Source organism: Silurus aristotelis (assembly GCF_946808225.1).
Source record: "Silurus aristotelis genome assembly, chromosome: 5".
NCBI classification, from domain to species: Eukaryota; Metazoa; Chordata; class Actinopteri; order Siluriformes; family Siluridae; genus Silurus; species Silurus aristotelis.
The window spans coordinates 2,197,072-2,258,019 of NC_139578.1; the positions used below are offsets into that span (position 1 = coordinate 2,197,072).

Sequence of the window (60,948 nt, forward strand, 5' to 3'; positions counted from 1 at the left end):
AACTTCTATTGATGACGACGTCTGTTGGTTGAACCAATGAATCTTGGCTTGGATCAGAGCATTACATTGATCCTCATTCATAAGATAAGATAAACCTTTATTCGTCCCACAGTGGGGAAATTTCTAAATGAGTTTGGACAACACTCCAAAGTTCTGACTGAAGATAGTAATGAAGGTGTGCCAGGCTCCCCAATTTGGACCAACTCCAACTGTAGCTAAGTAAATGTTGACAAAGCATGTCCACCTCGGTTTTCAAAGTATTACAGCATGCTCTTAGAGGAATTCCTACTGATCCTGCCAAAATAATTTTTACCCGCTCCCAAATGAATTCTGAACAGTTCTGCTTGTTTCCTGCAGGGCTTGGAACAGTCTGCCCCAAAAATAATGATGTTAGACGTTTCCATCCAATCCAGCCCAAGTAAATTTGTCCACACCTGAAGGAATTCTCACCAATTATGTCCACATGGGAAGGAATTTGACCAATCTTGCCCACTCATTGAGGAACTCTGTCCAGTCCTCCCAATTTGGACAGAACATATAAACAATCCCAAATCCTTCCAAGAAAATTCCAATGAACAGTTTTGCCAAGAAATTCTGACTACAATGTACAGGATGAAGCACAAACGATTGATTAATTTTACTTGACCAAGAATTTCCAACTAATTCTATTTGCTCCTAAAGGAATTCTGACAAAATAAAACCTGCAGGATCCTACATCAGGAATGTCCAGTTTTTTTCAATAAGAACTTCAAGAAGCCTCAATATTTCGATAACTGGTGAACCTGCAAACTTATTGACTCAGTTTTAAATTTCAAGGAAATCCAGTTTGGTCAGGCTCACGATTTCGTATGACTGAGCAGCTGTCACTGCGGCGTATGCCGAACACCAACCTGGGGTTCAAAGTCATAGATGTTTCATACACTCGGGCACGTACTTCTTCTCCTGCTTCTCTTGAGAACATTTGCCTTTGGGGTTTTTTCCAGAACCAGCAGGAATTTTAATGCAGAAGTTTTTCAGCGGTGTAATGAGGTGAAAGAAATGAGAAACATTCAATCTAAGCCCTGTTAGATTCTTGATTCTGATTGCTTAGTAAACCACAGTGATACATTATACACTATACAACTGTATATAATAGTGGCTATTTTCGTATCCATCAGACGAAGCTGAAAAGTAACGAATTCCATTTACCCACGTTACTGTAACCGAGTAGGTTTCTCATTTGGTGTTCTTCTACTTCTTTGAAAGTAGTTTCTGTAATTTGACTTTTAATTTGTTTAGATTGAATTTTTTTCCAGTATGTTACTGAGTTGTTTATATATATTTTTTAATTTTTTTAATTTAGTTTTTGCAGTTTAGTTTGTAAAGGCGTTTAAATAAAAAGAACTAGTTTACAAAATTTTTTAATTAGCTACTTTTACTCAAGTAGATTTTTCGACCCGTAACTTAAGTCAAATTTCATTCAAGTAACTTGAATAGAATATTCGATTACTTTTTACACTTTTTTTTATAAATGTATCAATATTAAGAAAAACCTGCTTAGCATTTCCACCTAGCATACTACTTCACCATTCTTTCCGCCAACGTTTGTCCCTCTTTGTGAGCATTTAGCATTTTTTTGTGATAGGCTACAATGTATCTCCGGTATTCCTGATGTCTCATTTCAATGGATGGTCCAGTGCAGTTTCTCTTGACTAATGCATTTTTAATGATGCGTTGCTCAAAGTGCTCTGGAGATTGTTCGTCTAATAGCCCCGGCAGAGCTCTCGAGAGTCGGCGTGTCTAACTGACAGAGGTCAAAAATGGCTGCGAAGAAATTAAGTCTTGAAATATTGAACATATACCCCGTGAGGAAGGGGGGTGGGGGGTGGGGGATACTGGTATGATAGAACATCGTATCCTAGATATCTGAAACTCTTATAGTGTTAAAGCTATGCCAGGCATGCTATGTAGGACGTATGTTGCTTTTAGCACTCTTGCTTTCTTAGCCTGGCTTATTCCGTTTCAATGTTAGCAAGATTTCACTCATAACTTGAATTAGCTCAATAACAACTGGTCGTACAAGGATCAGCGTTTTTAAAGTCGAACCAAACTTTGTGTTGTTTTTAAAAGAATTGCAAGCACTTTCAGACTACAAGTTATTTTTGATGGCATGTTGTCATATAGTAAAGTGTATTCATTTCATTGTATAATTTTTTTTTTGTGTGCATGATGCAAACAGTGTGCAAGAAAATTTGTCACAACACCAGCTGCAAGGCAGATAAGGGTTTCTACCTGCGACTCAACAGAAACAAGATGTACGGAACTGAATTACACCGAAACGTTGGCCAAGTTGCAATAAAAAACCCTGCCCTGAATGAGGTAAATCTTTCAGATTAGCTGCTTGTCATTCCTACTAGCACTTGTCATGACTAAACCTAGTCCCAGAATTGAGTCTCTTTTTTTGTTTACTTGCGGGTAACTTCTTCAAACAAAACTCTGAACTAGCTTGTAGAATGCTATTCTACTGTTTGTTTTGTTGTAAGGTTTCCCTTCCCATTAAAACCTGGCACAAGAAATCGCACATACATGTATTTCCGAGATTCTATTAGGTGGTCTAGTGGTTAGGATGCGGCGTTCTCACCGCTGCGGCCCGGGTTCTATCCCCGGTCAGGGAACCAACCCCAGCCATTAGGGTTGCACAAGCCAGTGCAATCTTAGTGCCAGTCCAAAGCCCGGATAAATAGGGAGAGTTGCTTTAGGAAAACCCAGCGTAAAAACATGTGCTAAATCGAACATGCAGATCATGAATATGAATGATCCGCTGTGGCGACCCCTGATGGGAGATGCCAAAAGAAAGTTTTGAAGACCCTGAAGCTTGTGACCAGAAAAGTATGAATCTTTGAGAATCTTATATGTTTGGGTTACAAACTTTCTGGCCAAAAGCTTCAGAATCTTTAAGATTGCAATCCGTTTTTACTAATCTAATCCAATTCGGGTTTGTTAAGATTGTTTTTCCGGATATTATCTGGTACAGAAATCATTAATAGGTGGATATTAGAAGGGAATCTAATCGAACAGTTAGAATTTTGACCAATCCTGCCTAATCCCAAAGAAGTTTTGACAAATTCCGCCCACTTGTACAACAATTTTAAACAAATTCCATTCTGCAAAGCACATATAACCAATCAAAGTATTCTGACCAATACAACCCCCTCCAGCAGAAACACTGTACAATATGACATGCTTTCCAAGAAATTCAGACTCTCACCTTGAACAAAAAAATAAACAAAACAAACAAGCTTTCTAGCATGTGACCGGAGCGCCCGAGGCTGATATATTCTGCATGAGAGCATTTGTTTTGTATATCGATGTATGTAGTGTATATGTTCGCTGAAGAATTTGACTAGTACACCCTGTTCTCCAATTTTTTTCACATCATGATTCTGGATATTGTAATCCCCCCTTTTTTTCTACCCCGATTGATTCTGAAGCCACCTGATCTCCTCTCTCCAGGAAAGGTCTTATTGAGCTGCAGTCACAGGAATTAGCAGTCCTACGGTTTCTACATGCTGCTCGGAGGACAATTCATCCCGGTGATGTGTATCTGCTTTCCGTCTTTTGCTTCACGGCCTTCGCTGAGGGAACCAGAAATCATTAACGTGCCATTAACTCGCCTTGTCGAAGCGCAAGCTGCAAAAGTGCTCAGGTGCTTCATCGTTTCTAAATTAATCAGAGGAAAAAAAATCTCATTATTGATTGAAATGCGCGCGTATGTATTTTCTCACGTCATATCAACAGTAGAAGGGAGAGGAAGGTGAATACGGTTCTTTCTTTCTTCAGACCTAATAACGCCATTAAGATGTAATTAATTCGAGTGAAATATTCTCCTCGAGTCCGATTCCGCTGCTCAGGTGGAGCTGTGATCATCTTAAAAGCCTCTTCGTCCAAAGTTCCTCACTTAAGCTAATGAGGGCTTCGGCGCATCGACGCTGACGCTGTCTTCCCTGTCATCCTCTCCATGAGACGTGAAAACTCATTTGAAAGGCCGCGTGAATAATTACCGGCGCCGTCTTCAAACCCGGTACGATGTCTTACACCTTCAAAAAGCCTTTGGCGTTAACAGGCAAGGCCGAGACGACACCGGAGTCTGAAAGTAAGGCAAAATAAAAAATTCCTTAGCACTATTCCTATAAACTTATCCTTTATCATCACCAAGGCAATAAAGGGAAGCTTTATTATAATCCAGCAGCTAATCTGCTTTATTATTATAATTTTTTTCTGCAATATAGTGATGATCTGATATCATGATATTTGCACATGCAGACGTATTTCCGTCTATTATGAAATCCTGTGGGCAAAAAAAAAAAGTATTGAAAAGATTATCTCTCGAGCAGGAAATTAAAGCGTTCACTAGCAACCATGATGAGCGCATTTGCTTCAGATATCCAAAGAAAATAAATATTTAAAAAAAGCAACAGCTGAACATCATTATTTTGCAATGAGTTCATGTCCATGTACATCTCAAGTGCGTATTTTCGATCCCTTTTATTTTCTTCCCTCAGTTTTCGAAATACAGCGTGGCTAACTCTTTCTAACAAAACTCTGAACTAGCTTGTGAAATGCCTTTCTACATTATTGCATCAAATATATTGACAAACTAGCCATAGTATTTATATATATGTGAAAGCTATAGCTAGCAATAGTTTAAAATATATTTACGACTAGTAATAGTACAGTACATGTGACTAGCAATAGTGTTTACATACGACTAGCAATAGTGTTTACATACGCATGACTAGCAATAGTTTGAAATATACCTGATGGAAATAGGTTCAAAATAAATACGTGACTAGCTATTAGGAACATTTCCTAATCCCCAACATGATTCATTCCTGATTTTCAATTACAATTACAATATATTTATCTGACAAACATAGCCAGTGGAGATAGAAAGGTAGAGGTGAAGCCACTAAGAACAAGGGCTGAACAGTGGCTCTTTGGCAGTCCTGTGATTTTACCTTACAAGCCCCCTGGCATACACACACACACACACACACACACACACACACACACAGAGAACCTCAGCCATGGCCCATTATCTCAGCACTACGGGTGATTTGGCAAAGCTTTATCTCTAAGCCCAGACTGTTATTAGATGCAGAAACAATCATGGCCTGACAAACTGAAGCCGCTGGATAAATGGCTTGGAATGGGAAACTCAAGCTGGTGTTCGGGTTCTTCCATTGAAACAATGTCTCCTGGGGAGCTTTCAGGAGCTTAAACACAAAATCATTTTCAGCAACTGGAAAACTGTGCTTGATTTTGAAAGATCAGGATCTATTATGCACTGTTTTTTTTAAAATCATCACCGACTTTTGAATACGCGCGTACGTGTTGCTGTAGCTAGCCTAGCATGAAATGAAACTTGTTCCTATTAAGAATTTGCTTACTTTTACTTTTTAAGTTTTTTTTTTTTTTTTTTTTTTTTTTTTTTTAACAGACAAAGCTATAAGGCCGTAGACTTTTTACAGAAAGATGGATGCCGATGGCACATTTCAAACGATCGATACAACTTAGCTTTGCGCCTTCTTTCTGTCTTGCATGCTGGGGCAAGCCTTTCCTTTTGAAAGTATTTTCCTTTCATTTGGGCATTTCTGTGACTGCTCCGGGGGCTGACTGAAATTGCATGTAACCTGTCCTGCTGAGCTACTTGAAAAGAATCTTCTGTTTTTCACCCTCCAGGAACCACAAGGTGGATCATGGCACTCCAGGTTCTTTCCTTGATGAATCGCTTCTGCAACAAAACAGAAACCTCTTGGTCAACACTTCTTGGTCAACTTTCTTCTTTTTTTTTTGCAATGCTAAAGGTTGAAGGGAATTGAAGGATAGATGTTGGAGAGGGATTAGTGTAGTGGATTTTCCAGTAGAAGCACATTTCCTTGTCGTAATTGTACATTAAATTGCTACTAGTTGTACCTTCATGACCTTTTGTGAATACAAACTGAACCAATGAGTTGCTAGAACCATTTCTAGCTAATTCTTATGTTTAGGAAGTATAAATATGTGTAGTCATCCATCAAATAAAACCCCAACCTACAGGCTCCAAAGGAAAGATTTCCCTCTGGAGGAACCCTCGGATTCATTCTTGCTGACGAACCGATAAGTTGCTTCCCTCCGGAAGAACCCCTAAATAAAATCTTTCTCCTGAAAGAACTTCTAGTTAATGTTTTACCTCTGGAGGAACCTCTAGGTTAAGTCTTCCCCAATGGAGAAAGCTATGAGGGTTGTCTTCCTCTGGAGGAGCCACTAGGTTAAAATTTCCTTGTGAAGAAACCCCCAGGTTAAATCTTCCCTCTGGAGAAACCCATGAGTATCGTCTTTCTCTGAAGGAGCCCCTAGGTTAAATTTTGCCTGTGATGACACCCCAAGTTAAGTCTTCCCACTTTAGGAGCCCATAAGTGTAGCCTTTCCCTTGTCTTCCTCTCTGGAGGAACCCTTAATTGTAGTCATCCTCTAGAGGAACCCCAGGTTAAGTCTTCCCCTCTGGAGGTCCCTCTAAAATAACTTTATTTTCTGAAATCCGTACTTAATTTGAGTAAAACGCTGTGTCAGGACATTACATCTGAAACATTCAGAAGCAGAATATGGAATTCAATGTGCAAGATAATAGGCAGCATGTGAAGCTTGAATGGAACTGGAGAAGTGTTTATTACTCTAGGAGGTTCCTGGTAAGGTATTAGATGATTGTATGAGGTAGTAGATAAAGCTTTCTTCATATACAATCATTTAGGGCTTCACCGGTAGCTGGTTATATGCACACCAGGCAGTTTTTATGTAATGTATGGATGGATGTGTAGAAGTTCATCGGGCAGTAAGACACACTTTAAGGACATTATACCTGCAATCAGATTCCTCGGCCGTAAACCTTACAAGAAAAGCCGTGACACTGATTTAAAACGCCAACACACACACACAGATTTCTCAGTAACACTGGGAAATATTCATTTGAAGCTGTTTATGATCTCGAACATGCAAATGTTTACACGTGGGAATTCAACCTGTATGATCTCACGCCATTAAAACTTTTATGCAATCAGATCCCCAACCCCCAGATCTATTAATCCACAAAATAATGAATAAATAAAGAAAGAAAGAAACAAATAAATGCATTTTTCTATTGTGCTAGCTAAAGCGCATAATTATAATGGAGCTGTCAAGGCGAATTTTCTCAAGCCGACAGCAGGATTGTATTAAACCTCTTCGTAAACTCATAATCTCTAATTTGCTGTCAAAAAAAAGGAAAAGTTTTAAAGGGATATTAGAATAACTATTCTAAGCTTCAGTCCTTGAGATAATGAGCTTTCAGTATAAATAGTTGTTATGGGAGCTTAAAAAATTGACCATTTTAAAAGGTAAACGCTTCTTACTTGCAATTGACTTTTTTCTTTCTTTCTTTCTTCCTTTCTTCTGCCTGTAATTATTTCTGTTAAAAGGAATAATAATAAAAAAAAAGGACAGACATTACCTAACTACTTTAACATTAAATGTAACTATAGACGGATTAAAAAAAAAAAAGTACAATGAAAAACTGAGGAAACGTCAGTTCAATACTTCTAAATTGGAGATCAAGCTTGTTCCAGCATGACAATGCCCCTGTGCACAAAGCCAGCTTCATGAAGTTCTGCTTTACATGAGTTGGAAGTGTGTGGAAGATCTCCTCCAATAGAGCTTCAACCCTATTGAAAAGCTTTGGGATGAATGTGAACGCTGACTGCACCCCAGTACCCCAGTACCAGTAGTTACATCAGTACTTGACTTTATTAACACACTTGTGGCTAAATGAAATCTCACAAATCTCATATATATATATATTATATGTATAATTTTTTTATTTATTTTATTTATTTAATCATTCATTCATTCTGAGCATGTAAGATTGTTATGTCTAAAAGGTTATAATTACTGGGTAGAAAAAATTGATTAAATCAAATAAAATTTTGATCAGAAGGTTTTGAATTAGAATAATTTTTAATACATTTTAATTCAAATAAATCAAGATATTCAAGATGTCTTTAACTAATATACTAAACACTAAGCAAAAAAAAGAAAAAATAGAGAGAAAATATTGACTACTGAATGAAATTTCTTAGTTGCAATACACAATAAAAAAGAATAAATGAAAAACTCCACATTATATTAACAAATAAATCATATTGAATCAGCAACATTTTGTCTTGAAATAAATCTATACAAAAAAATTAACAAATAATTATAAAAAAATTACTTTAAAAATGACTGAAAATGTTTTTCTCAAAAGGGTCTATTAAGTGTTAAACCTAACCTGCTTGAAACTATTGGCACCCTCTGTGAGAGGAGGCTATGGATGATTACTATGCAGAAAATACCAATAAATAAAATATTTTCAATTATTTATATTTCATTTATTTGAATTTATTTAAAATACTGTATTAAAATTCTTAATTTCAGCTCATAATGAGAAAATAAATCACAAAAACTTTTGACCAAAAAAAAAAAAAAAGGCAGACACTGCTAAGTATATATCACTTGCAGCTATAATAAATAAAATATCATGTCACATATTCCTTTTTTTTGTTTTCTTTAGTTACTAAAGATTTATTTTTCATTTCTGCTTTATCCTGGGGAATAGCCAGAGCTTCCAAATCTCCAGAAAATAACAATTGCTTTTCTTTTCATTCTCAAACACATTTTCCCCTTCAATACGTGTACGGGATTTTTTTTTTTTAACAAAAAAACAAATTAATTTTCGGTATCGTTTCTTTTGAGAAATCTCTCGATTCACCAAACTATAAGCGTCAATACGCTCTTAATTTCACTTCCATCGCTTCATTTCATTTTCTCAATCCAGTCACGTTCTTCTCGCAGACCTCTTGACACTCTTCTCATGGCTATTTTTTTTTTTTACAGCAGAATTTGCATGTAGCATGAAAGAGACAAGAAAACAATCATCAGTCATGTCAAAAAAACCCTGGCCACAGTTTACTGCCATCTGCTCGTGTATATTGCTGCACTCATTGGCCTAATCCCAATCGTAATGTTGAGTTATTTCCCCGCTCACGACGCGATTAAAATGAGATGTGGCTCGGCAAAGTGCTGACGCGATAGCGGGTTTGCTCGTTAACACGTTCGCTTTTCTTTGCGTTGGAAGTGTGAACGCGGGAAACGAGGTTGAAAAATCGGAAAATCCGTAGACAAATTCCAAAGTATTTCTGTACTGATATATTTTGTCTGTAGGGACAAAAGCATTGAAAAGTCTTTTCCAGCCATATGTGGTTCTTCCCCTGTGAGCTCCAGCTCCATGAAGATATGCTTTATATGAGTTGGAGTGGAAGATCTCCTGCTATTTATTGTAGATCCAAACCCTGTTGGACACCATTGGGATTAATGTGAACGCTGTATCCCAGGCCTCCTCACCTCACTGACTTCACCTACACTGACTTTTACCTGACTTTATTACCACCTATGTGAAATCTCACAAATCTCCACAAAATCTAGTAGAACATCTCCAAGTTAAAGAGAAGGCAAATTGAGACCAAATGTGAAATGAGCCCAAGTAGCCGCGGTGGAGGAATGCAATTCGATGCGACACACCCAACTGATAAGAATACGGTTCTTTTGGATTTTTATTTTTTTAATTATTATTATTCCAAGCAGCAATTTGAGATGTGTTGCAGTTTTCGGAAAGCTGCCAAAAAGATAAAAGCGCAAGCAGGATGTTTTTAAAAAAAAAAAAAATAAAAAATAAAAAATACAAGCTGCTTGAGGTGCGATTGCAGTTTGGCGTTTCAGCACACAAGCACTTCTCTTCTCATTTTCCTGTACTTTTATCTTCTCTGACTGAAAAGTTGCTTTTCTTTCACTCCCTCGCCAAAGAAGGAAAAGAAACAAGGTCCCGGAACAGCGAAGGCTTGTTGGATTAATAAATATATATATTCCCTTCTTTTGTATGATGGAAAAAAAGCGTTTCAGGCGCCTCATGACTCACGAAACTCACGAAACTGCTAACGAAATCATTCAAATGAAATGTTGCAGTGTGCATGTGGAGATTTGTGAGCTTACTCAGGTACCGTTGTAGGGTCAGCGTTCACATTCATCCCAAATTTGTTCAATAGGGTTGAATTTAGAGCTAAAGATGGGTGTCCTGATATTTTTGGCAATATAGTGTGAGTACAAAAAAAACCAGTGTTGTGTTTACCAAAAAAAATCAATTGCACTCAGGCTAACAGGTACAAGAGTCAGTCAATAAATATCTCATTCGTCCTGATCCAAAGTTCCCCCCAACCCAGCAAAAAAAAAAAAAAACCTGTACATCAGCATTTTCAGAACAAACTAAATTCAATGCTCTTTGATTAAATGCACCACTGAGCAATTTCTAAGATGTAAGCGTTTAATTTCCCCTGCGCAGACCGTCAGCAAATTTTGCCGGGAGTATTCTTACATTTGCTTTCCTAATCGTCAAAAACGGTTCTTAACCCTTTTAAGGGTTAGGTTTCGAGCTAACAAGTGGACTAAAGCCCATGTACGAGCACGAAGCTCTAATACTGTGCTATCAATAATGCAGAGATGTGGGAAAATAATTGGAGTCAGACACGGAATTGCTTTTGCTAATAGTTTGTTTCATCCATTTAAGCAATGAAGGTATACCAGCACTTCATTGCTACAATTTCCAGTGTAGTTCATGAAACTGTCTGGTAAAACGTTGTGAAATTTGGTACAACTGGATGAACATTTTGACCAAAATTTGAGCCAATCTATGCCAACACTCTAGCGCCACCATCAGGTCGAATTTCTATGTACACTTTAAACATCAAATTCCACACTTCATCCCTATTTGCTTTTATAATGACTTCCATCCTTCTAGTAAGATGTTCCACTAGATTTTGTGGGATTTCCTTCAGCAACAAGGGTGTTAGTAAAGTCAGGTACTGATGTAGGTGAGGTGAGGAGGCCTGAGGTGCAGTCAGAATTTACCCCAAAGGTGTTTAATCAGCTTGAGGTCAGTGCTCTGATTATTCTTGAATCAATGGTTATAGCATATCTGTGAATGTGGCCTTCACCAAGCTTGGAGTGCTTGGCCTTCTGAAACTGCTGCTTTAATTACATTTAATGTCTAAGATCAGCGGTCCCCAATCTACGGCCCCCATTTGGAACGGCCCTTTGAACAACGCTATCAACAAAAATCCAAACCATACAGTATTTCCAGCTTCCAGTCTGCTGTCGTTATGAAAGCGGCCTCTAGAGACAAATTACTGACGCCAAGTGTTGTGAAACTACACGCTGCACGGAGAGCGCTATATTATATTTATGATTTATAATGTATTCATTATATGATTATATTTATTAATAGATATATTCATATTGATTTTCTTAGGCACATTTAATGATTCAGTACAAAATTATTAAAACTATTGGTTTATTAATTGGTTATTGGTATAACTACAATAACGTAGTCTGCTAATTTGTTAGATTCACCCACCAAAAATATACATATAGATAAGTAAGTAAATGTTTTTATTTCAATAGCAATGAATATGAAAAAAATGTCATTATGTTAGAAATAATGCTCTTTTAATTGGCGATATATCTCTTGAAAATTAATGCTCGTTTGTCTGTACGGTGCAGAACGAAATAATAAACTAATATAGCATTAGGAGGAAAATAAATAAATTTTAAATCATAATAAACTTTCTTTCGGCTTCTCCCGTTAGGGGTCGCACAGCGGATCCTCCGCATGTTTGATTTGGCACGTTTTGACGCTGGATGCCCTTCCTAACGCAACCCTCCCCATTTATCGGGGCTTGGGACCGGCACTAAGAGTGGCTGGGGTTGGTTCCCTGACCGGGAATCGAACCCGGGCCGCAGCGGTGAGAGCGCCGCATCCTAACCACTAGACCACCATAAAATCAATAATACTGGTAGTCACTCCGGACCGTGTTACGGACCGACCCGGCCCTCCATTAAAGACGGAAAATTGATGTTTGGCGATCCAGTTGGTTGAACATCACGAGCAGTGACGCTGGAGACTAATCAGAAACAAGATTGACAGAACATAAAAAACTCCATTTCATTGATGGTATATGAAACACACATTCATTATTTACAAGAAATAAACGACTCAACAATAATATATAATAAACTAAAGAAATATGGGAAACTATGTGTCACATAGAACCCATTCTTGGTCATTTGAACACCACACACACATTTTAGACTCTATATTTAGCCTGTGATAAATGATGCATGCTCTTTTCATTCGTTTTTTTTTTTTTTTTCCATGCAATAACACCGTGTACTCACGGCGATGGGGGGAAAAAAATCATCTCCCGTTCAAACAGAGCACACTCTCGCTGTGAAACCCCAGAGATCTGCTCCCCGTACGAGACGGGTCTGCCGTTTAATATACTTCGTCATATGTTAAAAAGACGTGGACGACCTCGTGCACACAGGGTCGACGCGCTCTGTTTCGCACGTTAATGTACAAACTAAGAACACATTTCACGGCTTGTTATAAATAAATCTGTATATATATATATATATATATATATATAAACATATAGATATATAAAGGTCCCTGTGTGCTTCTTAGACCTTCGAAAAACGGGACAATAAAACCAGATTCAGAGCACATTCGGATGTTTTCCCTGCGCCGACACACCGGATTGAACTCCTCGGCTCGTATCGTGAAGTTAAACGAGCATGAAAACGCTATAAAGCGCAGTGTAATTGGGAGAAACGCCAACCGGGAACTCAGACGTTCTAATTAGGTTGATTCCAAGCTTGTGGGTCACATAGTTACTAATAAATAGTGTAAAATAAGTATTGCGATCTTATGTGGTTCTTGACCCAAACTGTCCCCTCAAACTTGGAGACACACAATTGTATACAGTGTCCTTGGATGTGGTGCCATTACATTTTCCCTTCACTAAAACTACGAGATCTAAACCTGTGCATAAATCCAGCTCCATGAAGATATGCTTTGAATGGACTGAAAGATGTGGAAGATCTCAAGTGGCCTTCTAAGGAGCTTGGATTATCAGTACCTGAACTTTCTACCACCCTTGTGGTTGAAAGAAATCTCACAAATCTCCACAAGCACACTTCAAATTATAGTCGAACACCTTCCCAGAAGAATGGAGGTTATTATAGCAGCAAATGTGGAATGGGATGTTTAAAAAAATATCTTATTTTCTTTGCCAGACACAATACAGTTGCTTTCAAAGCTCGTAACTTTTTGCGACAGTTTGATTGAAGCTTACTATTCATCCAACTTGAATAGCTAATGGTTAACTTTACCCACAATGCTGTTCTGATCAGTGGTAGACAGTAAGGAAGTAAATCTAATTCTTTACTGTACTTAAGTAGCTTTTTCGCGTGAAAGTCGTTACAAGTCAAATATTTTACTTTTTACTCAACTACATTTTGTGAAAGCAGCCAATCACGGTAGAGCACTTGTTTTGTTTTTTAACTTGTTTTGATTGGCGCTTGTGGTATCTACGTACCAACAACATACAGTTTAGCATCAGTTTAACATCAATCAGAAGATTTTGAGAGGAATAAATGACGGGAGAAACTCCACACTCGAAATCACAACACCCTTGGCCTTATTTGATCATTATATTAACAGATTGGTGCGTTAAAAGTAACGTTCGAGTCGTTTCACATAAACTGAGTTGATTAAGCAAAGGGTCTAGTGACAAAAATGATAACAGGAACATTATAGCCCTAATAAATAGTACTTTGGATACGTAGGTACATTTAAAGGCAAATATCTTTGTACTTTTACTCAAATTAACGTTTAAAGAGACACTTTTACTGAAGTCATATTTTACAGAGTGTATCTTCACTTTTTTTTTTTTTTTTTTTTTTTTTTTATCACACTCAAGTACATGGTTTGTGTACTTCGTCCAACACTGGTTTTGATAGATGGTTTTGGCTTTGTCTCTGCCTAAAGAGAGTGATGCAGTGGAACTTTTAGTCTGTTCAGATTGTCAGAGCGCTATCTGCCGTCTTCTGCATACATGAACCATGATTGGCTAGTCAGTGTCATTGCCAAGAGAAAGAAAGATACAGATAAATAGAGATCAACAGCTTTGGTTTAAGAGTGTTTTTAGACAATCGGGTGAACACTTGGCACACAGTATCCCCACTTTGATGAATTTTGAAAAACTTCTTAAAAATTGCTTACATTAGAACAATAGAACAAGGACAATGGGTCAGTAGGACAATAGGATATGCCATGATATTCACAGATCTATTTCTTGGACATCTTCTACTCCACCAGCTCTATTGACTTTCGAAAAGAAAAGAAAAAGTCTTCCAAGTGCACTCCGATTCCTCATTTGCAGTACACTTGTGGCACAACACCAAGACCAAACAGCCGAACAAGCGCAAAAAGCAAAACGAATACGCACCCGAGTATGATAAAGCGGTGCATCAAGAGCGAGAAGGACTGCCCGAGTGAAGATCCAAAGTGCTGGCACTATTGAACTGGTCCTAATTGCAAATCCAATATGTGTCATGGTCAAAAACAGTTCAGTCAGGGGCACACACACACACACACAAAAAAAAAAACAAGAGCTATTAAACAGGAAGTGCACACAAGGCAGCGAGTCGCACTTTAATCAAGCAGGCCACTGGAGATAATTGATGCCTATGTGGGCGAATCTGAAAGGAGAATGTTTGCAGAAATGACCGAAAGTGTGATATAAAAAAACAATTGCCTTGAAAGACCGATTACTGAGAGAAAAACTTATTTTTGCTTCTCGGGGTGTTTTGCTTTTACTTTGTGCTATTTATGTCTTTATTTCTTTTCCACGGCTTTTCTTTAATGGAATTTTAAGTGCACTTAATTACACAGATTACGCTCAAGCACATATTAATGCTACTTTTGTTAAATAGCCTGCAGTGTTTTGGTGCTTTACATCCCCAGGGCTCCTTCTCGAGTTTAGTAACTTTCCATGTGTGGATGTGATCATATCGGATTATAGAAAGAAAATAAGCTTTGGAAAAAAAAAAAAAAAGATAACACCTTTTCCTATAATCCATCTGCTGCTGGGTACAATTTGTATTTATCACAAAAGTTTGTATTGCGGAAGCTAGCTAGTTCGGTACAAAGAGTTCCTTTTGTCCTGGCTAGGCTTTGAGAGATTAGCAATGACGCTGCTTGTTGGTTACCCTTAACCTTTTATAGTTTCTTGGAAGAAACAAGGTTTTTAATATGCTATTTGTGTGTTTTGACGATTTCTACTTCACCTCAAGTAAAGAATTTGAAGTTGTACTTCGATTTTTACCTCAGGATTTATTTAAGTCAATTACATCTGGGGCTTAGCTTGGTAGCTTCCCTCCTTTATTGCTAAGATTTTTGATATAAGATCAAGATTTTGATATTACCTATTCCTGTAACCCATCTGTTGGTGGGCACAATTTGATTTTATCACTAAAGTTTCTATTGCGGCAGCTAGCTAGTTTGGTACAAAGAGTTCCCTTAAAGCTAGCTAGGCTTGGAGAGATTAGCAGTAACCCTGCTTGTTGGTTATCTTTAACCTATTATGGTTTCTAAGCAAAAAAAAGGTTTTAATATACTATATGTGTGTATTTTTGACGATTTCTGCTTTACCTCGCGTGAAGAATTTGAAGTTCTACTTAAGTTTTTACCTCAGGATCCATTTAGGTAAATTATGTCTGCAATGAATAAGCAAACTAAAAAATTTTCCAGTATGACAATGTCCCCGTGCACAAAGCCAGCTATATAGTATGAACATATGGTTTGCATGGGTTGGAGTGGAAGATCTCCTGCTATAAAGCTTCAACCCTATTAAACACTTTCCTTTGGGAGGAATGTGAACGCTGATGGCACCCAAGGCCTCCTCACCTCCATCAGTACATGGCTTTACTAATACTCTTGTGGCCGAATGAAATCGGACAAATCTCCATATAATCTAGTGGAACATTTTCCCAGAGGAGTGTAGGTTATTCTAACAGCAAATAGGGACTACATGTGGAATGGGATGTTCACCAACTTTATGTTTAAACTTGTAGTCACTGGACTATGTACAGATCCTAAGAACTAAAGTTGAAAACTCAAATAATACCTGATACTTGTAGGTCAATGATGTTTTCTTTCACAGCCATTTGGAAATGTCCGAGCCTACTCACGCTGGCATATGAAGCTTGCCATATTGTGCTCCCGGTTTCTCTGTGGATCATGTACAAATTCTCAGAATTAGGATTTCACGGCGTACGTCTGTTAAATATGGATGAGGAATATCTCTGGGCAGGAGCGAGACCGAATATCAAGTGTACGGAACCCGGTGCCATGGTGGTCTAATAACCGCGGAGCTGACCTTTCTGATCCCAATCTCCCTCCTGACCTTTCGCTCGCACTCACATTCCTACAGAGCAGCTCCCTTGTGATAACCTTGTCGCTTGCTTGTCCTATGGCTTTGTTTCTTTCTGTCCCACATACATACACAGTTCTCGCTGTCGCCATTTCTCAGCGTGGCGTTTTCCCTCCCTGCTGACTCATTACTGTAATACAGTTTTCGCTTTGTGTACACCAGAAATCCTTTACCCCTGATCCCAATGCTCATCATTTCTTGCCAAAATTTTCTTCACCTACGTTGACCTCTGCGCTTTCCTTTGCATGATGCCAACATCAGAAAATACACTGTACTTGAGTCTGTATGGAGGCATTTTACTATGTAACTGATGATTATGCCTCATTATACAGGAGTGCTGCTAAGATCTACTCTACGGTTGGGTGGAATTGGGTCCAGCTTTTTCCAGGATGACTTTTCCTTCTTCTACATGACTTGCAAACCTTTTCTTTAATGAACACTTTGATGAGTTTGAAAATGGTCTAATTCATCAAAATGTCTATGGCTTTCAGGGTCACTAGATCAATCGAGCACCACTAGGAGCAATGTGTTAGACCACCATCATCAAAACAGCAAAAAATTGAATATAATTTGGTAAAACAGTGTTTCTTTGTCCACTTCACCTACAGGAATGTGAAGAAGTAATACTGTACTAAGCCTCACGGTGGCTTTTATTACAATGTTCTGGGGGGCTGAAAGACTCAAGGCAAAACTTGGCTCCTTGTAACAACCAATGATGATACAAACTCATACCCTGGTCCATCTTTTTCCGAAGCAATTATTACTTGGATAAGTTTTTTTTTAATCTCTTTCTAATCCCTGAATTTGCAGTTCCCTCCCCTCGTAGAGTCCGTAAGCATTTTAAGCTGTATTTCTTGAATTCTGCCTATGATTACAGTACTTTAATACTAAATGGTGCTGAGAAAAGCAGAAGAGGTCATTTGCATATATCGATAAAACTCCCAGAGACCACGCTGACCTCCAAAACCGTTTCAATTTGATATCAAAATGCTGTTTTGTGTCTTCTTTCTATTATTCCTATTATGCTACTGGGGAAATGATTGATGAAATGATCAATGGTCAACAGTCAGCAATTTTTCTGTGAAGTCTAGACTGGTTTGTGTATCAATTATTAGCTACAAGTTAATGAAAGAGTGAGAACTAGTAAAGAAGTCTTTACAGCTGCTCTAAACAAGTTAATATGGGAAACACTTAACTTTGGGTGATAGAAGGGAAAGGTGCTTTCTTTCGACCAACGATTTAACACCCTCAAAGTGTTTTATTCCTTATATACCTGCTTTAATCACGTTTCCAGAGCCTTGTTACCTTGGTAGGAATACACCCCAAATCAATTTCTACTAGTGGATAAAAATGAAACCAGATGGTTATCTGTGGAGCTCAGGATCAACCCCAAGGTCAGGCTCAGTTGAGGCACCAATTCATGTATTTGTACAAATGAGTTATCTCTGAAAAAAAAGCAGTGGCAATTTGGCTATGCCCAGATTTGAACTCTACTCTACAATTTTGGCCGTCTTATGACAATGCCCTAAAATCTCATAAAAAACAAGATGTCCGACATCTTAAGGTCTACTGACCTTCCGATCATATGCACAAAGTCTTAAAGTCTTCAAACGTCCAAACAAGGTCATATTGGACCCATTAGTTGGATTTTGGTTAGAGATGGCCATGAGAGAGCATGAAGAGTACACCTTGTCTCGCACCTTAGACCTGCTCATACGTCTGTGTGTTCTTCTAATCTGCCAGGTCAGTACAAAGATATCAGTATAGATATCAGTTTTAACTTTACCTAAGTTTTTTTTTTTTATTGTGGTATACTTCATAAAGGCAAGATCACAGCTTGCCTCCCTTCCCTTTCGTAACTACTTAAACCTGATCTGAAATATTCCCCTGCTAGCGTTTGGTGTCTGCATGAACAATACCAAGGTTGTGGCAGACTCGAGGACAGATGAGTGACAACTGAGGCTAAAGGCTCACCTCCCTGTACACAACGAGCAGCTGTGCTGTGGCATTATATACACCAAGATCCTCGCTCTGCAGCCAGCCAAGAGGATTCAATCCAACACCCCCTTTTTTAGTCCTATTCCCACTTGATAGGTTTCACTTGTTATGACATCCCTCCAGTTGGCACAGGCAACTGCGTCCGTGACCACACAGACCCACGTAATCCCTAGTCGTCGACCTTTCTTTAAACTACACTGAAGTGGCAAGGGTACTTCGACAGATTGCAGCTTAAGAGGAAGGAGCCTATAGAGAGCGAGCAAGCGGTGGCTGTCAAAGCCCTGAGCTCACAGTGCCAGATGGAAAGCTAAAAGAGATGCATTTAGCTTCTGATTTCGAACGAAATGTGAAGTAAATTGGATTTGGGACAATAAATAAAATGGTCGGGAATCCATTTTAAGGCACTGAAATACTTTGCCCTTTGCTGTACACTGAGATTTAACAAAACATTGGAGAAGAAAAAGCCTTCATGGCTTTGACAGACCGCTCTCGAATCCCAGGCCGATCATATTTTGGAACTGATCTCTTTGGGGCATTAAAATAATTTTTTCTTGGATGGGGGGTAAGTGATTATTGTAGTGTTATTTATTCGCAATTTGCAGTTTAGCAAAACGAACATTTTCATGCTGCATTTTCATTTTCATACGATACGTTGTGCGGCTGCCAGGATGTAGGCATCCTTATGCCTTACTATCGTGAGTGAGCAACAGAGTTCAGTTGTCTCTTTGTTAGTTTGTGTATTTTTTTTTTATGTTTTTAGTGCTTTAAAGCACTTTTTATCGCTGTCACTGGACACCGAAACATCTGGCTCCGTCCTTCGGTGCTCGTCTACGCACCAGTTGCCACATACAAGTTTATGCATGAACTCATGACCTTCAGGTCCAAAGTCCACCGCTTTAACCAATAAGCTACCATCTCCCCAACCAAGTGAGCAGTTTAGGGGTTAAGGGCCATGCCCAGCAGTGGTTGTGCATGACTTCCTCATACACTTGTGTCAAACATCAATTCCAAAAAGACTGTTTTACTGCAAGTTTACAAAACGAAAGAGAAAAAACCCACTTTCTAATCTTTAGGATGATAATGGTCCCTTTTAAGGAGCCCATTTTTCAAGCTATTAAAACAGACAGCTAGCACGGAATGTCCAAACGAGGCCATAGATAAAGAGAACTTGCACAAGTCACTTTGGATTAAGGCGTCCGAATGAATAATTCATAGCCATTCTTAAGGAATCACAGAAATAAAAGATATCTGGCGCACGTTTCTGATCCGAACAGCTGTTAACGTGAACGCAAAATGCATCATCCGGGCCTAGAAGGTCATTAACACGGAGCAGCAGGGTGCTAGCGGGAAAAACATCGAAACGGTCGCTTAGTAGTTTTTATTCATTTATTATTTCGGAGAGGCCATCTGGTGGGTAGGAGTGTTAAACTCATTGAATAGGCATGACCTTGGAGCGTGGAGGATTCACAAACACGCATTTGTTGTGCTCTCGTTTCAGGCGCGTAGGTGTAGCGCTCGTGGAGTTCAGTGACGCATTTTTTCTTCTCTGTTAGTGCAGATTTTTTTATACACTGTTTAACGGCAACGTATTTCCATCCAAGGGGATTTAAATGCCTATTATTAGTTGAATCGATGTTTGTTTGTTTCAAATTAAAATAGGCAATTTATATGGCCATGGTTATAGTATGTTTTATGTACAGTATCAGTGATAAGTTTGTACACACCTTCTCCTTCAGTGTTTCTTTATCTTTCTTATTTTCAACATTGTGCGTAAATAGTGAAGACGTCCAAACTATAAAAAGAACATGTACAAAATTATGTAGTAAACAAAACCAAAAAAAAAGATTTTTATTTTATTTTATTTGTTCTATATTTTAGCTATAGTTTAAGAAGGAGAGTAATAAAGTGCTGCATCATGTGATCTGGCCTCCACAATTACCCCTTTGGAATCCAGTTGAGACAGTTTGGAATGAGTTGGAGGACCGGAGAGTGAAGGAAAAGCAGCCAACAAGGACCCAACAACTCTGGAAACTCCTTCATGATTGTTGGAAAAGCATTCTGGGTGATGACCTCATAAGGCGGACTGAGGGAATGGCAAGTGTTGCAAAGGTTTGGTCAAAGAAAAAGAGGACGAATTCGAAATTGTGATATGTTTTTCTGTTTATTACATAATTCCAAACGTGGTTTTTTTATAGTTTGGGAGTTCAGTATCAATGTCGCAAATAAAAAAATAAAAATACCACTGAGTGTTCAAACTCTTATCTCTATGGTTGTTCATTCATTCATTTTCTCCCGCTTATCCGTAATTCGGGTCGCGGGGGCAGCAGTCTAAGCAGGCCCCCCGCCTTCGACTGCTGCCCAATCCTCACAGCACCGTCCCTTACGGTCCCTCCTGGAGGTGGTGAGCCCACGGGAAGGCGGCCCCATGTCACTCCGACGTCACGGACCTTGATATTTCCCCTCGTAAGGGACCCCCGGAGCATGGAGGGTTAAGGGCCTTGCTCAAGGGCCCAAGAGTGGCAGCCTTGCGATACCGGGGCTTTAACCCTAGACCTTCCGATCGGCAACCCAGCGCCTTAACCACTGGAGCCACCACTCCCCCTGTTTGGTTGTTTGTTTGCTAATTTACTATTTAAAATTTGTATTATATCATACAATATTATACAAAAATAGTTATTTATTTGTTTGCTTGCTAATTCCTTATTAAACAAAAATATAATACGTTAATTTGGTGATTTCTTTGTTCGCTTGGTCATAAAAATGCGAATGCAAATATCCTATTTATTCTTATTTCTTTCATTCAAAAAAATTATTCATCTTTCTGAAGTATATTTTTTATTTAGTGATTGATTTGCTTTTTCATTAAATATTTATTTATTTATTTATTTATTTATTTATTTATTTATTTATTTAAGCGAACGCCAGATATGTATGTGTCCGCCTGTTTCAATTACCCGGACCGGTGTCTCTGAATTCTCATGTCTGATAAGCGAAAAAAAAAAAAAATGATAACAAGATGTGGAACGAGCTGTTAAAAAAAACCAAAAAAACAGCCGCTTTGATTTCTCTCTGCTTTCTTCCTCTGACGCCAAACCCACTTGATCAGGCGAGGCACGTCTTATTTGGAAAGCATAAATCCTCCGTGCAAACTATGAACCACGTGCCTAAATTATTCAGGGCTCCAGAGTTTGGATAACTCAATTCAAGAGTTCGGGAGCTGTTTCGAAAATAATGCCTGCATCTCTTTTTTACGGTGTATAAATCCAAACAAAATACACTATATGGACAATAGTCAATAGTTCCAGCCATTTGTGGCATGAAATATTCCCAGTATATTCCAGCATAAAGCATAAAGCCAGCTCCATGAAGATCTGCTTTACATGGGTTGGAGTGGATGATCTCCTGCAATAGAGTTCCTATTGAACACCCCAGACCTTAACACCTCACCTCCATCAGTACCTGTACCTTTTGTCTGTATTTTTCTCATAATTTATTCTTTCCATTTTGCTGCCATTTATTTATTTATTTATTTTTAGATCTGACACTCGAGACAAAATGGATTAAAAGCATGCAAATTTCTATTTTTTTATTTATTTTTGCAGGAAGCCTGGCCAGATGCATGTCGCACTTTTTTCCAAAAAAAACAAAACAAAGTGACGCTTGAAAGGCCGCTCACTTCACATCACGAGAATCCTGTCCTCCATGACAGATGGAGCTTTTTATGGGATCATAAAAAGCAGCCTGTGCAAGCGGATTTTTATCGAGGAGTAACTGTCTTTTATGCATGCGGCCTGTGATTTTTTTTCCCCCACAATCGAGGTAGTTATTTTATTTATTTATTTATTTATTTATTTATTTATTTATTTATTTATTTATTTATTTTCCTAAGATTGTTATGTCCTTTTTTTTAAGCATCCCATTCCAAAGTTGTGGATATACCGTGGTATAGTGGTTATACCGTTGCTGATATACTGTATTAAGCTCCACTCTGCTGGAAAGATGTTCCTCTAGATTGTTGTGGAGATTTGTGGAGATTTCATTCAGTCACAGCGGTGTTCATAAAGTTAGGTGAGGTGAGAAGACCTGGGGTGCAGTCAGCGTTCACCTTCATCCCAATCAGGTCTGAGCTCGACAGCAGGCCACTCAAGATCTTTGCGCCAGAAGTTTGTGTCATGCTGGAACAGATTTTGGTCTCCTAGCCAGCTGTATGAAGATCTGCTTTACATGGTTTGGAGTGGATGATCTCCTGCTATAGAGTTCCTATAGAACACCCCAGACATTAACACCTCACTTCCATCAGTACCTGTACCTTTTGTCTGTAAAGTAAAGTGTAAAGTGTATTCATTCAGTCACAACGGTGTTCGGAAAGTAACTTATGTAGGTGAGGTGAGGAGACCTGGGGTGCAGTCAACATTCACCTTCATCCCAATAGGGTCTGAGTTTGACAGCAGGCTACTCAAGATCTTTGCACCAGGAGTTTGTGTCATGCTGGAACAGATTTGGGTCTCCTAGTACAAAAGGGGGAAAGGTTCATGCTAGGACATCCGAAAGACCAATGTCTGCGTCAAACTCAAACAGTTTGGAGAAGAACCTTGTGTAGCTGGAAAAGTCCAGTGTCCTAAAACATTTAGCCTTTGTACTTTGTTGATGTATTTATTGTAACATAATCAGTGGAAATTTTGTCAGCAGTGGTAACTGTAATTTATCGCAAACACAAATGTACCATTTGCTACATTCCTACGGTAACAGTTACTCTGCTTTCCCCGTCACGTGCGAACATTATTGGGTTTCAGAAACGTGTGTTGTATTAAGGTCGCTAAAAACGTTCATTCGCCCCCCAAAGGAAGCGTCGCCTTTGATGCGGCCGATCGAATCCGCCGCTAACACAGAGGCCCGTGACAGATGTAGTGTGCGAGGGCTGAATGAAGGACACCCGAGGCCTGGATGGAGCGACGGTAATAACTGATGACGCGTCAATCATGGAGACCCCATTTTTCATCGGATGTGGCGGGGAAAAAAATGACGTGGGAAGAAGTAGGTCACGGACGAAAGCCTTGGAGAACAAAGCTCTTGGGCGTTTAGGGCTGCTTTCGAAAGTCTGCTGTTTTTGTTTCTTTTTTTTCTTAGGTTTGCAGTCGGATTTTACTAAAATAAAAAGCATTCTCAGTTCTGTTTGGCCAGAAATACACAGGGAAAACTTTAGGGCTTAAAACGTCTTAAATCATTTTTACTCTTTACTGTAGGTATTTTATACTGTAGGTATTTTGAGGACGTTTTCCGCCACAGGAAAGTCTTCAAAATGACCCTGGTGTTTGTCGTTGCTTTGGAAGTGAAAACTGGAACTAAAACTTTCTTTCGGCTTCTCCCTTTAGGGATCGCCACAGCGGATCATCCACATGTTTGATTTGGCACGTTTTTACGCTGGATGCCCTTCCTAACGCAACCCTCCCCATTTATCCGGGCTTGGGACCGGCACTAAGAGTGCACTGGCTTGTGCAACCCTAATGGCTGGGGTTGGTTCCCTGACCGGGGATCGAACCCGGGCCGCAGCGGTGGGAGTGCTGCATCCTAACCACTAGACCACCAGGGAACATCATAAATCTGCTCGAACATCTAGCGGAACATTTTCCCAGAAGAATGGAGGTTATTATAGGAACAAATGAGGACTAACTGTCATAGCACATCATGTTTAGGTACCCATTACCCCTTTTAGTGTACTATAGATAGATGCATAGATTTCCAAGATGGCGTCCGCCGTCCGTAATCAGAATCCCGATTTTTGTAATCGGACACTTCTGCTTCTCCGACAAGCACACAAAGCAATAACCAGTCCTATACCTTGAAGCATGAGTTGGGAAATATCGAGCTGGCTCGTGTGCTCGGAAAGCTCATTATTCAATACAGGTGTACTTTCCTGATTCGTTTTGTTAATCGCCGGTCCCTTTTCTCCCCGCGGGAAGCCTAATGACCTCCCATTAGATTTGTTCGCACACTGCGATCTGCTCGGGAAAAAATATGCAAATAGGGCTGCAAATGAAATTTTAAAACAGAAAAAAATTTTCAACATATTAGAAAATCTTGCCCATTAAGTCGAGCGGAGTTTCTGTGTTCCGGTTAGCTAGTAGGAATATTGCAATAAACTAAATAAAATAAATGAAATTCAAAGAAGGGCATATGGGATGTTGTTAGGAATTAAAACACCAGGGTCATGCTGTACTAGGAAAACAATGGGGTGGGATGCGGCCCAAGGTACATTATGTAGACCAGGGGTCTTCAACAGTTTTCAGGTCAAGGACACAATAGGAGATAGGAGAGACATGGGGCAGGGATGATAGCCACTGACAGGAAGCATTCATATTACAGTATGCTAGGTTTATTATTCTAAGACAATTAGAACTATGCTTCTGTTGTATGTATATTTTCAGATATTTTCAAATCTTTCCAAAAGATTTATGCATCGTAACAAACTTATATTTTGCATAAATATTTTGTATATTTTAATAAAACTTTAGTGTTTTTTTTATTAAGTATTTTAACTTTGATGTTTTTAGCCATGATTATTTTTTTAAACAAAAAACAGTGATCAGCGGAGCCCCTGCAGTAGAAAGAAATTGGACCGTGTCAAATTTGTGTTAATAAACATGAAACTGTCTCTTGAAAAAGTTGTGAAATTTAGTACAAACAATGAACATTTTGACCAAACACTTAGCCAAGCCCCTGCGAACACCCTAGCGCCACAATCGGGTCAAATTCTGAAGTACAGTATAATCCCAAAATCTATAGACACCCGAGTAAAAGATGTTGTATCTGCATTTTTAACCTCCTATTCCACATTTGCAGTTCTAATAAGCTCCACTCTTCTGGGAAGATGTTCCACTAGATTTTGTGGAGATGTGTAAGATTTTATTCAGCCACAAGGGCGGTAAGAAAGTGGGGTGGGGTTTCAATTCATCCCAAAGGTGTTTAATTAGGTTGGTGCTCTATAGCAGGAGATTACTTTTGCCTGTAGAAGCTTTTCAGCATTATTCTTGCCCTATTTTTTTTATATGTTCCTTCATTTCTTAATTAGCATCCCACACTTTCACAACATGCCTCAAAATTCTGCCCAAGAGATTTCTGTTTCGCCAAAAATAAGCCTTCCGTTACCTACGTCTTGTTGGTGCTAGGAACCCGAGCGACGGCGTACTGACCCTGGTGCCATGCTAATGAATAAAAACGCCATGTCAGCAGCCTATTAGCGAAGTATCCACATGGCTAATTACAAGGTTGAGGCATGTAGCTACACAAACAGGAAACTTTTTAAACAAGGTGTCCCATTAACTCGTTTTTTTTTTTTGCATTTATCACATTAAACAAGTGGAGAACATTTTAGCATGTAGGAGTGAAAAGCCAGTTTCGGGTTTGTTTTATTCGTTCTTTTTCAATCCGGTGCCCCTTTTAATTAGCTTCTCTCTCCGTTCCACGGTTATTATCACGATCATTAAATGCAGCCACCAGCTACTTCTCTTGGACAGGGTTCGAAGAAAACTGATGATGCCATACAATCGATCAATGTGTTCAAATTTTGATAACTATGGATTTAAAAAAAAAAATGAAACAAGACATTCAAGCGCCGAAGGGATAAACATTAGCGCCAATCTGTTGAGGTTTTGGAATCGGTCCTTGTCTTGGGGCCCGAGCCAGAGAGCAGCTTCAAAGTTTTTTTTTTTTTGTTTGTTTTTTTTGTTTTTGGAAAGCACAAATGAGAGCCTGGTGGGAAGCTGTGGTTGTAACAGAGCTCGTTAGCAGACCTGAAAAGCACTCGGAGAGAATATCACCTGACCAAGTGTGGCTCTCGTATAAAAAAAACAAAACAAAAAGAACAAGAAAAAAAAAAAAACCCAGGGGAAGCTTTTAGCACACAGGGTACACGATGCTAATGAAAAATAATTGTGCGGGACCAGGTGTCGGATGTATTTCATATTCCTGAAAAAATTTGACTAATTGCCTAGGGCTTTATCTGGTGAATTATCTGTGTTTTCGAATAAACCTTTCAAGTAAACAAATCATCCTTTTTCAGTTTCATGTAATTCCCATGACTCATGTGATATTTACATAAACACATATACACACACACACACATATATATATATATATATATATAACCAGTGGTGGGCCATGCATCACCCCCAGGCCCCAAAAAACATCAGTATTATAGAGAAGCGCAGTATAACAGCGCGCTGCATCACACACAGTGAAAACGAATGTCAATACTAAAGCAAAAAACCCAACAAACACAATTTAACAAGTCTCCTTTCACTTTAGCCACAACTGCACCACCCTCATACATCATCTCTAGCAGAAGCATCGATATTAACCTCATACAATAACCCCAGGGTTATTCCTTTGTATTACGTTTTTTCCTGAGGTTTTAAAAAATGCTAACGTATTTCTGGTCAATGAAAAAGCTTAGCGACTGATCTGAACTGTTTTGTTCGACCTTTTACCTCACGATGTCCAGCTTTCCTTGAAAAGTCCATAGTTTAAATGTCCTTGTAAGTGTACCTGCGACCAAATCAATCTATTCTGTCAGCCAGCTCTGTGGAAAAAACAAACAAACAACTATTACACTCCGACGAGCGCATGCTCTGACCATCCATTTAAAGGACGTGAAAACACCGACGTTATCGGACGCCTTCTAGGTGGTCAAGGAGTGACCGAATCTCAGTCTAAATGGTTAAAGCAGAGGCTTCAGGCAACATGGAGGTTATTCTAAAAACACACAGTGCTGAAATCTGACGGTTGAAATCTTATTGGATAGAAACGACAACCTAAAATTACACGTGATTACATATTCAAAATATATATATATATATTTACATGCTTTATGCAAATGCATGTTTATTATTAGTGAAACCAAACCTTTTTTTAACGCAAATCATCAGGACACCAAATGGAACTTTTGCTATGTTTTCACACGGATGGTTTTAATCGCCGGATTTGTGCATCATGCCGGATTTTGGTGCTGATTTGAGACTTGGCGCATCAGTAAAACAAATGTTTACTGATTAAAAATTATTTTAAGATGGAGGTTTTTTTTTTTATATTAGAGTAAAGAAAGGACTTTGTGTATAAATTTGTGTTGCGTTGAAGGTTTTATTTTCGCCTGTTTTATATTTATTTATTTATTTATTTAAAAAAATGGTCAAAGAATAAATACACGCTGCATCAATCGGGCGTTAAAATTAATACGCGTTAACGCATATATTAGCTTTATTAACATTTATTTATTAACATAAAGCTTTGTATGTTTTATCTCTGTGATGTTATGAATATGTAACGATCTTTAATTACCTCACACAATAAACAGGACTTTCACTGCTAGTTGCACCGCCATTGTGAATCGTTAATTTTGCCATTTGTTTAGTTCTCAAGTTCTCAAACAGCATTTTTATCAAGGTACATTTGTACCGCTTCATTAGCTCGCGATTACTGTCGTTCATGGGACGGGGCTTCGGCATCATTCACATCAGTTTGATTCCATTATTCAATTCTCCGTCTTTCTCTCCCAGCTACAGTTCGACCTCCTGCGGCCGAGAGGTCATTTTTTAAGCGCGACAACAGCAGCACCGCCCGCTAACTCGCGTAGCATGTAATCCGTCTTCCTTTCTCCGTCTTCATGTAGTTAAAAAAAACTGTGAAGGGGTGGGGGGGAGGATTCGGGGGGGGGGGGGGGGGTTTAAAAATAAATAAATATATAAATAAATAGAGCAAAGCGCCTTGATCATTAAAGCTGTGCTGTCACTTTTTTTTTTTATGCGCTTCTGTGCTAATTACCTCATTATCGCAGATTAGGTTTTTAAATTTCATGAGTTCATTAGCATCTGCAGCGCGCCGCTAACACGGGCGCCACGCGGAGACTGCGGAACGTGGCTCACTACTCAAACAGTGTGGGAGTGGGAGCAATGGGTATGCGTATGACCGTATGACATACACACTGCTTTCCGATTTCTTTCTTCTTTTTTTTTAAACCAAACCGAGAGCTCCTACAGATCTGATGTGCTAATTTGCATACTATATGCTACGTCCTGTGCGTTTTATTTTTTTTTCCTTAAGAATGATGTTTTCCGCTCAGCACAGCTGTAAAGAGTGATTATTACATTTATATCACAAAGAGACTTACAATTATTTCATTCATACAACTGAGCTGGTGAGGGTTAAGGGCCTTACTCAAGGGCCCAACAGAAGAAATTATCTGAGTAACATAGAAAAATTAAAGTACTTTCATAAAACCTAGCGATGTTAAACAATTTTTTATTCCACACACTTTTTCTCACTTTCTATCATTCCCTCTACCTCCTTCACCTCTCTTTCTTCATCCCTCTCTCTCTTACTCAATCTCCATAACATTGTCTTTCTCATTCTGACACTCTTTCTATTTCTCTCCTTTCTCTCTTACCTTTCCTGTCATTCTCCCACCGGTTCTCCCGATCACTTTCTTTCTCTCCTTCACCCCCCCCCCCCTCGTACTCTTTCCATCACCTCTATTTCTCCTCTATCTTTCTATCTGTTTACCTTATACTCTCCTTTCACTCTGTTTCACACACACACAATCTTTCTTCTTCACCTCTCCTTCTCCTGAAGTGGCCATGGTATAAGGTGAGAACTTTTAAATGAGGCATATGCAAGATCACGGTTGGTGCTCCCCTCCACATACCCTCATACCCCCTTCCCAAAAAAAGGGATAAACACAAGAATAAATACACTACACTACACTACACTACACTACACTACACTACACTACACTACACAATGCCCCCATCTCGCTGTCAGTACCCCATTTATTGTTGCACCTCTGGAAGAAACCCACGATGAGGTATGATGCCATCATATCATTTCAATGCACTTGAGCGGTTCTTCGCCTCCACCTCATGTAGCACACCGATCTCTGGATTATCATTTACATCACTGCGCTGAAGTTTTTTTCACTATCGGATGAAGCAAGAAAGGCGGAGAGTCTTTTTGGGAAATGGTTTTCGCAAAGCGGGTAGTAAAACCGTCTAATGGGCCCGCGATCGAACGGGCTCGCGTTACATAATGGAGCTCAAAGTAATGCGAGGGAAAAAAAAAAAAAGGAAAAGTGCAGCAGAGACACATATCTTACCTGGGCTTTTTTTCACTCCGCTGCCTGCTCACTACACATCAAACAAATATACATAATATTGATTCCTATCTTTGTGGAAAAATGGAGGCTGGGCTGAACATGAAGGGAGGTACAGTAGTAAAACCGTAGCCGCTTTCTTGTACATGGCCTTTTACTAATCTATGTATGCTAGTGTTGCGTTTCCTCCCTCATTCTTATTCTCTCTGTTATTAAGAGGTATTTAAACAGTTTCTAGACGAGCTCTGTTTTACAAGGAAGAACTTTATTTATCTATAGTACGTTAACTATCGCGTGTCACGCTCCTTTTGCGGTTTGCATCAGATCTCCACAACGGTGTCAAAACACCGAGCAAAACCAGGAGCCGAATTTGAGGACTGCGGCAGCGAGATCATGCTGATTGCTGTCCGGCGATCATCATGCACGAGTTGCCTAATGGTTTCTCGAAACACCTCGAGTGAAACGTTGTGCCGCCGTATGTCAAACGTTTGTCGCTTCAAATGCCCCTGTGGTCTTCGAACTTTTTGATACCATCTCGTATGGTAAACTTATCATTGTTAGGTAACATCCATACAGAACAAAAACCCAACGAGGACACGCCAAAATTGCTCTTGAAATCTGATTGGTCGAAAAGGTACACAACACGAAAGATTAGACATTTGTAGCTACTTCCTGGAATTACCTACTTTAAAGCAGCTTGATTTTCTTCCCTCTCTAACAGAGTTACATCCTAAAGACTTTTCTATAGCGGAAAACATACGTTTACATTTACAGCATTTAGCAGATGCCCTTATCCTTATCTGAGCAGTTGAGGATTAAGGGCCTTGCTCAAGGGCCCAGCAGTAGCAGCTTGGTGGTGCTGGGATTTGAACCTATGACCTTCCGATCCAGAGTCCAATGCCTTAACTGACAATGTCCCCTAACTACAGACCAATGTGGGTTTTTGCGCTGTTACTGTAGAAATATTAAAGGAATACATACATTAAATGGACAAAAATGTACTTTGGATCTGCCACTGCTGGGCCCTTGAGCCCACTCTTTTAATGTCTTTTTTTCCCTCACCTCTCTTTTTCCTCTCTTTCTCTCTCTCTCTCTCTCTCTCTCTCTCTCTCTCTCTCTCTCTCTCTCTCTACTCTCACTTGTTCACTCTCTCTTATACACTTAATCACCCTATCATTCTCTTTCTTTCTCTCTCTCTCTCTCTCTCTCTCTCTGACACTCTTTCAATCTCTCTCTAATTTACTATCTTTCTCTCTCGATCTCTCTTTCCTTCTCTTCCACTCTCCTTGTGGAATGGGATGTTCCAAAATGGCATATTAAATCAGGAAAGAAAGGAAAGCTCGTTGCTTAATGGTTAAGGTTTTGGACTTTGGATCCGAAGGTCATAAGATCCAAGATCCAAGCCGCAACAAGATGCCAGTTCTGGGCCCTTGAGCAAGGCCCTTAATCCCCATGCTCAGCTATTTACCTCTAAATTAGATAAATGTAAGTTGCTCTTTATAAGGGCTTCTGCCAAATACCAAAATGTCAATTTTACACGGAAAACTTTCTGTGGCAGGAACTGACACTGGAGACTCTTTTCAGGAACATTTATCTCCTCACAGAAAACTTTTTTACCTCAGTATTTATTGTGTGGGTTTTTTTTGTACTTCTCCGGCATAGAAAGTTCCTGGAAATGACTATTGCTGGGTCAAGAATGATAAAATGGTTAAAAAAAAAAACCGCATTTGCGAGTAATATTTCTGCAGAGCCCGCCACCTGCGACCAGATAAATGAATACGTTATGACCATAAAATCTGCATGTTATGACTTTTTATGCGAGTGTTCTTAGAGGAACGACCTGTCACATAATTTGTTGACGTAATAAAACCGAGACTCGTGTGCCACCTACGCTCGAGTTAAAGCGCCAAAAATGACCGTCCGTTAAAGCAAAATTCACCTTTCCGCATCAGAAAAAACATGTCGAACCCCAAAAAAAGGATGGCGTCCATCTCTGTCCAGCTCTACTGCTGTTGATACACCTGTAAAAAGGCTCCAGTTGTGTCAGCGTTGTGGAGAGAGAGAACGTCTGAGACGCCGAGCACCATCTTGGTACAGTATTATTACGAAACCCAGAAAATGTTATGAAATTGCAGGAGAAAAATGATTTCATTACCGGGACAAAACATTTCAAATCAAAAAAAGACAGTAAGAAAAATGCATACACACAATTGCGTCGAGCACCGTTAGCCGTTAGCGCTTGCTGTGTCTCGCGCATTTGTACTGTATTGTAACTCTCTGTAACTGTATTTAGGTCTTAAGTTAAATATTCAGTTCCTACGACTTCCATGAACTCTGTATAGTTATAATTAAGTTGTAGCAAATCAGTGCAACTATGCAAATCAATTCGAATGAAGACGGGATTAATTCGGCATAATCCCCACGAGCCGAACGACTTATGATTTTTGCACGTAAGAAAAATTTGGCGTTTAAGCATATTAAAACGAGACGACGTGTGCGATCCGGGATTGCAGTCATTCCCATTTTATTTATTTATGTATTTCTTAATTACGTCTAACCACGGGGGAACACGAGGCACTTCGCGGGGAGGCCGAACCATTTTCGGCTCCCCCTAGGTGCATAAATATATATCTAACCTCCCTCTAGTCCATTACACGGCAAAATTCGATTTATGAGTTATTACATGACACGTTTGAAGGCAGAGGTCGGAATTATGAAATATGGATCGCTCGTCTCATCATGGAAAGACGGAGCTATTTGATCATCTCTCATGAGCCATACCTATTGCGATATTCCCTCTCTCTCTCTCTTTATTCAACGTAAAGTAAACTGCAGCCATCAATATTTGATGAATATTTTGACAGCGCCTTTTTTCTCTCTTTTGACGGACATGCCGCCGTGGAAGCCTCCGCATAACATCACCGCGCTCCTTTCCTCGGAATATCTAATAAGGCTAGATATGTGCGAGGTTTGTAATAGGGTTTGTAATCTCAGACACCTTCATCATGCATCTCCTTCCTGTCGACTTGCCCACCTGTTCCATTCTATAACAAAGGATTCTGAATTTTTGACACCCAGCCATTAATTTTTTTTTTTTCCCTTTTTTTTTCGCTGGGTAGGATTTCAGTCCTTCATTCACCTTTTGGGTTGACTGGTGGTGGAGGGCACAAATTGTAAATTGTAACAAATTGCAACCTCATATTTGAAACCCAGAATGTAACAGGAAATAATCAAAGCCAATGAAAGAGCATTGGGAATTAAAATAAATGTAAAAAATTAGAAATTTTTCAGTAGGGGTGCCAATAATTATGTGTATTTTAGATTATAAAAAAAAAATATATTGTATTATTATATATTTTAAAATGTTTACTTTTTTTTTTTTTTTTAGATCACGTCCCTGCTAAATTGTGTTCTTCAACATTACACATTCCTTGTTTCAGAAAATTAAATTGTTTATACCCTGTTGTTTTTTTTTTTAGATATCAGCCAACAAGCCCGGTCCTCGTGGGGGGGGGCATGGAGGATAGAGCACTAATGATCTTTTTGTTTGATCTCGCTGGCCTTTTTTTTTTTTTTCTTTCCTCCCCGACATTCTCACATCGCCCTAGTTGATGTTTGAAGAGCGCACTTTGATGAGCTGCTCCTGAGATGTTCCAAAGGAGCACCGCGGTCACGGCGTGGGCCGAGTTAATTAAAACTTTATTTATGTGCGGAAGAAAGAGCAGACATATAACGCTGGTAGGCAAGTTTTTCTTTTTGGAACAGGAGACTACAAAAGTGGATCTGATATCAGTGAGAAATATTTGCGGCTTCGTTTTCTATCAAATTGTTTAGGTTTAACTTATACACTCCCTGCTGTGAAGCATGGTGGTGGAAGTGTCGTTTTTTAAAATGATTCTTAGAGCTTGTTAGGTGCTTCTCTAATTTTCTTCCCTGATTTTCCAGAACTTTGTTGCACTTCTTGGGAACATTCTAGAACAATCTGGACCTTCAAGGATCTTTTTGCGACGACGTGACGCCCTTGTTAGATGCAGGTTGTGTTCTTCTGACTATGCAACCTTTTAGGTTTGTGGTATAAAATCCGGTTAGGTCCATATTATTTATTTATCTTTCAATGAATTTGGCAGTTTAATAAGTTAATACGCACCGATCATGAGCAAAGCATAAAAACCTAGAAACAGGGATAAGGCAGTGTTCGCTGGCTCGGTGCATCGATAATGGCGCTGCCGAAGCCGAGGTATCAATCCTTCAACCGCCTCGGCGGGAATGAGCTGTAATGTTTTATGACTGACGGGATTTATTGTTACGACCTGCTTTCCTCACATTTTAATCTTGTTTACGAGCCACCGAACGGCAGGAGAAAGCTAAGTGATATCAAAGGTGACAGCCTCATCAAACGTTAAGAAAGTCACACCACGATATTACGCGGCACTAATAAGTTAGCTCGAGTACTTTTGTCATGTAGACGCTAACCGTGTCCGAGTATGTATTATTTGTATATATAAACGTACAATACACTAGGTGGTATCACAAAGGTTAAAGACTTAGCTCTGCTTACGAGAAAGTACTTTATTTATCTAGTGATTGTTTACACACTATCACCTTCTCCTTGGACGGCAATACAGCGTTCTTCCCTGCATTCTTCTGGAAAGTGTCCTGGAAGTCTTCTTTTCGACACGTGTCAAGCACCTCCTACGATTCACGTCGGATGCCCATTACGTTTATACTTGTATTTTCAATGTGTATGTGTACAACATCCGGATACGCCAAGTGTAAACGCAGCCTATGAAAGCAAAGAAAAAAGAACGAAACAAAGATTAGAAATCGAGAATCTCAAAAATTCAGAACATGAAACAGGTGAACACAATCAGGTAACAAGCGAGAGGCAGGACTACAACAGAAGCAACAACGACAGCAACAAAATAGCTTTTTCTGTCCTCCATGTTTGTTTTTTTCCCTTGCCATTTTGGGATACTACGTTGCTCATGGAAACGGAAAGTGCTGTTCGCACTTAAGGACAAACAGCACTCTGGACAAAGAAAGGAGGGTGTAATTACGATATAATTCTGCTCCTGCCAGAGACTTGAATAAATTTTTGGCCTATTTCCTGCATCTCCTTCTGTGGTTTCTGTGTTGTTTTCTATATAATTTTTTTTTTTTCAGTTCTTATGGTGGGTAAGGCATCCAGGAGGACTATATATTTATTACACAGTTCCAGCAAGACTAGTTTTAAACCACATTATAGTACTTTTAGTATATTTATATTTATGGCATTTGGCAAGTGTTCTTACAATCATCTTAGTTATCCAGCTGAGCACTTGAAAGTTAAGGGCTTTGCTCAAGAGCCCAGCAGTAGCAGATTTGAACCCATAGCCTTCCATTTAAAAGTCCAACATCTTATTCACTGCGCTGGTATAAAAATTTTTTGAGACTAGGTTCTTTTTCAACATACTTAAGTGTCCAGAGCATTAATATTGAGCTCTACTGCAGAGTTTTAAGATGTCCGAAAGCATCTAGAACTAAACTTTTTGCTACCAACTCGTATAATATACATAAATATATAGCGATGATCGGGGTCCAAGCACTTTCTGCTTAAAGAAACAAACAGATATTAAATTGACATGGTTTGGTCCTTTACCTAAAACTATAATGATCACACAATTTTAGTAAAGTCCAAGGAAAAATTATTGGGACTAGCTCTGTTTACAAGAAAGTACTTTATTTATCACTGTTTACACACTATCACCTTCAAAATAGTTTTATTATATTTATTTAATTGAATAAGCAATTAAATTGGCACAAATTCAATTAAGTAAAATTAAATAAATCAAAAATGTTATTATATATTTTTCATTTGTTAGACCCCATTTGGGTAATACAGATGTGTATATAAGTGTGTTAGTTGTATGTAAGTTGTTTTACATTTAATATTGAATTTTCGAATGATATGATTTACTTAACTGTTCTACTTATTTCAGCATACTTTAACAAATGTCTTCATTCCTTCCATCCTTCATCCATTCACTCCCTCAATATGCAGAATTGTCAAGATTTTCTCCTTTTATTGTTTCATTCTAGCGCTATGGATTCTTTAGCGTTTTTCATGCATGCGTAAAACAAATCGTATTTCCAGTACGGAGTGAGTAGCCACAGTGACACTGTGCTAACTCTAGTTTCTGTTTATACCCATGGCATTGTTGTGTATGTTTTCAGGTTCAATAATGATAATAAAAAATGCACTCAAAGTCCAAGGCGGAGACTAAATAAACTTGCGGTTAGCCATTTGATACGTTCCTGAGGGAACTCTGTAACTATGTTCCGCTTAAAAAGACGTGTTCCGAACCGAAAGGCCTGCACCGAAAAATTTCGGTACGAATATGCGTTCCTTCACACCCGTAGCGTCAATGGCGTCTTTATAAAACCAGAAAAGCCAACTTTTAACAGCAAATGAGTCTTGCCTGACCAGCTGCATTTTGCCCTTTTGACCAAACAACCCCTTTAACGACTATAAAAGCTGCACCTGGTCAGTGTTTTAAGCACATTTACAGTCCTTTTCATTTCCACCAGAAGCTCTTTGACCCTTTTTTTGTGTGTGTTAAGAGACTAGACATAGTTCCTATTGACATGTAATCTACCATTTTACATCTGGGTTTCCACTAGGCAAAATAAAATATGAAAAAAAAAGAAAGAAACTGATCCAGTGAGAAGGGTCAAAGTGAGAAGCCGGAAAAAAAAGGTCAATCTTTGTAAGACAATAGTGTTCTAGACAGCTGTTTGCTAACCCTGCAAATTTGGAGCATTACAGTAATTCCTAAAAGACATGGGCTGAACATCTTTTCCAATCTTTCTGACAGAATAGAAATCTATGATATAAAAAAAAAAAAAAAAAAAAAACATTATTCCACCTCCGGGTGTTTACAGAGTTGTGAAAAAAAATGGTGCCAACAGCTAACAGATGTTTGGGTCAAAGGCTGGAACGCGTGGGGTCTTTTCGAACAATCTAAGCATCAAAAGATCCTTGTAATGCAGTGTTGGCATTTATGTACTGATTTAGAAATGAGCTTTTATGGACCTGAAGTAGGGGCCAAAGTGGTGGACCTGATGTTCCATAGCCAAAGCTTCCTTTTTTTTTAAGGAGTTTTGAATGAATATACTTTCATGGTGATTGGTTCCAGGGTTATAAATAGCACAAGGTCCGATTTCAAATGAATTTTCGGTAAAGCCAGGTGCACATTTTGGCCACGATTTGGTCGTCTAAGACCGTTTTTGAAAATCCCAAAAATTGCTATAATCCGAGATTACAGACTTTCTCCTGCAGTGTGACTTCTCCTACAATGACCAACAAAACAACAACCAAAAACCTGATGACACAATTAGCAAAACAGCGAGTCAGTTGCACGGTACAGCGAGAAGAAAAACCTATCGAGCTGTGAAGGGAAAAGGAGTGTTTGTAGGACGTTTTTATGTCATGTCATAAACAAAAGGTCCTGCACAGATTGTTTTTGTTTGCTGATAGCTACCGTTTTGATAAAATGCAGGTCTGAAGGGATTGATGACATAAAACTTGGGATGAGTCTTTTTCTTGTGTGCATCAGTTTTTGACCTGTAAAGTCTGACATTAGGACAAATTAGATCCTACGGTGTGACATGGGGATCATGTTCAAACAGTCAGACAAGCAAAAATCTCAAATGATTATTAAACTAAATTATTATGTTGGTTGCAAGTGGTTTCCGTAGTTACCCAAAATGCCAAAAGTGGTTCAAGTAGATTTAGCCCTTGCTCTGATCACATGATCTCACTTGAAAGATCGTTCTTTGCTAACTAGCCAAGACTATTGTCTGGCACAATTATATTACTTCCAGTTTGGATTGCTTTTGACATCATTGGAAAATGATGAGCAAACTGAGAAAGTCTTGGCGCACCAACCCACCTATCAGCTCCAGAATCTCTAAGTAAACCTGCCAAAATTCGTCAAGATACACTATATTGCCAAATGTATACCTGGTCATAAGTACGGTTTGTGCTTTTTGCGCATTACATTCCACATTAAGTCCCAATTTGCCCTTACAATTCCCCTTACTCTTCTGGGAAGATGTTTTACTAGATTTTGGAGTTTGCTTGTGGCTATTTGTGTTAATCAGCCACAAGGGGGTTAGTAAAGTCAGGTACTGATGTAGGTGATGTGAGGAGGCCTAGGGTGCAGTCAGCATTCACATTTATTCCAAAGGTGTTCAGTAGGGTTGGGGTCAGAGCTCTATAGCAGGAGATTTTCCTCTTAAAACCATATAAAGAAGATCTTAATGGAGCTGGCATTGTGCATTGGGCATCGCCATGCTGAAACAGTTTTTGGGCTTCCAAGTTCAAGTGAACATTGTATTATGTCACATCCAAAGAATTACAATTGTATGCCTCCAGCTTTGAGGCACATTTTGAAGAAGAAACACATATGGCAGGAAAGGTTCGGTGTCCCAATACTTTTGGCAATAAAGTGTATCTAAGTTTTCAGAGGGTTTAGCTGTTCTGCAGCACAGTTACTTTAGTTACTTTTCCTCTTCCAAATACTTGAATGCTGTGTAAGATTAGATTTGGTTTCTCTGAAAGGAAATGGTGTTAGCGTGAGAGAACGATTCTTCAAAGCGCAGGCAAGAAAAAGCCCATCCCACGGTCGGCGAAATAGATACACCAAGGACATCGAGCACTCAGCGAAACTGATCTCCGCATCATCTCACGCATCTGCTCCGAAATAGTGTCATTCCTCAGCTCAAGTGGAGATTGGACCTTCAACTGAACCAATATGCCGGCTTAAGGTTAAGCAGGAAACTGCGGGTTATTACACTGTGATATAGTGTGTTATATATGCAATAAATCAATCGAAGCATGATATACATATCACAGGATGACTTTCAGCTTTCTGGATGCTAAATGTACCGAGGTAAGCTATGAAATAAATTGTACGCTGATAATAATCTGGTTTGGATCAAAAAATATATCTAGGGAATGATTTCTGTACATATTATTAATTGCGTAACCTTGTAGTATGCGGATCCACATTTACATTCCTCACACTTGTAACTATCAGACCATGAATAATTCATGATAGTTACTGTATAATGTGCTGTAGGATGAATAACTGAATGACAAGTTGGGAATTTGTTAGGGCTTTGTAAAGAAGTACGGACTTGAATAAAAAAAATAAAAGAAACTTTTTCCCCCGAAAACTATCAGCTGCCATTTTTTTGTTATTACTAAATTAATCCAATTATGAACTCAGAATTAATTACTAATCAGCTCCCGGTGGTACATGATTGTTAGTTATGTGGTTTTATAAACTTGTGTGTGAATGCAGGCTTGGAGGTGAATCACCCTGAATAAATACTGTACCTTCAAGTCATGGAATATAGATCATCAATCATAAATCAGCCATCTTTTCCTGAAACCTCGCCTGGATCTGAAAAATAACACGCCCTGAATGAATCCATAGTGATACTGTTTGGTTTAATACCACTTACAGCTAACTAAAAACATATTCAAAGATGACCAACAAACTTGAAAGGATGGTGTTAAGGTGGTAGAACCTGCATGTTTTCAAGTAATACGACTAAGAAGCGTGCATGGTCAGGGATATCTGGCCAGTAGGCTATTTGGTAGACCAGCCTTTCATTAGACAGAGAAGATCGCTTTGTCTTTCTTCTAAATTCAATCTATATTTATGACGTACAACAGATACTCGGCACAACAAGAAACGGCTGAACGGCAAGGTCAATCGATTGATGAACAAAATACAAATGGCCCGAGTCCTCTTTCCAGCAAAGCAAGCAAGGTGAGCTTTCCAATGCTGATATGATTGGTAGCAATGTACTTTTGGAATCATGCACGGAAATGACTCCTTCAAAAATTGAGATCCAATACAGATTTACAACCCCTTTCCCAAAGGTCAGAATGAGTTTAGAAGCCTGTAGAAGCAACATCATTGATGGTGCTTCAAAAAGACCTTGGTTTGATTCCTGTGAATGGATTTGATGGCCACATTCTGAGGGGTTGCCCAAGCCAGGGCACTCTCATTACTGGTTCCAATATCAAAATACAGAGAACTTGTCCTGGAAATCTTCTTTTCGAAGCATGTCAAGCACCTTCTGCGATTCGCCGCAATGGTCTCAAAATGCCAACATTTGAGCCGGATCTTCATCTTTGGGATGAACGGCGAAGTCCGCAGGCGCCAATCAGGCGAGTGCGGAAATCAGATCATGTGAATTGTTCATGCGATCATCATGCACGAAATGCCGAACAGTTTCGACATTTTTAGAAGGTTTTTAGAAGGCTCGTTGAATGTCTTCCTGATCTCTTGTCAATTTCCAGTGATGACTCACTCAAAACATCTTGAAAGACTCGTCGCAGCATTGCCAAACGTATGTCATATCAAACGTCTCTGGAAGATTTGCCCAGGTTCACAAAGAATTTCACGTCTGCCCTTTGTTCTATCTCACTGTCCATGATGAAATCGCAGACCTGGTAACGCACGTGGTCGGAATAGCGCCAGGTCGCACCATTCGTCTCTTTTTGATACCACCTTGTAGCTAGGAATCAATGCTCTGCAATGGTGACCCCTAACAGGAGCAACAAAATGATGACAACAGCAGTGTAGATGAAGCCTCGCCACTGTCTGGACAGACGATCTGGACACCATTTGTGGAAGAGCTTTCATTAACAGTACTCTGTGGACTAGTTGCTATTTTTCTGCAATGGGAGCAGTTTTAGATTTTTAGATGAGCTAATCCTGAACTGGTACATCCTGTTCCAGCAGTTTTGACAGGGCTGTACCACTGTAAAGACCAGATCAAGTGCTGTTAGTGAAGCTATATTTAGATAGGCCCACCTGGGGTACTTCTGTATGAGGTGGAACAAGCTGTAAAATCTGTTGCCTTGACTGGCAGTCAAGGCAACATCAGAGGGGGGGGGGTTATTTTAATGATATCCTATGCTGTCTATGCTATACCTCTCACACAGGATATCATTTTAACCCCCGACACAATGTGCACACCCCAGCACAGTGTGGTTTCACAATTTAAATATATACAATGCAGATTTGTTTGCTTGAGCTTCATTAGAAAACGAAATGGTCCATGACCAATTTTAAATGTCTTTTTTGTGTGTTTGTTTTTTCTTTTCTTTATCTAGACTGCTAGGCTTGTAATGGTTCTCCAAATAAAAGAATATGCATGCGCTGAACAGCATGGCGTTCGCGAACGGAAATTGCCTAATCAAATTTTAATTGCTTTGTATATACAGATGGCTGCGAGCATAGCCAGGGAGACCATTTGTTTGGAATGGCTGAATAAAGGCAGCCTAGCATAAAACGCCTATTCCAATCAAGAATTCCCCCATTAATTTTCTGACGAGCCCAAATTAACACTTCAAATGCACTGTGATCTGCGAGCGACTTGCGGTAACAATAGTCCGTCCACACCAAAAAAAAAAAAAAAAAACTACCCACCCACCCAAGAATCTATTCATCCAGCTTGATTTGCGCTAAACTGAGTGACAGTTCTAGTACTATGAAAGTGGATTGACAAATCTTTTTAAGGAGAAAATGCGTATTGATCAAGGAGTGCGTTCGTAAGGGGCGATCAAGCGGGGGCCTCTAGCATGAAGGAATCCATCACTATCGGCACCTGTGTCTGATTACCACTGGGACTATGAACATTTTGTAGACTTGCGATCAAAAAAAAAAAAAAACGTCTCACACTCTTTACCAGTGCATCACTCAAGAGTGACAGGACGTCACTTGGTGTCAGTTTCGAGTCACCTTTAGCTTAAGCTCAAGGGAGCTTGACTGCTAGTATTCCATCCTTCAATAACACCGTGCATAAGAGCACAACAGCTTTTTAGAACCTTTACTGTAAAGCAGAAGCCAAATAAAATAGTGATAACAAATAAAAGCTGGCGAGGTGAGATTAGCGTCAAGGCTATTAATCAGTCTGACACTAAAATTAGTGTCCATTCATCACAAGGTAGCTTAGCATTTTTAGCTGTTAACCTCTTGATTTGCCTCAAATTCTCATAATCTACCTCAGATCCTTTGCTGCCATGGTTCATTTTTCAATGATGAAATGCAAAATTTATACTGAGAAAATGCAAATACAAAAATCAAGACCTAAAATTCTAAATGGAAGGCCACTGGCAGGTCTTGCAGTCATGCTGAACCAAGTTCCTCAAGTTTGTCCTTCAAATTAGCATGTTTAGCATGTGAAAAGCAATTTATCAGTCTCTAGTCTAGTCGTGTTTGGAAATTGAGTCAGAACTTAAAAAAGATTCCGCACGGTATATCCAATCTTCTTAATTAAACTCTAAATATGACTAGCTATGTTAGTGTTCTTTTTTCAAATAGCAGTTTGGGTTAACAGTCACATATTTAAAATCTTAATTAGCATCTAGCTGGTTAGAGGGGGAAAAAATACATTTTATTCTGTTAGCTAACATTAGGGCCAATATTCTTTGACCATTAGCCGGGTTAGCATTTTTCAGTGAATTTTAAGTGACATTAACCATACTTTTCATTCAGTCTTAAACTCAACCATGCTTATTGTAGCCATTAGTATGGCTAGTCATCATTTTTCACTGACATAAACAGTGGGGAGTTGGTAGCTTAGTGGTTAAGGCGTTTAACTTTGGCTCCAAAAGTTGTAATTTCAAATCCCAGCCACAACAGGTTGCCACTTTTGGGCCCCTGAGCAAGGCTCTTAACCTCATATCTGCTAAGTTGTATGATGGTGATTATTGTTATTATAAAGACGTACTGGATTAGAGCATCTGCCAAATAACGGACATGTAAAGTCATCATATTACCGACAATAAACATATATATTATTCAGTTACATGGTTAATCATGCTAATTATAGCTAACATTAGGACTAGTCTTTGTTTTACCACTGACATAAACCATATATGTTATTCAGTCATGCTAATTATTCAGTCATGCTAATCATATTACTGACAACATTTTTTTTTATTAATTTTTAAGCTCAGTTGGGCATACATTAAGGCTAGTCTTCTTTTATTACTGACATAAAACAAAACTTTTTTTAATAAGTCTTGATCATGCTAATTATCATGCTAACTATAGCTAACAGGGTTTAGTCATCATATTACAGTACTGCCATTAAACATATATTATACAGTTAGCAAACATTTGGGCTAGTCTTTGTTTTATCGACATGAACCATATTTTTTATTCAGTCTTGAGCTCAATCATGCTAATGATTGTGAACATTAAGGCTAGTCCTGGTTTATCACTGAAATAAACAATATAATTTATTCAGTCATGCTAATTATTCAGTCATGCTAATCATATTACTGACAAAAACCATACATTCTATTCAATTATAAGCTCAATCGTGTTAATTACAGCTAACATTAGGGCTTGTCATCGTTTACCACTGACAAACCATACTTGTTATTCCATGTTGCGCTCTATTTTGCTAATTATAGCTAACATTAGGTTTAAGTCGTTATTTATCACTGACATCACTTATTTAAACCATACTTTTCATTCAGTCACACACTCAATCACCAATCAGTAATAAAAGCTCCCTCATAAACCATACTTTATATTAGGTCTTAAGCTCAATTATAAAAGCTAATTGAAGCTAATGTTAGGGCTAGTCATCATATTAATGGCATTAAACCATACGTTTTATTCAGTCTTGAAGTAATCATGCTAATTATAGCTAATATCAGGGTCTAATCTTTATTTATCACCTGCAAAAACTTTTCTTTCAGTTGACAGCTTGAACATAAAGATGAAAGCCTTTAGTTTAACCGGGTCTTCATGTGAATCATGCTAATTTTAGCTAGTTGTAAAGCGCCTTTAAAAAGGGCATGTTAGCATTTTTGGGAGGCTAATTATCTTAGGAGCAAAAGACAGACATTTGAGCCTCGAGCAAAGCGTTTGCACACTTTTGCATTCTGAGTCATGAAGGTCAACAACAAAGTGGCTTGTGGTTAATTCAAGGTCAGAGGTTGTGTGTGTGTGTGTGTGTGTGTGTGTGTGTGTGTGTGTGTGTGTGTGTGTGTGTGTATGTTTTTTTTGGTATCTAAAATATGTACTGTAGCGCTCAATCTATCAGCCCTGTCATAAATTTGATATGCAGATTCATCACACTTTAATCAAAAATGCAATGCCATCGATCAAAACAAGCTGCAAAGGATGTGTGGATTGACTGAGCCCCCTGGGTGGAGAGAAAGAGTGAAAGAGAGTAAAAGAGAGAGAGACGTGCACACATTCTTTGCAAGCGTCAGACAAGTCCGGGTGCTAATTAACAAATGCGCCTTCATATTTAATGTCCTGATTTAATTGAAATTCTGTTACTTACCCAAAAAGCTTTAGGGTTTAGGTAAGGGGGGCTGAGTGGATAGGGGGTTGGGGGGTTGGCGGTTGCACAGATTTCGCCTAGTATACAACAATTAAATCGAAATAACCTTAATGTTTCTTTAATAATGGTAATAACTGAGCCCATTAATGGTGCCTTTAAATGGAGTACCAGTTGTGTAACACCTACTTCTAAACAGAAGGAGGCAGCCTCGAGGCCCACTTAAACTCAAGCCGCAGTTGTTCCAGATTTTAGTTCATGCAAATATTCTGGTTTTCAGTTGAATGTAGATTTACACTTTTCAAAGGCTTCAAAACCAAGGTTGTATCTATCAGATAAATGACCAGACATTCTTTTCCTGTTGTCTCCAGGAAGCTGCAGCTCTACCTCTGCCATGTTAATCCATCATCTAGGTGACTCTCAGGACACGCCTCAGTCTCCGTAGCGCTGTAATACGCCGTTTTCACATACCGTAGCAGCGGTGGTGCTGCGAGAACGTGCTCGAGAAAGAGTTTAGCGACAAGAAATCGATTGACGTATCAAATATGGGTCACAAATAATAGGTCACTTTCTATTTATACTTACGCCCACTTAATTCGAAACCTTTAAAACCAAGATTGCATTCGTCAGATACAAATGATATACCTGAGGAAACATAATGAAATGTATGAACCACTAGATGCTCATGGTATGGACTCCACATTGGCTTAAAAACATCCTGGCCCTATTGAGAATCTACTTTTTCTTCTTTCGGCTTCTCCCATTAGGGGTCGCCACAGCGGATCATCCTTCTGATTCCTGATCTGCATAATTGATTTGGCACATGTTTTACGCTGGATGCCCTTCATAACGTAACCCTCCCCATTTAACCCTCCCCATTTATCCGGGATTAAATTCAGGTTTTTTAGGCATGACATGCCATGGTTACTCAGCATACATTAAAATATGTTACTGTGGTTTATATGTAATGCATTCTGAGATGTATTCTTTTGAGCTCACTACAGCTGTAAAGAGTGATGTAAAGAGCAATCCTAGTAGTTTAAAAAAGGACAAGGAGATATCAATTATCTCACAAACAAACTAAGTTTTAATTGAAGGAAAAACCAAATACCAAAAAAAACAGTCCATGACAAGTCAAATGTGAGTTATTGCAGCAAAAAATAAAACTTCTGTTAGAATGTCATTTATGATAATGAGAGAAATCGCAAATGCAGATTCAGATAGTGACCGTCTATCCGTCTCCATCTTTCTTTCTTGTGAGTTCTGCGCCCATCAACCGATCAGTGCAATAATTTCCGAGGTGCGATTGTGTCTGATATTTTAGTATACACCAATCAGGCATAACATCATGAGGTTTAAAGTGAGAAACACTGATTATCTCTTTATCATGACACCTGTTTGTGGGTAGATATATTTATTAGGCAGCAAGTAAACATTTTGTTCTCAAAGTTGACATGTTAGAATAAGGAAAAATGAGCAAGCATACGTATTTGTGCGAGTTTAACAAATTGTGACGTCTAGACGACTGGGTCTCAGAGCATCTCCAAAACTGCAGCTCTTGTGGGCTGTTTCCAGTCTACAGTGGTCAGTATCTATTAAAAGTGCCCCACGGAAGGAACAGTGGTGAACCGGCGTCATGGGCGGCCGAGGATCATTAATGCACGTGAGGAGCAAAGGCTGGTCTGTGTGGTCCGATCCAACAGACGTGTTCCTGTTTTTTGGCAGCAAAAGGGGGACCTACATAGTATTAGGCAGGTGGTCATAACTTTATGCCTGATTGGTGTAATCAGATTTACAAATAAGGCAATGAAAAAAGACTTCTGTTGTTTCAGGGTTTTTTTTCTGGTTTGTGTCATTTTTATACAGATGTTTGCACATTTTATCTAACATCACTATCAGCCGTCACTACATATAACACTGTTTACCAAACATCACACGTTGAGAGTACGCTATTTCCTGGCTTTGTGGTCAAACGTGTTCAATGATGCAGTTGTTAGGGAAATGACATCACCTGATAACATCCTTCATTAGTATGCAGCAGGTGCTTTGTTAATTCTCCCGGCTGTATGCATGAGAAGTGAAAACATGTTGCTTACAGGAAGCCCCTCGCATTCTTGTAAGCGCTTCGAGAACCAGGGAGATCCCGGCTGTAGTGGCGGCGTGCCGTCACTCGGCTGATAAACATCTTGCCGCTGCACGAGAATCAAACAGTTTAAAAGAAATGAGCGATGGATGATCTTCGATGATTTCTCACTGAGTTATCCGTTGATGGGTGTGAGAAGGATGTGAAATCTCGGAGCACAGCCTAGCAATTGATCAACCTCTAATTCACCCTGTAGCTTGAAGGCTCCGAAAAACACGACTGCGCCTGTTTTTATGGGAAAACAATTCTAAACATCACTTCAGGCCTCCCGACACAGTGTTGATTGTTTTTCAATAACGGCGCCTCAGGAACCTTCGAATCTGTTAAGAAAAGGTGCAATTCGATTCAAATCCTAGGTTTGCTTCCTGTTCTGCCGGGATGATCTTTATGCAAAAGGTCATTTTTTTTCACCAAGGAATTATACGGAACCATTTTAGGGAACCATAAGTACTCTAGACAATACGGGGCCTCACAGGCCAGGTGTCGTAATTTCATATAACAGCTTTCCAACCACATAAACCCTCGAATATATCCTATATCTTTTTATGATGTTTTTATTATTACTAGTGCATGAGGTGGTCTTTTTCACCTCAGACTGTTGCCTATCAACATAAAAAAAAATAAAAAAAACGGCACAGTAAAACGTGTAATTTTGTGACTGATGAAAAAAGGGCTGCTACCCTTCAAGAGGAACCGTATGCAAAGCTACAAAACATGTTGCTAAGATATATAGGATACGAGATCCTGAAAAATATGTTTGGAAAAAATGTCTACAGTATAAATATATGAATGCATCAGGAGAACTCTAATTGGGCTAGAAACGATCTATGCTAGTTAGCAGATCATGTATATATTCAAAATCACATTGAATTGTGGAGGAGACTTAACCGACATGCGATGGATCTGCGGACTGGTCTTTAACAAGCTTGAAAGACAGGAAGTAGCAGGTTTTTTCTTTGCGACAACACATTTCAGTTTCAATTTCTGCCTGCCGCATTTCCCCTTTCTTTAGCTCGGGCCTCGTTTAAAAGAGCACATTTGACAGCTTTAACAAATGGATCCACGGCAAAGTGACGTGCTGATGTTTGTGAGTAATGAACAAGGTCCCTCAAGGACAGCTACTCTACAAATTTTCGGGTCTCAGGGTCTGGTTAGACAATTTGCTGGGCGACAAACTGATAATGAGTGCTACAAAAAAAACCCAAAAAAACAACACTTTTGAAAGTGGTTCAGAATAAATGGGGAACTGGTTTTGAGGCAAAGAAACATCATGCAAGAAGGCAACAATCTAAACCTGCAGACTCTGTGTTAAAATTCACCTGCTGTGTAAAAATTCACCTCGTTAGCTTGATACCTGTGAAAGGAAATTGCATTAGACCCCCGGATTTTATACAGCCAGGACGGCTATTATTAACCTTTCCTTCCTCTAGTCTTTTTTATGTTTTCATATTCATTGTGCATGGCCTTTCCTATCAGGCGGCATCATGATATATTTAAGCTGGGAGTGTGAAAGGTAACAGGCATTTCGGATGGACTCAGACGAAGCTCCTGCATCTTTCAGTGATCAGTACCAGAATTGTCAAACAGGTCAAAGAGTAAAAATGGGAATGTTAAACAGTTTTGCTTTGCCACATGACTACGTAGAAGTCAAACAACAGGTGGGTGTACTAAGTGTGACTCTCCACAACATCAGGAAATCATATATATGAAATTGTTAGTGAGAATTTTGACTTAAATATTGTCTGTATAACTGAGGCCGATGCGATTTGCATCTCGAAGCATAACCAATGATAAGATACATTAAAGATACATTTAAAGCATTCGATTCAACACAATGCGATTCCATTCGTTGAAATAAAATATGAAGCTATGCGATTCAATATGGTACAGATTGTTCACTTTCATTTCTTTGGTCCAGGCTGACAGCGAACCATAAATTGACTGACTTCTAAAGCATTCACAAACAATTATGATCTTTATTTAATAAAACCAGACTTTTCTTTTTCCTTTACTGTCTCCAGGAAGATGCAGCTCTACCTCTGCCATGTTGATCTAGATTCAAATATGTTAAAATATGACGCATATCAATATCCACGTGTATCAATGAACCTCGGTCGTCCATGTCACCGGTTCACCACTGTTTCTTCCTTGGAACACTTTTGATAGATACTGAGCACTGCAGACCAGGAACATCCCACAAGAGCTGCAGTTTTGGAGACGCTCTGACCCAGTCGTCTAGACGTCACAATTTGTCAAACTCGCACAAATCCTTACACTTGGCCATTTTTTCTGCTTCTAACATCAACTTTGAGGACAAAATGTTCTCTTGCTGCCTAATAAATATATCCACCCACTGACATTTGCCATAATGAAGAGAAAATCAGTGTTCTTCACTTAACCGCTCATAACGTTATAATGTCATAATGTTGTATGTGTGTGTATATATATATATATATATATATATATATATATATATATATATATATATATATATATATATATATACATACAGTGAGAAAAATAAGTATTTGAACACCCTGCTATTTTGCAAGTTCTCCCACTTAGAAATCATGTAGGGGTCTGAAATTGTCGTCGTAGGTGCATGTCCACTGTGAGAGACATAATCTAAAAAAAAAAAATCCAGAAATCACAATATATAATTTTTAAACGATTTATTTGTATGATACAGCTGCAAATAAGTATTTGAACACCTGTCTATCAGCATATATATATATATATATATATATATATATATATATATATATATATATATATATATATATATATATAGAGAGAGAGAGAGAGAGAGAGAGAGAGAGAGAGAGAGATGTATTTCCTTTTGAAACAGGAAGTCAGGGGTAACAATGTGTTGACAGATTTACAGCCTGTAGCTTAATATACCATACCCTGTAACTGCAAACTTTAATGAAGCTAAAAAAAAAATCACACACTGGGGGTATTTACTATCAAAAGGGGCAGGTACAACATTTTTTCTTCTTAAAAGTCTTCTCCCCAGACAGTTCTATGATCATCTCAAGAAAGTTCTTCTTGCTGAGGCGTTTTGTTTTCACTCAATTTCAGTGTAAATGAAACAGTTCTGTTTCAGCGCTGGCATGTTGAAGTGTTATCAATGAAATAGTATTAGCACTACTCCAGTGCCTATTGCTATTACAACCATGATAAGTTGTTAAACATTGATTGCGACAGCAATATTACCACGTTGGCATCGAGCATATGATATATCACCCACGATATGAGGAAGTGCAAGCTGAACTTCACACGAAAACATGGAACAGGAAAGAATTGTCGGGATTACTAACCTTTTCATGAAAAGCTGTGTAGTGCAGGCTTTTACCTAGTAACTATCTGGAAGTCATTTGACGCCTGATGTTTATAGAACAGTGGCAGCAGATTCTTGTTTTTGATTAATCAGACATTGATTAGTTCTCAGTATATTGTTAGCTCAGACAGTATACATTTTTACATTTGCGGCATTTAGCAGATGCCCTTATCCAGAGCGAAGGTCATTAAGAATGAAATTTAAGACTTATATCCCTTCAAAAAATACATTGTTAGCAACTGGCCTTAACCGAACCCTAAATTATTATTATATTTGGTACAATCCGAGAGAAATTCGCACCAATAACAGAAAGCCGATTGGCTGTTGCGTGTTCGTCTCCTTTGAAGTCGTAATATGGGAAATTCGATTTTGACCAGCGAAAGAAAGAACTACAACACCAAGGAAACTAACAAACTTCCAAAGTGCTGCATGAGCATTTCAATAGGCATTAGAGGCAGCGTAAAAAACTTCGCAGGGTAAAAAATACGAGTAAAAGTTTAAGCCAGATTAGCAAACATTTCTTTAGCAGTACATTTTCTTTATAATCACGTGTGTATTGTCGATGAATGCGTGCACATCGCTATTAGATGCAGATACATATAACTCCATAAAAGGTACAGGTCTGATAGAGAATTCATGAAAATTAAAATGAATTTCTTAGAGGTAGAAGTGGAATTTCCATTAAAAATTAGACGAGGCATTACAGTACTTGGAAAAGTAGTTCTTAAAGTTCACACTGCAAAACGGTTTCGCATATTTCTTTTGTATCACGCCGACCAAAAGATTTACAAACAAAATAGTTTGTTGATAAAACCCGTCTCATTCTGCAGACGTTACAAATTGAAGTACCTGTAAACACACATGCCGAATGTCCCTATAATTACATCGGCCCACTGGGTTACCGCAAAGTGAAATATTTTGATTAGGATGCCGTTCTCGTCTAAGCTCGAGGACGCACCTGTTCCCCGTTGACCTTTTGGAACCGTCAAAGCCGATTTGTCCGTGATTGTAATGTGACTACACGAGACGACAGACACGAAAGAGGATCCGGGACACGTGGCACTCGTTAATTTATTCAACCTTGGGCTTTGACTGCCGAAAACTCTGAAGCATCAAGGGTAAATTTGCTCCCTGAGTCTGCTGCTACGTTTATTTTATTTTTTTTGTTTTCTAATTCAATAGTTTGTAAAAGAACTGTTTTGGACTATGCTCAATTGTCTTATAGAACCACAAATATCGAGGCTTTTGTAAAGACATTTACGTAGAGAACGAGACAATGTAGGTGCACATCTGACAGTGCTGGAACCATAACACATGAGAATATAAAGGGCTTTATTTTAGCAATAGGAAAAATGTGGACATTGTAAGACACGTTTAATTAAGTTGAAAAAAATAATCCTGTGTAACTAAAATGAACACAAGGAATTATGGTATCATTTTCTTAATGTAAAGCATTAGTTTTTATTTAAAGCTTTCCAGCTTAGTTTTGTTATTGTTTGTCTGTCTGTCTGTCTGTCTGTCTGTCTGTCTGTCTGTCTGTCTGTCTGTCTGTCTAGGTAGATCTTGGTAGGTGGTGGTAGCTCAGTTTTTAAGGCATTGGACTTTGAGTCGGAATGTCACAGGTTTAAATCCCACCACCAAGCTGCCACTGCTGGGCCCTTGAGCAAGGCCCTTAACCCTCCCCTGCTCAGTTGTAAGTCACTTTGGATAAGGGTGTCTGCCAAATGCCATGAATATAAATGAATCTATTTATCTATATAAAATCGGTGCTGGCTTGGCATTTAGATTTGTATTATTTTGAGTTTTTTTATTTATTTCATTATTATCTATTGTTGATGAAAAAAGCATCAGTATTTGTTCAGTTGTATTTATTGTTATGATTATGATTATTATTATTATTATATTTATTATAATTATTATTATTATTATTATTATTATTATTATTATTATTATTATTATTATTATTAATTGTCATAGTAGTAGAGAAAAAAAATGTACATATACAAAATTATTAAACGTTTTTTTATTTTTTTATTTTTTTTGTCCCTCTCTATACATTAATTTACTTATATTAAACTAAAATGATTAAGCAGAAATGCAATCTTTTTTTTTTTTAATTAGTGGCGTTAAAACTCATTTGCGCTAACACGTTATTAACACGCTAATTTCGACAAATAAACGAGCTTGCACTACATGCGAAAAACACGTGAGTTCCAACAAGCACAAACTTATGATTTCACGTCTCGATCGTCGACACGTGGCTTTTCTGATGGCTGTATCAGTGCATTAAAGAATAAGCAAAAATAACTTTTTACTCATAAGGCATGCGAAGGGGAACAATCCGAGGCGCCCACCAGAATGATTCAGGGGCTCAGCCGGAGATGAAGCTGCTCCGGGGGAACGCGTATTATGCACCGATCCAAAATTCGTCAAATGAATGCACTGCTAACGGGCGAACTGTAACTGAAATAAAATTGAAAAAAAACACACATTCAAAGAAATGTTCTTTGGACTCTGTAGGGGGTTTTGTGCCTTTTTGACAGTTCTGCTAAGAAATCCATGAAAGTACAGAAAGACTGGTTTCAGCTTTATCCTCGGATGCTGAATGCTCAATATTAATAGCTGTTTGTTCTTGCAGTTTGATTGGCATGCACTCAAATGCCTGAAACATGTGTAGTAAAATTATTAACAATATATGTAGACATTTGATAAAAAATTTTACAATATAAACATAATCGTTGACATGATAAAATCAAGCCAAAGAAGAGACCTGGAATGAAGCTGACCAGCATCTGAAAGTGAAGATATTTATTTTATAAATTAAAAAAAGAAATAATGGAGAAAAATCTGGATGCTTTGGAAACCAATGTTTTTTAATTCACCATTCTCCAATCCGAAACCATTTTTAAACCGTCTATCTCCACCGTTCACAACTGCTGCTTCAGCGTTCCCCAATCAATCATCTACCTTACCAACATGTCTTTTCTGCCTTCGCAAAACACCTTCTTCCTTGTCAAATTTGTCATTCTTTTTCAACCCGCTTACCATCAGTTTATTGGGGGACCAAAGGACGATAGGGGGAGATTTTGGGGTGTCAGATCAGTAGTTTCCATTTAACAGGAAGTGTTTAACGACATGTGTGGGAAATGACCTGTCAGATACCAGTCAGATTTTCTTTGAGGATTTGAGGTTAAGTAAGAGCGGTGCCTGGTTCATGAAGTGAAAGAGACAGAGAGACAGAGAGGGAAAGCAAGCCAGGAGGGGGGGGGGGGGGAGAAAAAAAAGAAGCATGGAGACCTTTGTCTTTATGTTTCCTCAATTCGACTTCTCTGGCCCCTAGGAGGAAGTGCGTTTCAAAATGCTCGGTGAGACTGTGTGGCGTGCTACCAGAATGAAAGACAGCCATTCGAGGTATGTTTATTTTACAATTTTTTTACATATATCGATAAATAAAATGACCTGTCTGTAATTACACAGGTATTACTTTATGACATGGCGTAAACTCATTCATCAGAACACTTTAGCTTGAATCCAGATGACTCGATGTTCAAACTGTGGTGATTCATAAATGAAAAAAAAGAAAAGTATAATTGAAATTTCTTGAGTTTTTCTTTGAGCGAATTGGTGACATCAGGGACAATCAGAACGGTTCATCAATTGACCGGCTACCAAAGAGCTTCACAGCCCTCGATTCGAAATTCTTTGGATGCTTAGGTTACAAAGAAATAACTTTTATGGAACCGTACACATGCCGTTCTGCAGTGGCAATTCTTCGTTTTTAGTCGTGATGTCGGTCTTTAAAGAATTACAAATGATTCATGGCTAAAGTCGAGCGATAGTTCCCCATATTTCGCGTCTTATTGTTGGTCATGTCGCAGGAAGTCAGCTTGACATGCAACGCAAACTGACTCCATGGTCTGGTTAAAACAAAGTCAGTTCGGACTGGTGCGGGTTCGGTGTTGGGCGAAGTCAGTGTAGGCTGCGAGGTTCTCTGATCTTGTCCTCATGCTGATCTGTTTCAGTGCCAGTTCAGTTTGCGAATTATTATCGTAGGATTTTATTACCCGGGGTATTATAATACACTGAGCTGAAAGAATAGTTGGGTCATGGTGTCATTATACTTTCTTCTGTAACATCTTTTAGATCATTGAGTCAGAAAATATTATTTTGACGACCTACTTTTCACATCAGACCCCCATCAGGTGGTGGAACCAATGTCCCCAATCGTATTCATTCCAGTGTACTACGTTGAAAGGAAGTGGAACAGGGTGTGATAAAACCATGAATTGCATCAAAACCATTATTTCTTTCTCAGCTCACTCAGCTAAAACACACTCGATGTAATTCTTTTCAATATATCGCGTTTGTGTATCATGTATAATGCTAGCTAGGTTGCTCAGATAAAATAGCACTTGATCCAGCACTTCTTGATCATTTCTTTATTTATGTAACATCCTGACAGTTAGTTATAGTAGTGGCTTATAGTTATTGTCCATTAAAGAACAAACACGCCTAATAAAATGGCCCTGATTTTGGAGCTCTGTTAGGATGTCCCAGGACCCCACATTCATAAAAGTAATACCTTCATTATTCATATTCATCCATACAGGAATAAGGACAAGGTCAAAGAAAAGGACAAGGACAAGGACAAGGACAAAAAGTATAGACTCAGCCTTTTGATGACCAGATCAGGATCTCATGAAAACGTGAGCCCGGATAAAAAGGCATCGTCCAAAATTCAGTAAGGCCGTATTATTACATGCGATAATCAGATGTGGAAATTTGTTACCGTGGACTTCATGATTAAACAAGTAACTTTTAAATCTATGACTCTAGAATTCCACCTGAGGTCGCTTTGAGCTGGAGCAGTTCCTTCGAAGATCTCCTGGCACATTCAGGTGAGAGAATGTTGACATTCATGTTAGACAATAAAGACGCACTACATCATGGATGTGTGCAGAGATCCTGTTGGGAAGGTGAAGGGTCAACTTGATTAGAATCCTGAGAAATGTTTCTGCTAGCATGACATTTCAGCACAGCAGCCCCAGATTTTTTATTATGCTCAACAAACAAGTGTAACCTTTACCAAAGCATGAGGAAGAACTTTCTCAATAGACACAAAAAGGATCACTTCTGCATTGTAGGCTTGCTCATCTCAAGTGCCTAAATGCGTTCTTGTTCCAGACACGCACCAATAAAGGATCTCTTGTTGTTGTGTCCTGATTTCAATTCCCATTCTCGTCTCTGATCCAACTTGGGCTGAAATGATCAAATGTAAAGAACCGGCTCCTTGTTCTCTTGCTTTAGATGGAGTGGAGACCTTCACGCAATTCTTGCGCTCTGAGTTCAGCGAGGAGAACATTGAGTTCTGGTTAGAGTGCGAGGACTACAAGAACTCGACGTCTCCTGCCAACCTGCAATCCAAGGCCAGGCAAATGTACGCCGTATTTATCGATGCAGAGGCTCCCAAAGAGGTACTCAAGCAAAGACTCTTCATTAGCAGAAACACACTTTGTTTTCAGATGGGGATATGGGAGGATGGGTTGGTACTGAATCTACAATATTAGACACCAGTATTCAGATTCCAAATTTGCCTTTAATCTCCAATTTCTGAAACAATCCTTAGCTAATCCTTAGATGGTTCATTTTCCAGTTTAACAAGTAAGATAAAAAACGGAGAGACTGGTGAAAAAATGGTTGTTCAAAGCTGCGAGATCGCATACAGGAGCGTTCTATAACAACGCAACTATTAATGGAAAACAAGACGAAATGTCTTACTTTCATTTAAAATTAATTGTTGTCATATTGCTGATGTATCAAAGGAATAAAACAAACTTCTTTCAGATATCTGTCCCAAAGACCTCCTTAATGAGGAACCGACCGAACGAAGGTTGCATTAAATTACTTCTAACCAATCAGATTAAAGCATACGACAAAGAAAAGACACTCTATTCTTTATGTGAGTGATTTGATTCGTTCAAACGTTGTGCGGCGGAAAATTAGACTTTCTCACTCGACGAGTGTCTCTCATGTCTCTAGCTCTGCTCAAGTGGCTGCTCTTATAAACCCTCTGGAAGTAAAAAAACAAAAAGCCCCTCTGATGGAAACCCAGAGTCAGCTCGAGCCCAGGGGCTTGGTTTCACTTGTTTTTTTTTTTGGCTGGACCTTTTTTGCGTCAATGAGGCTGAAATGGAAAGGCTTCGCAACAGCCTTTTGTCTAAAGAGCAAAACGAGGCGTCTGAAAAACGCAGCGCTCATGGCCACAAGCCCGAAGTGGAGATGTGACCGTGTGGTTTTCCTGCTAGCATGTCACAGCTGGGCTTTGCAAACCCCCCTACTCAGCCACCCACGCAAAGCAGAAGTTACCGAGTAAAATGAACTCAGTTTGGATATTAATTGAATACGCAGTTACGGTATAATGTATGTTCAGAAAGGCCACATTTTGTAATTTTACACAGACGTAAATCAATATGAAATGGTAAAAATGGACACACTATGTAGCTACAAGCTGAATCTAATCGCTTTTGTATAGACGGTACTGGTTTTACTGGCATGGCTCGAATTGGAATAGTATTGGTTTTTAGAGCTCTTTAAGAAATTGTATTTGTTTGACTGGTTAGAACAGGGATTGTAATAGTTTTCATGGTATTCATCTAATGGTACTTATTGGTTTTTTTGGGTTTAACAGAGATTGTATTGGCTTTAGTAGTACTGTTTTAATATACCTGGATTGGTTATAATATTTATATCAGGAATTGTATTGGTTTTACTGGTATCGTTTTAATGCAAATTGGATTAGTTTTACTGGTAATAACAGGGATTGTACTAGTGTTAATGGTATTCATTTGATAGTACTTGAATTGGTTTTAATGGTTATACCAGAAATTGTTTACTTTTTACTGGCTATAACAGGAAGTGTTTTAGTTTTAATGCCATGATTCTAATGGGAATTGTATTAGTTGTAATGGGTATAGGAGGAAATAAATTGTTTTTTAATGGTATTGCCTAATGATACTTGTATTGTACTATAATATGGTATTGTATTGGTTTTAAAGACATGGTTCTAATTGGAATTTTATTGGTTTTAATGGTATGGCTCTAATGGAAATTGTATTAGTTTTACAGGTTACAACAGTGATTGTATTACTGTTAATGGTATTAATCTAATGGTACTTGTATTGGTTTTAATTATTTAATTATCTGTTGAGGAATAGTATTGTTTAAATTGTTCTAATGGGAGTTATGGGAGTTTTGATGGTTCTAACAGGGATTGTATTGGCCTACATGGTATGGTTCCAATGAGAATTGGTTTTAATAGCATTATTATTTCGAGGAATTGTTAAAGAATGGGAATTATCTTGGTTTTAATGGTTGTAACAGGTATTGTATTGGTTTTAACAGAAGCTATAATGGTGTAAAGCAAGTGGGTCTCTACTAGTCCCCTTCAATTGGTGGCCAGTTATGATACTGTTAATGACCAGAAAAACACATTTGGCAATTTTATAGATCACATGGTATCTACTGGATCATTAGAACGTCAATAAGCCTCCAAATCCCAACTATGGCTTGTTTTGTTTATGATGGTGATCATTATTTGATGATGTCCACACAACATAATGGAAACCACTTAGTAATGGATTTTAATAGCGTGTAATTAATTTTACAAAAAGAGAATTTTGTCACATTGTGATGGTTTCTGTTGTTTTGTTTTTTTTGTTTCAATGTTTTTTTTCCAACATGACCATAAAACTTACCAGTCGTTTTTTTTTAAAACCACACTGATATACATCACAGGAAACCCAAATCTTCAAATGTTCAAAACCTGTTCTTAGACTACCACAAAAATTGCATTTACTTTTTGTTTTTCTAATGTAGATCATTTGCCAATGTACACAGGGGGTTAAATTGAACTTTAAATGCGTTTACACTAAAGGACTATATTTTTTAGTTAAGGAAAGTAGCTCAGAGAACGTTCAGAGAACGCTTTGAGTCACTGTGTTGCACTTCTCAAAAGCGAGAAAAAGTGCGTCAACCAGATAGTAGTGCGAGGTAACAAGGGGCCAATAGAACGAGCATCTGGTACTACGGTTCAATAGAGCTAGCGTGCCATTGTTAGCCTGACAAGAAAGTAGTGGAGTTTTGCAAGATAGCATGAAAATCTTGCTAGGTTCTTTGGAAATCTTCTTGGTTGCATGAACGCTGACAAATGACTATACGTGTAAAAGATACATTAATATCTTACTCTTAGATAATTTCTTTATATGGTCACATTGGATGGTATGCATGTCTTGATACTATGTGATAACATGCTAGTTCTCTAGAACAGTGGACTTATCCACAATTTTTTTTCTCAACGAATAACCAAACACCAATCAGAATTGATAACTCACAGATGCTCTAAGATATATAATAATTATAAATTTTATATTGTGTTGCATTGTGTGTAACAGATTAACATCGACCACTCGACCAAACTGGACATCCAAAAGAACATCGCGCAAGCAACGCAGTCATGCTTCGATGCGGCGCAGAGCAAAATCTACGCCTTGATGAAGAAGGACTGCTACCCGCGTTTCCTCACCTCTGACATCTACCTGAGCCTGACCAAGAGGAAAGTGCTGCCGACCATGACCAGGCGAAGGTCTCGGTCTTTTGTCTTCAGCGAGCGTGAAGATAACGCAACCGCCTGGCTGTAGCTCCTGAACAGAATTTCGGACAGTATCGTTTTATGGTGCAGCGCCAATCAGACCTTCAAAACCGTCACAGAATTTGTGAAAGGCATTTTTCATGGTTATTATTACAATTATATTGTTTTTAATGGTAAGAAATGAAATGTGTAATGGTTTTAAACCCTGAAAAAAAGAAAAGTCTTTTATTGGCGGTTTCAATTCTGGATACCGTTAAGGACCAATTGAACATCTTGAGCAATTAAAATTTTGGTTTCTTTACTGGACACCATTAGAAGGTCATTAAGGCTCCAGATTCCAGTCTTTGGTTTGATGATAATTATACAAGGATGTTCACAATCCCACCTTGTAGCCATGGAAACTATTTGTTTTGTTTTTTTATGGTTAACAGCTGAAGGTATTTCCAGTGGAAACCATTGAAATTTCTGCAATTTGTTTTGTTAATTTGTTTCTTGGTTTTTTTGTCGGATATCAATTGATATTGCTTAGCTTAAATAAAAAAAAATATATTTTTTGTAATACGTTCAATATAGCTAAGTCTTACTTCATACAGGACAGTTTTTTTGACAAATACGACTTAAATTATACTTGGACCTCATCAGCATGGCCTGTTTATATATCACGTAGCTATCCACGTTCACGGTCTAGCTAAATTTAATTAGTATCGATTACATTTATGGTCCAACGGTGTTCATTGTGAATCCCTGAATGGCTGCAAGACAAATCTCGTTCGTAGTGACATGATTTTTTTTTTTATACCTTATGGTTTCTATAGTAACAGCTTGTTTGCAAGGAACGATGGACATGAATGTCAAGCTAATAGCCAATGGATTCAAAATGAAACATCTTCAAGAAAAAACAACGGTTAACATCGAAGGTTTTCCGTAAGCGGAAGTTGATTCAAAGGAAGGAGTTTCCAGAGACAGAGCTTTGTAGCAGCTTTTAGGTATTTTTAGTAAGTTTTTGTGACTTAATTATATTTGTATGCGCTTGTAATAGTTATATATATTAATAATAGTAATATATAATAAGAGACGACAAAAAAATCGACGGCTAACTTGTTTTGCAACCAAATGATATGCAATGTCAAGCTACATGCATTACAGCACACCCCATGAGTGTTTTATCCTTGAATGCAAGCTACTTCAAGCTAATCACCAATAAAACTGACGATCAGATGATTGCAGTTGCACTTAAGCTCCGCCCCCCATTGGAGTCCTAGGAAACAGCGAAATCAGTGTTCCATACATATCAATTTCACGTTTAGTTTTTTTGTTTGTTTGTAAATTCGTGTGTATAGTTGATAAGAATATCTGTTTACAGAATTGCAAGTATTAAACAATGTCCCTGTTCTATGAGAAACTATTTTTGAATGCAAATAATACAGAAATAGAATAAAGCATTTCCTTTCTGTTTATACTTTCGTATTATTCCATTCCTGACATGCACATTAGCATTGTTTTTTTTTTTTTTTTATTTTGGACATAATCACTTTCGAGTATTAACGTGAGCCATGAATTATTTATTGACTAAAGCTTTTGCCATTTTTATAGCCAGGAATGTCATAATGCTAATCTATTTCTTGCAGCATTACAATCATTGCTTTCTTTTGTAAATTGTATATACAACCTGCGTTATTAATCCTTGTATGATAAAATTGTTTTCTCCGCCCCCAGAAAAAATCGCCTGAATAAAGCAGTTGTTCATTTTTTTTACTTTTTGTCTGCCTTCATTCCGTCTCCGTCTCCTGTTCCAGAATTTTCTCGCTACCCGACTGTGTTCAGCTATATTGTGATTATTTTCTGCATTCATTCCCTGCTCTGTTTTTTGCACAGATTCCTCTCAATCCCCGGATTACTCGCAGTTGCTACAGAACTTTCTGGATCATCCGAACTCACATCAGGCTTCCGTCACATCCCGAAAGCAGCACTCAATCCCTTTTGCACGGAATGGCCTCTCAGCAAATATCAATTATGTATGCACATAAAAGCGCGTGGAATGCATAAGATCTGTTGTCGGATCATCTCGGTGCGGAACAAGGCCTTGAATAACAAGCATGACAGAAGTTAGTAGGTAAATCTATCACACCCAGATATTACTTTGTCTCAAAATTAAATAAATAAATAAAAAGAAAGGAAGGTAGTAAAGCTCCGAAGAAAATCTATATTTCATGACTGAGTGAAGCGGGCTTGAGTGAAATATTAATGGCGTAGACAAATGATGTATGTGAAACGTCTTTATAGAATCCATTACCGACAAAAATTCCATTGTTTCGATAATATCGGGACGCAAAGCCGTTAAGCTTCAGCGCCGCCTGAGATCGTGTAAATGTGATTGATATTCTACGTCGCGTTGAGGTATTCAAATCGCGCAATTAAGGTCAGCGTTCAGGAATGTGCATATTTCTTGTCATTTTTTTTTTTTTTACTAGACTAAATTAATTAGAGAGTTTTATCAGAAATATGGTTCGGTGTTTCTGTGGCCTTGGAAACCTTGGAAACATCTAAAAACAAGGTTGACAAGTGCCCCCCAATTTGGATAGTTTTTCAGGGTGACGTCTGAAATTATCATTGTATTTATCGATAAACCTCTGGTGCTGGGATTTTTCGGAGTAAAACCGGATTTAAACATCAAAAGAATAATTAGCCTGTTGAAATGGCTTCATCACTTGAGATGTACAGTACAGACCAAAAGTTTGGACACACCTTCTCATTCAAAGTGTTTTCTTTATTTTCATGACTATGAAAATTGTAGATTCACACTGAAGGCATCAAAACTATGAATTAACACATGTGGAATTATATACGGAATTATATACATAACAAAAAAGTGAAAAACTGAAAAATGTCATATTCTAG

The 60,948-nt window shown here is 38.5% G+C and overlaps 2 protein-coding genes across 2 annotated transcripts in view; both read left to right on the forward strand.

Moving 5' to 3' along the window:
* Positions 1-10,953, forward strand: part of asip2b (agouti signaling protein, nonagouti homolog (mouse) 2b) — a 217,644-nt gene extending 206,691 nt beyond the window's left edge. Inside the window, exon 4 of the transcript XR_014533482.1 lies at positions 10,941-10,953. The gene's annotated coding sequence lies outside the window, so the exon portion shown is untranslated. The remainder of the gene's footprint in view (positions 1-10,940) is intronic.
* A 41,533-nt stretch (positions 10,954-52,486) lies between these two features.
* Positions 52,487-59,805, forward strand: rgs18 (regulator of G protein signaling 18). Its single transcript, XM_083540758.1, has 5 exons — positions 52,487-52,814; positions 54,013-54,144; positions 54,240-54,301; positions 54,711-54,877; positions 57,854-59,805. The coding sequence occupies exons 1-5, from the start codon at positions 52,762-52,764 to the stop codon at positions 58,097-58,099; spliced, it is 660 nt and encodes a 219-aa protein (XP_083396884.1). The 5' UTR covers positions 52,487-52,761; the 3' UTR covers positions 58,100-59,805.
* Positions 59,806-60,948: the final 1,143 nt, after the last annotated feature.

Bases quoted from the DNA above. Each gene is read 5' to 3' on its own strand.
- rgs18 (XM_083540758.1), top strand. From the start codon at position 52,762: ATGCTCGGTGAGACTGTGTGGCGTGCTACCAGAATGAAAGACAGCCAT. The intron at 52,815-54,012 runs GTATGTTTATTT...TCATCCATACAG, and splicing joins ATGAAAGACAGCCATTCGAG to GAATAAGGACAAGGTCAAAG. The intron at 54,878-57,853 runs GTACTCAAGCAA...TGTGTGTAACAG, and splicing joins ATGCAGAGGCTCCCAAAGAG to ATTAACATCGACCACTCGAC.